This window comes from Hippocampus zosterae, chromosome 2 (genome assembly GCF_025434085.1).
Source record: "Hippocampus zosterae strain Florida chromosome 2, ASM2543408v3, whole genome shotgun sequence".
NCBI classification, from domain to species: Eukaryota; Metazoa; Chordata; class Actinopteri; order Syngnathiformes; family Syngnathidae; genus Hippocampus; species Hippocampus zosterae.
This window is the reverse complement of record NC_067452.1, coordinates 19223197-19283299: the sequence shown is the minus strand read 5'-3', so window position 1 is coordinate 19283299 and position 60103 is coordinate 19223197. Positions and strand designations below refer to the sequence as shown.

General features: G+C 44.1%; 7 protein-coding genes across 16 annotated transcripts in view; 1 reads left to right on the top strand and 6 right to left on the bottom strand.

Moving 5' to 3' along the window:
* Positions 1-2628: 2628 nt before the first annotated feature.
* On the bottom strand, positions 2629-8467 carry dusp27 (dual specificity phosphatase 27). The gene is made up of 6 exons (XM_052057433.1): positions 8339-8467; positions 7723-7873; positions 7533-7651; positions 6692-6923; positions 6259-6476; positions 2629-5969 (listed from the first exon to the last, which is right to left on the bottom strand). The coding sequence occupies exons 1-6, from the start codon at positions 8358-8360 to the stop codon at positions 3352-3354; spliced, it is 3360 nt and encodes a 1119-aa protein (XP_051913393.1). The 5' UTR covers positions 8361-8467; the 3' UTR covers positions 2629-3351.
* A 1527-nt stretch (positions 8468-9994) lies between these two features.
* On the bottom strand, positions 9995-21645 carry LOC127595734 (growth hormone receptor-like). 2 transcript variants are annotated; one of them, XM_052057473.1, is made up of 10 exons: positions 21414-21645; positions 21027-21106; positions 17438-17550; positions 15602-15740; positions 15186-15355; positions 13628-13806; positions 13409-13562; positions 12795-12885; positions 12634-12703; positions 9995-12081 (listed from the first exon to the last, which is right to left on the bottom strand). In XM_052057473.1, the coding sequence occupies exons 3-10, from the start codon at positions 17529-17531 to the stop codon at positions 11518-11520; spliced, it is 1461 nt and encodes a 486-aa protein (XP_051913433.1). In that variant the 5' UTR covers positions 17532-17550; positions 21027-21106; positions 21414-21645; the 3' UTR covers positions 9995-11517. The 2 variants fall into 2 exon arrangements, with proteins under 2 accessions (XP_051913433.1, XP_051913435.1); XM_052057475.1 differs by lacking the exons at positions 21027-21106; positions 21414-21645 and having other exon boundaries at positions 12795-12882; positions 17438-19185.
* A 2978-nt stretch (positions 21646-24623) lies between these two features.
* Positions 24624-30942, top strand: LOC127595726 (cytochrome b-245 heavy chain). The gene is made up of 13 exons (XM_052057448.1): positions 24624-24860; positions 25518-25610; positions 25864-25974; positions 26038-26122; positions 26197-26345; positions 26436-26617; positions 26696-26828; positions 26895-26987; positions 27061-27314; positions 27731-27890; positions 28139-28285; positions 28373-28497; positions 28592-30942. Exons 1-13 carry the CDS (start codon positions 24699-24701, stop codon positions 28707-28709), a joined length of 1812 nt encoding a protein of 603 aa, XP_051913408.1. The 5' UTR covers positions 24624-24698; the 3' UTR covers positions 28710-30942.
* Positions 29842-35830, bottom strand: LOC127595751 (dynein light chain Tctex-type 3-like). Its single transcript, XM_052057499.1, has 5 exons — positions 35681-35830; positions 35340-35381; positions 31268-31391; positions 30483-30560; positions 29842-30407 (listed from the first exon to the last, which is right to left on the bottom strand). The coding sequence occupies exons 1-5, from the start codon at positions 35828-35830 to the stop codon at positions 30334-30336; spliced, it is 468 nt and encodes a 155-aa protein (XP_051913459.1). The 3' UTR covers positions 29842-30333.
* A 2486-nt stretch (positions 35831-38316) lies between these two features.
* On the bottom strand, positions 38317-50164 carry rpgrb (retinitis pigmentosa GTPase regulator b). 3 transcript variants are annotated; one of them, XM_052057436.1, is made up of 15 exons: positions 49993-50154; positions 49209-49334; positions 48991-49083; positions 48844-48906; positions 48619-48777; positions 47712-47861; positions 47235-47393; positions 46999-47154; positions 45535-45659; positions 45285-45461; positions 44007-44178; positions 43691-43785; positions 43557-43616; positions 40004-40318; positions 38317-39180 (listed from the first exon to the last, which is right to left on the bottom strand). In XM_052057436.1, the coding sequence occupies exons 1-15, from the start codon at positions 50021-50023 to the stop codon at positions 39040-39042; spliced, it is 2022 nt and encodes a 673-aa protein (XP_051913396.1). In that variant the 5' UTR covers positions 50024-50154; the 3' UTR covers positions 38317-39039. The 3 variants fall into 3 exon arrangements, with proteins under 3 accessions (XP_051913396.1, XP_051913395.1, XP_051913394.1); XM_052057435.1 differs by lacking the exon at positions 38317-39180 and adding an exon at positions 41688-43269 and having other exon boundaries at positions 40148-40318; positions 49993-50164; XM_052057434.1 differs by lacking the exons at positions 38317-39180; positions 40004-40318 and adding an exon at positions 41565-43269 and having other exon boundaries at positions 49993-50162.
* Positions 50165-50941: 777 nt separating this feature from the next.
* LOC127595735 (tubulin alpha-1A chain-like) lies at positions 50942-53373 on the bottom strand. The gene is made up of 4 exons (XM_052057476.1): positions 53285-53373; positions 52928-53150; positions 52681-52829; positions 50942-52608 (listed from the first exon to the last, which is right to left on the bottom strand). The coding sequence occupies exons 1-4, from the start codon at positions 53342-53344 to the stop codon at positions 51628-51630; spliced, it is 1413 nt and encodes a 470-aa protein (XP_051913436.1). The 5' UTR covers positions 53345-53373; the 3' UTR covers positions 50942-51627.
* A 2020-nt stretch (positions 53374-55393) lies between these two features.
* Positions 55394-60103, bottom strand: part of bin1b (bridging integrator 1b) — a 19701-nt gene continuing 14991 nt past the window's right edge. For 4 of the 7 annotated variants that reach the window (XM_052057460.1, XM_052057463.1, XM_052057461.1 and 1 more), the window contains 11 exons: positions 60003-60088; positions 58866-58941; positions 58721-58776; positions 58602-58643; positions 58223-58265; positions 57908-58003; positions 57629-57649; positions 57264-57428; positions 56328-56381; positions 56162-56263; positions 55394-56078 (listed from right to left, as the gene is read on the bottom strand). In XM_052057460.1, coding sequence (XP_051913420.1) covers positions 55977-56078; positions 56162-56263; positions 56328-56381; positions 57264-57428; positions 57629-57649; positions 57908-58003; positions 58223-58265; positions 58602-58643; positions 58721-58776; positions 58866-58941; positions 60003-60088 — 843 coding nt within the window. In that variant the 3' untranslated portion in view covers positions 55394-55976. The remainder of the gene's footprint in view (positions 56079-56161; positions 56264-56327; positions 56382-57263; positions 57429-57628; positions 57650-57907; positions 58004-58222; positions 58266-58601; positions 58644-58720; positions 58777-58865; positions 58942-60002; positions 60089-60103) is intronic. The other 3 variants (XM_052057462.1, XM_052057466.1, XM_052057467.1) reach the window with 3 other exon arrangements.

Here is a 60103-nt window from a genome sequence, read left to right as displayed (position 1 = left end):
CACACCTAGGGACAATTTAGGGCAGGGGTGTCCAAAGTCGGTCCTCGAGGACCACTCTCCTGACTGTTTTCCAGTTCACCCAAGAGCAACACACCTGATTTAAATAATCAGGAACGTTCTAATGCTGCTTCAGAGTTGGCTGACGAGTTGATCATCTGAATCAGGTGTGTTGCAGCCAGGAGAGCTGGAAAACAGGCAGCACAGTGGCCCTCCAGGCCTGGAGCTGGACATGCCCGATTTAGGGTGTTCCCTTAACCTGCCATGAATGATTTTGAAAAGTGGAAGAAAACCGGAGTACCCGGAGAAACCCCAGACAGGCATGGGGAGAACATGCAAACTCCACGCAGGGAGGCCAGAGCCAGAATCTAACCATGTACCGCTGCACCGTGAGGTCGATGCGCTAAGCACTGGACCACCAGGCCGCCTGTAAGAACGAAAGAAAATATATAAACACCAAAATAAATAAATAGCACTCCATAATATACCTCATACAAAAATATGGCAGTACCATTATGAAATGTGATGTAAAGAATTTTCTGCAGCATGAAGAAGACTTCTACTGCTAATGTGAGTTAAAAAAGATCCTGTAACGCTAGCATTTTTTTCATAGAGGATAATTTTCCCTTTTCCCTCTCCCTACCTTGTGGTTTCCTTTCTGAACTCTGACTGTAAATGTCCCCCATTGCGGAACAAATAAAGGATATCTTATTTTAATGAATAGGAGTCTGTGTGTATTGTTCATTCATTGATTTTCCTAACCGCTTGATCCTCACTAGGGTCGCGGGGGTTGCTGTAGTCTCTCCCTGCTGTCTTTGGGCAGGAGGCGGGGTACACCCTGAACCAGCTGCCAGCCAATCGCAGGGCACACAGAAACGAACAACCATTCGCGCTCACACTCACACCTAGGTCCAATTTTGGAGTGTTCAATCGGCCTGCCATGCAATGTTTTTGGAATGTGGGAGGAAACCTGGAGAAAACCCACACAAGCACGGGGAGAACATGCAAACTCCACACAGGAAGTCCGAAGCTGGAATTGAACCCGGTACCTCTGCACTGTGAAGTCGACGTGCTAACCACTCGACTACCGGGTCGCCTGTGAATATTGTTATCTGCCCTATTGTGTCAATGCATTTTATTTAATTAAAATGTTCAACAAATAAAATACATCCATCCATCCATTTTCTAATCCACTTATCCGCACCAAGGAAGGGCCAAGAGCAAATTGACAGCTCCCATTCCTCAACACCGCACAAGGGTAGCAGGCATGCTGCAGCGTATCCCAGCTGTCTTCGGGCAGTCGGTAGGGTACACCCGGAGCTGGTTGCCAGCCAGTATAGGTGCTGAAATATCAGTTGCTTAAAAAGGGCTCTAGAACCCCATCAATGCTAGCTGTTAGCAAATCAATGGGTGCTTGCATTGTTTGCTCGCATTAAGCTAAGCAGACTCCAAAGAGAAAGCTAAGAAATTTCAAATACACTAGATGCAATTCTTACTTTTGTGTCCGTTTCGATCGGAAACCTAAATTGGGAGTCACATTGAAAAGCTCAAAGCTCTTTTTGATGAATTGTTTGCAATTTGTTAAACTGTTGCTTACTTAAACTGGGATGTTACAACTTGGCATATTGAAACAGAAAAAAAAAAGGCTTGCTCAAGGACACATTTTCGGAAATGGGCTGCCCATAAATGATTAACATGGCCGTTTGATAACACAAAATACGTGTGGCCTGACACTTACAGTATTTGTACACGTATTGTATTGTACCAGCAATTATAAAGTCCAAGAGCAAGACAAAAGGTTATGATGCACTGAGCTGTTTTCGATGCCCACCTTGTCAGTATGTTTCTGCACTGGGGCCATGCCATCTCTCTCCAGCACACCATATTCTTCGTGGGCCTCCTCCCCATATCAACATGTATTGTTCTTTGTTCCCATTGCCATCTTCATCTTCTTCTCCCTAACTTTGTAACACCTCTTATTTAACTCGTCTCTTTCATGATGTTTTTTCTTGTCACTACCATTTCCACTCTCAAATACAAAGTGACCTTTTTTTGCATGTATGTTTTCTTCACTATCATTTTTTATGATGACAGTTAGTAAATGTGTTTGCTCTAGTTTTCTCACGCAGTCCCATCCTTCTCCTTCCTGGCTCCACCTGTACTCTGATTTCGGTCTTACATCGCCAGTGATTCGACCTGACGACTACGTGTACAGTCACGCACTTCAAGCAGCAGCGCACATTTTGTAATACTTTAATCTCACAAATGCGATCGAGCCGCACGGACGGCAGCATTTAAGTCTGTGATCTTTAAGTCTCACATGTATCAGCATTATGTCACCACATACCACAGTGGAAAGAAATTTGATTCTTTACGCTGAAAGACAAATTCGAAAGGGATGTGTTGGAAAATGTTTGACTGAGGGACGAAATCACAAAAGCTCCTCTGATGTTTACTACGGTGGTCCACTAGATGGTGCTACACATAAGCTTGCAGGTGTTTAAAATCTTGAGACGAGTTCATTACTCGAACAGTCATGACACAATTAAATACAATTAAAAAGAATTAAATCCTTTTGGTGACACTTCTCCACTTAAGTGCACACAACCTCTCAAGAATGATCAATAGAAACATGATGCACCTAATCTTAATTTTGGCCTTCAAGGCAAAGGCAGTGTATACATCCATCAGGTGATCTCTGTTTTTTCGTTTTAATAAATCTGCCAAAAGAAAACATTTTTCACATTATTCTTATGGCGTGTTGGGTGTAGAAGTTTGACAAAAAAAATACAATTCCATTTTGGAACAAGGCTGTAAAATAACAAAAATGGAAAAAGTGAAGCGCTGTGAATACTTTCCAGATGCCTTTTACATCACTTTTCTATACTTGTTATCCTGCTTGAGCCCATCTCAAGTGATTTACATATTTGATATATCACCTGTCAGTCATAGGCATGACAATTTCACACAATAATTCACTCTCGCATTCGGACAGAATTTTTCAATTCCCAGGTAATCTTTTTTTTTTTTATCCACATTTTGGACTGTGGGAGGAAGCGTTTTGTGCGAACCAGTCACGGCGGTGCTTTCCTGCGAAGAATTACATATTTGAAAATCCACTGTGGTAATTGTTTCCCCATTTATTAATTGCAAATCAGCAGTTTTCTTTTATTATAAAGAAATACACGCAATATGTTTACTAGAATTTGTGCATTCAAAGAGTAAATTATGTGCACTTGTTTTTACTCATTGATCTCCATTTATTTATTTTCTATACCACTTGCCCCCCCCCCGCCCCCCTCCCCCCTCCCAGGCAGTCAATGGCGCCGCTCATTTGTTTCCTGCTCAATTTATCTATGATTGACTTTGCCACTTAGCTTCCTGCTGCGCCCTCCAGGCAGCGAGCACCTCGTCGTCGGGCTCCTCGGCGGCCGCTCGAGCTCTAACCCTCTGCCTAGTTTGGGCGATGAAGGCTTCAACGTCTTCTTCCTCATCGTCACCATCCGCATCCCGCATCCCCCCAGCTGTGTCGTTGCTTTTGTATAGTGAATGATTCGTGAATTTCCTCCTAGAGCTCAGGTCACTCGGCTCAACGTCCTCGCCATATGATTTCCTGGCTTGACTGTGGCCATTGTTGATGCCAGAATAGTGCGCGCCATTGGCAGATGTGTCCATTTGCAGTTGGGATAAGTATCCGGAGGTGCTGCCATATGTTTGCATGTCATCTTCCTCACCAGCACACGAGGCCCTGCGGCTGGAGAAGTCAAACTGGGAGGCGGAGCCGTCTAGGTCGTCACAGGGATCCTCCGTTGCTGCCGCGGCGGCAGCTTTTCTGGGAGGAGGCCTGACCGTTTTCAGCCAGTCGTCAACGCTGGTGTTCTTGGTGGTCTCCAGAGCGGGGTTGAGGTTCAAACATCCAGAGAGGCCAAATGTCTTGAAAGGTTTCTGCTTCTTTTTCGTTGTCTCTTCAAGGAATTCCTCCTCCTTCCTTTTCTCCTCCTCTTCATCTTCATCCGCCTTTGGTTTCTTTTTCTTGTATAAAGTGCTGCGCTTGTTGTCCTCCAGAATTTTCTTCTTCTCATAGGTCGCCATCTTGTCTCTCATTTCAGACCTGATCTCCTTGTCAATGGCATCCAGTTTGCCGAGGTTGACCTGGTCCTGGAAGAGGCTGAACAGAGGGACACTGGTGGTGGTGATTTTATTTTTCTGAGCCTCCAGCAGCGCAGAACCTCCGGCACTGACCCCACTTAAGCCACCAACAGATGCTGGCCGGCCACAACCGTGCGACATGCTACTGGAGTAAGACTGCCTACTCAACACGGAGGCTTTGTCATCTCCACCACGGCCTGTCATCACGTTGGACGGAGCACCAAAACTCAGCTCCGAACCCCCGAGTGATGGAGGAGTAAGGCTCATCTCGCTCTGCTTCTGTTTAATGGTTTCGGTGACCACATTGGTGATCCAGTTCTGGATGCTGGCCAGGTTTACCATTGGTTCTCCCGAGGGACCCTGGACGGTCGGAACAGGAAGAATGGGAGGAGGTTGTAGGATTGAGTGCGTTGATCTCGTACTACAGGCCTGCGATGCAGACGTTCGGACAGACGATTGTCCGCTGATCATCGACATGTTGTCGTCACTGACGACACTGGGTGGTCCAGTGACCCCAGCTCCGGCCCAGAAGGCGGAGAGAGGTATTGTGCCGCCACTTATACAGCTCTCATTCTCCCAGCCGCAGACAGACTGGCTTTCTTCTAACGTCTTTTTGGAACGCTCCAGGATCTCCTCCCGCCTTTGCCGCCGTTTAATAGTGGCAGAATCGTCACCCCGACTCAGCTCCAGAATCTCTTCCATGTTTTCCTCGCCAAGTCGCCTCTGCTGCCTCCGTTTCCAAGACTGATAGGCGGTCAGGTTGACGTCTTCGAAGGATGGAGTTGTTGCTTCAACACCATCACTTTTCTCATTATCACCAACAGAACTATTCTCTCCGTCTCCACGATCTTTTTTGTTCCATCCGAACTGAATCCGCTTGACCCGCCAGCGCTCCAAAGGCGTCATCTTGTCCTTGTTCTTCAGGCAGAAATTGTACATTGACGTATTGTCTGAAAGGATGCTCTCCATCTCCTCATCAATTTTATTCTTTGCCTCCTGTTGTGCTACATCACTGTCGTTGCCTTCACCATGATCCTTTTTTCGATACCGAGCGGAGGCCTCCTCCTCGATCTCCCGCAATCGCTGCTTCCAGAGGTCAGTGTAACTGGTGCGGCTCGAGGTGGACACAGCATCCGACGCAAGCCGTCTGAGGGGGCGCTTCAAACATTCCTTCAGGTCGCGCACATCCTCGCTGGTGACACTCTCAACATCTGCACACGCGTCGGGCGCCGCATCCTCCACGTCGCTGTTCAGCTGCGCCTCCCACCACTCATCACTTTGGTAGAGCTCATTTCTGCGCTGCCACTCGTGAATCATTCGATCCAAACCGTCGTCATCCTCGCCAACTTCCGTGCTTCCCACCTGTTTAGACAGGACTGACTTTGAAGTTTGACCGTTGTGCGCTCTGTTGGATCTGCTCCGAAGCTCCTCAGCGGCTGCGGAGGAGGCCACGCTGCTCATCACACTGGCGCCGTCTTCCTCCTCCTCCATCATGATGGAGTGCGCTTTAACCTCAATCATGCTTTGGCTTTCGTCGTGATCCAGCTCATGATCTTCACTGCCCGCGCCAAAGATCCGAGCGCGGGTGCGTGCGTCGATAACGGAACATTGGCTGAGTGTGTCGTCATCCTCCCTCTCCTCCAGCAAGTCTTCATTGAGCTCTCGCAGTTGTTTGAGGAAACCCTCATTGGGATTGATGGGGCGCTTTTTCCTCATGGCTGTCAGGGCCTCCATGATGGTCATGTGCTGGAAGATCATCAGGTAGGATGCTACCAGGACAGCTGAACGACTGACACCCATCATGGAAACCACCGCAACTTTGCCTGCAAACAAAAGAGCAATCGTGAGAGCTCACAAGGCGTAGGGTATTTTATGATTTAATCTTATTTCTCTAATAAGATAAGTGGTGTAGTAAATGAATGGATAGATGGTTGGACTGATATTTCAATGAAATCTTATGAGCTGTGAAGCTCTTTGTTTTCAATCAGATTTGCTGATGAACATGTGACTAAAGGTTACATGAGCTGTGGTGAAAATTAACTACGTGACAGAAGCGGATCTCGTTCCAGGAAAACACATCAAGTTCATTTCTTCTCCAAAGTGGGTGCTCACCCTTGTGAGTCAGCAAAGCTTCATCCAAGAATTCAGCAGTAGGCCGGAAGTGTGGTGAGATGTCAGCGTCAGGGAAGTCATCCACCTCAACACCCATGTAGTGCACCCCCATCCCGGAATAGAAAGCCTCCCCCGTGTAGACGCCGGTGCCGTGTGCGGTGTTAAGGATGTGCGTGATGCCCATTCGCTTCAGCCGGGCCTTGTTGACGGCGACGGATCTGGGCGATACGAAACATTGAACATTGCCTTTCAGGAGAGCTGAAACACACTTGTGTAAGCCTGCAGCAAGATTTGAAATATTCGAAGCATACAATTCCAACAGAGCATTGTTTTCTCGTGTATTTTCCTCAACTGTTCCCTAAAGGACATCCTCTCATTGTCATTTTCATGTGACACGTGTTGATTGAGAAGATATACAGTAGGTAACACTGACTTCTCAGCGATGAAAATGTTTGGCCACACTTCATCCATATCCCTGCTGGGGGCCTCCAGGCGTTCCTGAACCATAGCCCTTTGGATGTCCAGCACACAGGGAGTGTTGTAGGGGCTGCGGTCATCAATCATCTCCCGCACTCGGTTGTAGAGGTCCTCCACCATCAGTTGCTCAGCGGTTTCAAGCACGGACTCTGGGATGGACTCGGGGCGGGCACCTCGAGGTGGCAATTCTGAGAATGACAAAAAATAAAAACTCGAGTTCAGCTTTTATTGAGCGGGTTCAGCTGAATTACATTTGAAAACTCAATTGGATGTTTCTTAAATGACAAACTCATTTTCATTATTTTATTTCTCCACCAATGAATTTCCCAAAGTTGAATTCAGGACAGACAAGCTCATCCGCATGCAGTGTTTGACATCCAAATCTTCTCGCTCAAGTCATCACCTCAGCTCATTAGTAAATTTAGGAATCTAGACAGTCACCCACTTAAAGTTAATTGTCTCATTTAACACGAATCACATTCCTCTTCAGATTTGCAGGGCTCGCAGCATCTTAATATGAAATCCATGTCTTATGTGCTGTCCTTTCAATTATCTCCCTGCTACATGTGCACCGGCATCTTGCTGGGAGCATATAGAGTCACAGTAGGGGCTCCAGTCAGTAATAATCAATGTGGTTGAGAACGCAGTGAAGCTTTCAGGATTTTTTTTCAACAGCAGAAGATCAGAGACACAACAGTGCAGGTGTTGACATTTGGTGCATATGTCAGATAACTCTCTACTGATCAAATGATTTTTAAAAAAGTCTTGCTTGATGTGAGTGTCAAACAGTGTCTCACCCTCATTAATGATCTTCTTGGCGGCAATGGCCGACGACAAGTGGATCGGCTCCATAAAAATACTGCCGGCATCCGAGCCAGAAATGGCAGAAAACCTGGACTCTGACGTCATGGAGAGGCTGAAAAGGGTACAAATCAAATCATCGCACTGTCCTGCATTCAGTTGACTGAAAACGTTTTAAAATGTTACCTGGGTGACGAACATCGCAAGTAACGAGATTGTATACCATGGATGTTACTCTCCTCTACGTCGCCATTCGGCACCGCCTGATCCTCGTGCTCTCTGCCAGATGCCATGTCAGCCCCGTTGATTGCCTCCTGGTCAGTCAAACGTGCGTCTTCTTTGTCCATCCGAACCCACATGGAACAAAAAGATGAAAAAAGTTTTTAGTTTGTAAGAAATAGCGAGCAGCCAAATACATACTGACACAGTGATTCCCAACCAGCGTGCAGTTAGAGTTTAAGCAACTGGAAGCTGCTTTGAAAAACAAAATGAAGCTCATAAGCTAACATGAATGCCATGACTAAGTTTTTGTCATATAATACCTTATATTTCACTATATGCTGTACTGGAGATGCGTATGAGTGCATGTTTCAAGCTGATGATATCAACGTTCAAGAGGCTGAGTAGTGTCGGGCCTGGCAGGAGATCTATTTTTAAGCGACAGCTGTGTCAGAGATCTGAGAGCACTGCAGTGTACAAATCATTGCACCAAACAACAACCAACACAAAAGTGAGACGTAAGCAAGCGTTACAATCCCTCTTCTAGGTAGCATGTAAAAAACAAACTGATTGTATGTCTTACCTTGGCAGTCAGCAGTGTCCATGGGAGGAGGTCTGCTTTGCGAAGCTGACGGTGGTCACAGTAAAGTTAGGAGTGTCCTTCCACCTCCTGTGACACCCCTACCTCCCAACCATTCAGGGGCCTGGACACCCGACACCCATTCACCGAGATCGTCGTCATAACTGGCCTCACCTTCCTGTCTTATTTCCTTTGCTCATCTTTTGCTTTCCTGCCGCAATTTCCTTTGCTCTATCCTTACCTGTTGTGAAAGCGCTACATAAAGAAAAATATACTATATAATAATGTTTCTAGAGGTGTCACAGCCTGAAGCGGACATTGATTGGCTGCCATTATTTTGGGGCTTGTTTAGCCGAAGCTGTTAGGCTCCCATTGGAGTTGGGTGGACTTGGGTGAGGAGTGGAGAGGTGAAATGGACCAGGGTGTGAGAGTTCTCAGCACAATGAATGGAAAATTTAGATTCCAAAAACGCCGCGACGACAATTGATAAAGTTAGAGTGTTGTGACTAATTTGTAAGAAGGAGTTTGCGTAAAACCGAAGCAGCTCAAATTTACCCTCCCACATCAATGAAAAGCACCCAGTCGCGAGTGCAGCCACAGCTAATGTTAGCACCGAAAGTGTTAGCAATATAGGGAGCGAGCCATACATAGCAACGCTCTTCGGCAAACTAAACTCAAGAACACCCCACGTATGAGGCGTAGTTGATGTGTCCTCTGTAGACTACTAGAGGTGATTGATGTTTTCATCATTTTTAGTTTGTCATGATGAACAGTGTTATTTCTGAAGTTCTAACTTACAGGACTGTGATTTAACGGTCTGATTTATTTATTGTTTATTGTCTGAAGCAAGTTCAGTATTCAGTACTTGTATTGCTCAGAAAATTGTTCTTACTCTTTTTGATATGTTACTCTAAGCACTCTCTAAGGACCTGATGTTCTATTTTTATTTTGTAATTCTTTGGACATTGACAAAAACAAACAAAACAGTGATATTCCCCCTCGTGGTCGAAGCAAAAGTTTGCAGGTAGGACTTTGACTAGTCTCAAATACAGCAGAAAGTAAATGGCTAGGACTGCATCTGTCCAAGTCTGCTGAAAAACAATAAAATACTTTATGCCACTTTTTCTTTTATCTTTGGATCTGCATCAATATTTAATGAAAATAGGGGGTTTCTCAGTAATTTTAGATGAGATTAACAGATCTAATTAATTAATCGCAATTTTTTAATCGCTTGACAGGGCTAATTGTTTCATTAGCAACCACCTTCTTTCATCTTTTCTCCTTTTGATGTGAAATTTCACCTCCTTGTCCTTCCTGATGGTTTTAGGTCGGAATTGTAATTTCTTTGTCCCTCCATCTGCCCTTTCTGACTAGCAATTCTTTTTTTCTTTAGTCATATCATGAAAGGTGGAGAGTTTCATTTGGGGAACTGGGCCTTTCAAGCTACATGGAACATTACTGGTAAATGCATTTCCACAAGTAGGTTAACACCGAAGCTGAGCGAGAATTCTAATTTGGTCAGTTCTTATCTGCCTTCTGGGAACAGAGTTTCTCGTGTCGCAAAGGAACAACACAGTCTTTGTCAGTCAGCTGACAACATTGTCTGTTATTTATACTCTAAATGTAGCCACAATCTAATGGTTGGCATATATGCATCGATAACTGTGGCACATCTTTATTTGCCCTTTACAATAAGCCCGCCAAAAGATGCTTTGTAAAGAAAAGCAGTCGCAACATATGAGGTGTTACAAAAGTTACAGTATATTTCGAATCCAAACTGCAAGTGTTCTCCTTGGAAGTCATCCACCTGGAGTCGAACACACTTTCCCAGCCTTCTCTCCCACACCTTCATGAATTTCTGTTATCCATGTCTTAAAACGGGTCTCTTTGAGCTTTGGAAAGAGGAAAAACCACCAGGTTGGGCGAGTACAGATAAGGGAGTTTGTTCCAGCAGGGCTGATGTTCTTCTCAGCCAGGAACTGTCAGATGCTCAGGGCATTGTGAGGAGTTGTGTTGTCAAGTTGAAGCAACCACAAGTTGTCCTACCACTGCTCTCACCTCTTCTCATGCTCTGGATGAAGCAAAAGCAGCAGGATGTCTTTGTGGGTGAGCTGGTTCATTGTTTGACCCACACCAAAGGGGAAAAGTCATACTGTAGTTTTCCTCATCCATTGTAATTATAATATCAGATAGACACTATGTACAATCTCTTCTTCCTCTCCATAAACATGTTTTGGAAATAGAATGTATTACATAACACATAACAGAAAACACAATCTGGTTACTCAGCATCGAAAACATTCAAAGTACCGTGGTTGATTTACAATGTTTACAAGTTTACAATGAAACCAAGCACATTTTGAACAGGGACGTGGCACCGAAATCTGGGTATCATGATTCGGTTTGGGACCAACAGGTGGCACTGTAGGGCTCCCCCAGCAGCTGCACACCTGTTGGTCATTAGGTAATTAGTGCATAAAAGGACTCCTGCCCGAACCCTCGGTGTCCGGTCATTGTTTGCTCTTGCTACTGTCATGTTTGTTTGTTCGCTGTTCCTTTGCTGCTGTCATGTTTGTTCTAGTAGTGTTTTGGTTAGTGATAGTTTTTATTTGTTACTGTGGACTTTGTTTTGGATTTAGTTTTCTTGTTTTAAATACAATTCGTCAAGTACACCCTGCTCCTGCCTCTTCCCTGCTTTTTGGGGTCCACCACCAGCACGCATCGATGATGTTTGTTGACTGGGAGATGGAGATATGAGGGGTATTTTCCCAATGACACATCACAAATGAAAATAGATTAACTATCATTACGTTATCTACTAGCTGGGCAGGGTCCCTCTTCTGCACCTTTGTGGACGGGAGAGGGAGGTATTTCACTTCTGCCATCAATTTCCAACTTTTGGAAGCCTTCCGATTCCAATGAAGATCCAGATGGCAATTGAGGTTATGTTGGAACAGGCTTCCTGCTACATGGACTCGCAAAACTCAATTTCCGAATTTGATTCAGATTTTTTTTTTTTCAGAGAATCAAGTGGGTGCATGATTCCCAAAAACAAAGACAAATGTCTTCTTGTCTCCACTGCTGTGGACCTTTTGATGGCAGACTAGATGGAAGAAGTTATCATGTTCCTTTAAACCACCAAATCCAATTGCGTTTGTGGTTCTCCGCATCTTGTGATCTGCTCAGCTCTCATTAGCTAAAGCAGGGTCTTTCTTTTTGGCCTGGTCGTCTGCCAGCTTCTCATTTTCCTCCTTTACGCTGGCATGTAATTTAGACTCTGGCAGTGGCGGGAGCTCGCTACAGACCGGTGGTGGGCACGGCACCAATTGCAGCCCATCGATGTAGTTCATGAGCTGCACAGAGCTGTAGAGGTTCTGCGGGGGGCAGGTTGTAGAGAGGGCAGGTGGGGGTGCATTTGGCTGTCCCGTCGTGCTGTAATTGGTCTCTGGCCACGGGGTTGGCGAGAAGGCTTGAGGAGGACACATGCAGTATGCGCTTGGCATGAGTGCTGTTGGAGGCTGGCTCACGAGTTGTTGAAGAGTTGTGGTGGGCGTCAAGTCGTGTGGGATGGTGAAGGCATCCGACACCTGGCTGGGTGACTTGGTGGGATCGGGGCAGTCTTTAGCCGTGGCGAGATCGATGTTGGCAAGGCTCACCTGCTCCCATACCTCGGTGTCCAGGAAGCTTGGAGCTACGAAGCCATGGAAATTAGTCAGGTGGTGGTTGATTTCATCCAAGTTCCCCTTCTGAGGACGCAGAGTGGGAAGCAAATTGAATGGACATCAAAAAGTCTCTCATGACGTTGGTGATGTTTTTTCAGTTTTTCCTTCATTCTCTCTCTCTGACTCACAGGAGGAGGAATACTTTTTTGATTGACTGTACATTCCAAAAAATAAAACTCCAAACCGATAGTATTTAGGGTCATGGTCACACTGCATTCCGAATGAGCATGCTAGGAACATAGCCGCCGCAATGCCGCAAGCCTAATACAGTATTGCTCGCGCTGCTACTTTGTGGATACAAGATATGTGCTCTCTGTGACCATTTCCAATGTGACAATATCCATCATCACATGCCATTTTGTATGCCCATGTGTAACAATCATGCTCATGCACATTTAGTGAGGGGCGTCAGAGACTTGCTAGCAGTTTTAACACTTTAACCCCCCACCTCACCCTTTTAAATGAGTCGACTCAGTACTTTTACTTTAAAATATACCGTACTTACTGAAATATAGAGCGTGAGTATGTGTGGTGAGCAGAAGACAGAGGACACATAGAAGATGGAAGTTGCGTTACCTTCAAAGGCAACGGGTCAATGCCGATGATACGTGGTTTTGGAATAGGTGGCCAAAAGAAGTTTTTCACTCTGCATGGTAAAACAGTAGGATGCCAGATTTAAGGGAAAGGTACAGGGGAGCTTTTCATTGCATATGAAGAAAAGGAATGTGAATTCTCACCTCACACGTTGTGGAATGACACACACAGAGAAGGCCAAGATCGCCACCATGCTGATGGTTGTCACCAGAATCACCATGATGAGTTTGTCTGCTTCAATGAACGGAAAAAAGCGAACAAGATCAGAATCAAAAGACTTATTTACAACCTAAATTCTAATTTTGGCGAATTAAATTATTAAACGATTAGTTTATTTCCAACAGTTTCCCGTCTTCATTTTGGAGCCTCTTTAGCTTGTGCTCAAATATACATCAAAATGCTTTGCTGATATTGCCCCTCACCTAATAACATCCATACATCCATTTTCTAATCCGCTTATCCTCACGAGGTTCGCGGGCAGGGTGGAGCCTATCCCAGCTTTTTACGGGCAGTAGGCGGGGGACACCCTGAACTGGTTGCCAGCCATCGCAGGTTGACAGTCATAAAACACAATATTCTGTAAAGCCTTGCAAGATCAGCCCAAATACTTTGAATTGGCTGAAACATAATAGGCTCTCTTTTATGAAAACGGCTAACGTTTAAAGGCCTAGGTAACAAGTGCAATAATGCCCATTCTCTGTTGCCACGGCTGCTTGTAGATGCACGCTCTCATCGGTGGGGACATCGTACTCTGTACCTGCTGGCGCCCGAGAAGGAATGTTCATCAGCAACGGCTGGCTCCACTTGCTCCACAAGCCGTAGTTTTGCGAGCGGCACCGTACGCGAAACACATAGTCGTTAATGGGAAGGCCGAGCAGCTTGACTTCAGGATCTCGCAGTGACTGCTTAACCTGCAGGACGTGGGACAAAACTCAGCTAGAAACCCCAAGGGCACTTTGCTATTTCTCCATTATACCTTCCATTTGTCAGGCTCGCTAACTTGTCTGTACTGCAACTCGTACACCAGCGTGATCCAGCCGTATTTGAGGTCTGAGGGTCTCGGGTACGTCCAAGACAGCAGCACGTCATGACCCATCTCGTCCCCGCCTGCATCCATCAACTGGTAAGTTAGGTTGACCGGAGCTTCGGTCTGTACTGTAAGAGAGGTAATAAAGCAAAAGACCTGATGTCCACAGGCTGGCTCAGTCCTGATCACCCTCAAACAGAAAAAACACATGTACAATTTATTCTTTTAAACCTTTAAAAAATCTTGAATAAGTGGAAATAAACAACCAATGAATGTTTTCCAAAAAGAAAAAAAAAAAAAAACAAAAACAAGGGTTGCTACCACCGACTCCAGCTCCGGCCTCCCCGTGTGGAGTTTGCATGTTCTCCCCAGGCCTGCGTGGGTTTTCTCCTGGTACTCCGGTTTCCTTCCACATTCCAAAAATATGCATGGCAGGCTAATTGAACACTCAAAATTGTCCCTAGGTGTGAATGTGAGTGCGGGTGGTTGTTCGTCTCTGTGTGCCCTGCGATTAGCTGGCAAAATGACGAGAAAATCCAAAACACAAAGAACATTAACCAAGAATACATAACCGTAATACTTGCAGAACAAAATTACTATGAATTACCAGGCAAAGGCTATGAGGAAGGAAACTGTCTCGAGAATTGAAGCATAAGCGGCCAGAGCCGTGAGCAAGGCTTAATAATCAGACAGCCAGTTGTCGGCTTTTAAAGGGGAGAAGCAACGAGGCCGGATTCGGGACAGGTGTGACTCATGAATGAATGCCTACTCTCCCGTTGGACACTGAAACGCCCCCAAAACAAACAAGATAGGATCATGAAAGTGAATACGTTAATCTGCACGTGACGAACCGCGAGTACGTGGGATCCACTGTATAATGCTGCACCTTACTGGGTCACGGTATATGTACTTGTGGAACTCTTTGATTGTTTCTGCATGACTGTATTATACTGCCCCCAGTGGCCATGTCACACACTAGATGAGGCAATGAATACATCCATTTTCAACATCGCTTATCCTGAAGAGTGTCACGGGAGTTGCTGGAGCCAATCCTTGCTGACTTTGGGCAAATTGCGGACCAACCCCAGAACTGGTTGCCAGTCAGTCACAGGGCAAATATAGAGACAATCATACACACTCACGCCACTACTGAGTGTGAACCGATCCCACCCTGCCCGCACACAAGTCGCGCCAGTGTACCACGACACCATCAACAATGGAATGAATACACAAACTGTTTAACACTTTACATTCTATTTAATTATGTTGGTACTTTGTTTATTAAGTACATTACTATCAGCGGTAGTGCTATTTTCCTGATGAAAGAAATCGTTTTTTAGAGTATGATCTTGGAACAAATTAGCACAGCACTGTACAGGTAAATGTTTGGGACTTTTTAATCGGGATTATTTCTTCATCATTTCAATTCACGTGTACTATGATCTTTGTACATGTGGTCTTTTGCAACAAAGCTGACTTTGACGCGGGCTTCCGCATTAGTCCTTACCAATGTCGGCCACATCGAGGCAGTGCTGTGGTGAAGTGACGTTTTGGCGAGCCATGACAGCCGTGACATTCATGCAGTAGATGTTCCATATGAATGTATGGCTGCTGTCAAAATGGCAGCTGTTGGCACCGGCGCTTGTGTAGTCAGGACACTCACGCTTGGGCCCTTTGCTGAAAGGAACAAAGAATAAATCATCAGAGCAATCACTTCCACATGTCATTTCAATTTCAGCACGCAGCCCTGCGGGGAGTCTTAAAATGTGTGTGTGTGTGTGTGTGTGTGTGTGTGTGTGTGTGTGTGTGTGTGTGTGTGTGTGCGTGCGTGTGTGTGCGGGTGTGTGAGTGTGTGTGCGTGCGTGTGTGTGCGTGTGTGTGTGTAATTTTTCCTTTTTACGAAGATAATAAGTGTGTTCATACTCTCTGGAATAAGTGAGCACGTAGTTCACCTCCTCTCCTTCTGTCAGGTTACCGAGCGGATGCCACCAGCAAGTGAACACCTCCAGGTTGGGCGAGCGGCATTTGTAGATGTGAGGCCTGGTTGTCACGGCAACCTCACCTGCATGGGGTTGGAGGTGGGGGACGTCCTATGGTTAGATAAATATAATCGAGCGTCTCCAGGACATACGAAGGCACGTGTTAACATCCTTATTCATTCAGCCGGACTTGAAGGGAGTAAACCATTTCAAAGTTAGCTTTGACAGTGCACGTGTTGAATTACCCCACAGCTGTCATGCGTCATCAAACATACAAGCACCGACAGTCAGCCCACCAAGTAAAATTGATTGCCATCTGCAGGCGGTGGGAACATGGCGGCCGATACCAATTAATAAACATCAGAGAGTCAAACAGGCAGAAGTGAAACCTTATTTTTGATCACCTGGCCTCTGTTCCGTCTCGCATAAACAACATCAGTGTGGCCTTGATGTTCGCTTTCGGGAGAAGATTGAAGGATATGAAAGTCTGTCATTATTGTACACGGAAAGTTTTATAAGTCTTACAATATTCATCGTTAACAAGATGGAAGGTGGGCTATCGAGAATTTATGTACGTAATCAAGAGTCCTGTAAAATTTATTGCGTTCATCTCAGTGTTTTTTCCCCTCCATTCATGTTGGTCAATTAAAATGCATTTATTAATTGATTTTGTATTTATTTATCCACTTAAAAAATGTTGTTTGCAATGTTGGAGTCAACACAAAGACAACATATATAGACAATCAGTCCGCTTTCACAATTTGTTCAACAAGGTCTCTCAACGGTTACTTATCAAAGCAATTGGAGATTAATTTGATCATCAGTTATTAGCTGGACCTCTAGAAAATACCCCCAAAAAACTTTTGAAAACCTTTCAAGTGAATTCATGTTTGTTTCTAAATAGTAACATTATGCATGTTTGAAGATGATTGCTGAAATCATACAATACAATACAATACATGCGGATTTATATAACGCTTTCACAACAGCGGCAGCTGTAACAAAGCGCTTAACAAAACAGTTCATGCACAAAACAACTGTGTTGAAATGAATTGTGGAGATATGATGTTAAACTGTTTTTCACCCCCCACGCTGTATTTACCTAAATCTTCCTGGCTCAACCATGTAGGCTGTAGAAAGTTGCTTGACAAAGTTGCTTCCATTTTTCGGCTGAGGGCCATTTTGGCCATTCAGAGACAAAAAGGCTTGATTTTTGCAGCATTTAATATTGGCATTATTTTTAACCATCCAAATCAGAGGAATGCTAGGTTTTGATTTTTGTATTATAATTTTTATTTCGTCTTGACTTCTGTTTTTTAAAATTCAGTTAATTTTCATTCGGTTTTTAGAGCAGGTTAGTTCATTTTTATTTTTTTAATACCTCTTTTTTTTTATTTCAATTAGTTTTAATTATAGTTTTAGGTTTTTGTTTGTTTGTTTGTTTGTTTCAAATATATGGAGAATTAGTGGAGTGCAAAATAATTTTAAAAAACAGGTCACTTAGTATGATGTAATAAAGTAAAATTCTCAAACGACTGTTTGACATTCAATTTGAATCTCAAAATAAATACATTTAAAATGAACCCCAACAACTCATGTATACAACAAATCGACAAAAAAACTTTCACTTAGCAGTGACTCTCACTTGCAGGGCATTTCGACGGAGGAAAGAACCTAAGCAGCCACTCTCAGAACCGCCTTTGTACTCGTCTCCTCCATGAGCAAGGAAGCAGCCCGCCAACTTCCAAGCAGACAGAGGCAACGCCGTGCTGGGACTCACCTGCCGCTTGTCTGTCTTCAGCTTGGCTGTCCAGTTGTTGGATTGTGTTGCCGCCCACTGAGGCGACAAGCAAGCAGAGCAGCAGTCTCAGCATCCCGCAATCGTGGCACAATCTGTCAACACAAACAACACGGACTGCTGGGAACTCTGTGGGGAAGTTGGCCGACAGCAACGGGAGCGTCTCCCAGTCATGAGACTTATCACAAGGATGAACATCCCCCTGCTGGCCCCTTCCTCCCTTCTTTTTGCATTGCCAATGTTATATCAGACCCAAGTAAAGAAACCCTTTCGAATCAACAAGCATACAGTAAAAACAGCAGTGGTTTTTCGAGGATTACTTCTCTGAGCTTCTTTGAAAGTCACGCCCTATTATGTTACGTACATGTGGACTGAGCACTCACTTTTTTTTTAATCTTATCGCAGGAACACAGTCTTGTCCAACTTGTGCATCCTCTGATTCATCAAACAACTACACCCCCACATACACTTACTCACATCAAACACATTTCCTGATTTATTTTTCCAAATTTGGCAGACAACACAAGGAACAACAGTCCTGTTAACTTTTTTTGCCTTATTGTTATTAAATGAGGTTTATCTAATCAAGCATGCAGCATCCTTTATGGCCGTCTGCAATAGGGGTTGCATGACTTCAGAAGTGGACACGAATGTGATCAAACGCCCAAGCCATGTCAACTGGTCACTTATATTGTCGCTATTTTTTTCAGCGCGGTCTTATAATATGAAACAAACACACAAACAACACCCCAAAAATTGCAGGAGGATCTAATGCTTTGCAATAATATTCACTGACAACGGACAGTTCACGCATCCAAATTTATCTACGCTGAATATACACCTTTGAACACAAGATGAAGGCACACCTAATGTTGGGTGCTGGTATTTCCAGGCTGAGGCAAAAAAAATGATCTGGCTGTGTCCGAATGTGCATTCTATTCCCTATTTAATGCACTATTACAGAGTTACGCCATATTGTAGGGCTGTCCGAATGTCCAGGGAGGATAACCAGAGAGGGTACTCCAAATTACCCACAACACATTTGCAACAGCAATGAGCATTGATGTTCATCCACCAGGTTCATATAGACCACAAAGCATTGCGAGCAGGGAAACAAGAGCGATTCTGGGAATCTCAAAGGGTATTATAACTACACACCATGGAAATCAGTACGGTAATTCTTTTTATTTCATTAAAAGATACGGCGGTCACGTGATACGCAACGAGGAGAAAGTAGGGACTGTAAGCTCCGACTCGCCAAACAGAATGAAGGAACCACTATTAGTGTGCTACATATAGTGTGCAACTATAAAGGGAATGAGGGTGGACATTCGGATGCAGCCAATGTGTCACTGCACAAGGCCGGGAAAGGCTTGCAGAACTTTCTCATTCTGGGGCTGGCTTTGTCCGGCATGCCTAGCTCTCCCTCATTGCACATTTAGAGTTATTAGAGGGACAAGTGAAATTAATTAAGGTGCCGTCCTCATTTCATCAGTTGCTGCCCTAACGACATTAGCGACACGTCAACTGGTCTAAACGTCATCGTGGGGTAGCCAAATGCGACAGTCAGATCGACTGCAGTGCTCTTTAGGCTCGTCATGATGACGCATGGGTCACATCTTCATGATGGTCCTGATTATTTACGGTGCTACACGTAGCGACAGTTGAATCGATTCTGTAGATACGCTCTCTAAAGCGTCGCATGCTATGCAAGCCACGGGTCCGTGTCAGCCGACAGAAAGTGGCAAAATATGAGTCAGAATGCCGTGTTTAGACTAGTGGAGGCGCATGGAACATATCGTCAAGAAAATGTTCGGGTTGACTTCTTTTTATATGGATGATCCTTGTCATTTGGTTAAAAGGTCCCCCTCACTTCATCTTTCTGACTACATTTTGTGTGAAAATTGCAAATGATGTTCACGTTTATCAACATCGAGCGATTGCCAGCGGGACCAAGGACCTTTTTTAAAATAAATGGCAACATTTTCCTTGACTGTCGATTTTAAACGCCGTCAATCTGATACCTAATAATATGATAAGGCAATTCGAAATGCCTGTGGTTTAATATTCACATTCAGACGAAACAGGACTCCAAAATGAGTTGGACAGCTTTACTGTCGTCTCCAGTGTACTCTAGGTGTCAAAAAGTTCATGCAGCTAATTGACAACTCCTACAAGTGTGCTCGCGGCACTGTATGACATCACGGCCCATAAACTGTACTGCAGAGTTCAAAGCATACCCATCCTTATGTTTTGCTCAATTTCCCCCTTTTCTAACAATTGTTCAGTTTGCTGCTTAAAGTTCAACATCCAAATGCGCTCGTCAAAGAGCCTTTGTGCCCGTAATCCTCAAATTGAGAATTTCCATGTTCAACTGACTGGAACGGTAATGCTCCAGCAGCGCATTTGACTATTGTTGACCTCTCGCTGTTTCCACGCAGCAACTCATGTCACACGCTGTGTCACACTGAGGTAACGCTTGAAAAGCGATTTATTTCAATTAGCACTGGCGCCTGTTGAAAAAGCCCAGCAGCAGCAGCAGCAGCTGTCCCAAATAAAAAGGCAGCTGTCCCAAATATCATCAGCTGACGATTTGGGAGAAGATGGGAATCCTTCTAATGAGGTGGTCGGGAGACAGTCTGTATTGAGTCCACAGACCAAGCATTTCAGAGCAGAAATACTTGCGCACGGTCTTTCATCGATAGCAAATTGACTTATGTGTAAAAGGACACAAATGTCATCTGCAGACAAAAGTCTTTTGCATCAACAGCCCTGAGGCTCAAGAACGCAATTTTACTTGGATGTCACAAGATGAAATCAGGATCACGTTGTACATACAAATAGAGAAAGTGCAATCCAACTGTGTGTGTGTGTGTGTGTCCGCCTGGATGTGAAATCCAAATCATGCGGATGTTTTTCCTGTGAAGGAACTGCACCCCCGCTGGGTGGAATCTACTTTAGACTGATTTTCTGGTATTGTAGGAGTTGCTAGCTGAAATACAGATGAAAAGACATTTCAGGAAGTTCATCCCATTTTGACAAACCCACTACTAAACGACAATACGTTTTGTTTTCAGAACTAGGACTGTCCTGCTTGCTTGGACCAAACATCTCATCTTTGAAAGTAGGACCACCATGCTGATCACATGACAAAGGCTCATCATTCTTCCTTCCAGGCTGAAACATTGAAGCAAAGCATTTGAGTGCGGTGGATGCGCTGAAATGACAATGACACTTTGGTCTTCAATAAATAACTTGAATCATGAATTAAGTGTCCCAAATAGAACTTGAAATGACACTTAGGGACACAATGGCTCACTTTGTGGGTGTTTTAGATGGAAGCTCCACAGAGCCAGTGCTGCTAAAAGTAGGTTCCGAACAGTTTACGCATGAACAGAGACCTGTGCCATATCCAGTCAGCTTGCAATGGGTGGAGAAGCTTCATGTAGCACATTACACAGTAAATTTCAGAAAATGTCATCCGACTGCGGTCTTCATTCCGCAAGTCGCCTTTGTGATATGGGCAGCGAAGACGCTGGGAATCGCAGAGAAGACATCGAGAAGCGCTTACCGGAGAAAGAAGAAGTCACTCGATCTGGGCCATTCAGAGGAGAAACCTCAGAGAAGACACCAAGAATCTCGGAGATGAAACTAGAAACCAGTGAGAAGACTTACTCAAAAGCAGACTATGGACTTTTAAAGAAGCCACTTTGAGTCGATAACCTACAAACAAAATGCACTTACTAGGCAATGACTCGATAATTGACAGGGTTGGCTTTGAATTATTATTCATGACAACAAGGAGGGGGGGGGGCTCCAAAGTCACATCACCTTTCCAACAATTACAGCCAAACAATTGTTATTAATTAAATGTGGCTGGCAATGGTTCGTCTGTTAAATAACTGTTTTGGTGACGTTTATCAAGTCAACTGGTAGGACGCCAATCAAGTGGACCCACCTTGCCTGTAGAAGAATTGCAGAAGCGCCTGTTGCCTCTTTGCCGGTACAAATTCCTCAAGTCCGTTCCCCCGTTGATGCAGCGGCAGAGCGGCTGGCTGTTTGGCTCAACTCAACTCTCAGAGGAGCGCAGCCCGCGCGCGCGCCTCATTAATTACGCTTGGGGTGCGCGTGCTCGCGCGGGCGTGTCCAGTGCACCGGCGTTTGATGCATCGGACGCTCCCATCGAAACGGAACCGTGATGTCGACGTGATTCTCCCGCCTTTCACAATCACCCTATGAACATTCCAAGGAGTCATTTATCCCCCCTCTTATTTTTCATAGCACCAAATTCTGCCAATTTAACCGAGTTGTGTTGACTTTTCAAAGCGCTGTGAATGACTCATAAGTCAAAGAGGACATGCTTACGGATAGAATGAATGATGAAATGAATATTACAAAGGTAAAACTTGAAATTCATTTTCTGTCCTCCCTTTCGAGGGTCTCGCTGGGAGTTGTGCACAGTGAATCCATAAATCATTGTTCCCGCCAGTTTTTGTGGGGGGGTTTTCTTGTTGCTACAAAAAAAAGTATCGGCGAACATTTGCGACCTTGAACAAACCCTGACAAACTCTTATGTGAACACAAAATTCCTGCCTTCGAAAACACTGCCAATTATTGCCCCCCCCCCCCACCCCCCAATAGGGGCTTTAAGATCATATCAAATGTGCAGAGAGAGATAAGAAAGTGGCATCCATTTTCAGCGATCCGTGGTTTCACACATTAGTCATCGGACATGCCCGCGGTATTTGAAAGTGGAGACAAAGGCTTGATGTCGCACAATTTTGAAGACGTATTGTTTCTTTACTTTGTGATTTTGTGAACCATCTTCATTTTGCAAGATTGTAAACAATACTCTTGTTTACAAAATTCTTTTTGTTTGTCGTGCTTAGAATGTCAGCGATACATGCTCTTTTTTGGCTTTAACACCGAGTAAATTTAAATTAAATGCACAGGTTTGAGCTGGACCTCAAATAGAGTTAATGTTGTTCCAATAATGACATAAGAGGGCAAATTGTCACGTAACGCGGCCTCACGGCTTTCGGGGTCGCACGCCTTCACATGTATTAAATCGCAACTACAACAAAGGAGATTAAAGAGTTGTGAAATGGTCTGGGCTCATATCACAGTAGCTGTGTAACAGATTTAACATAATCCCCTTTGCTCAGAATATAGGAGGCAAAAATCATAGGAAGCCTCGGGTCTGAATTCGTTTAGTTTCTTTTAAAATGTTCACGGACTTTGTGACCCATTCACTTTGGATGATTTGAGAACTAGAAGAGCAACACTGACACTGCGGAAAATCCAGCGATCGTGTTGGTCCGATTGAAATCATAGATCCATTTATTTACTAGTGCGGTTGTCCTTGCAGGTGAGTCAGACCCTATCCCAGCAAACGTCAGAGATTTTCTCGGACAAAGTTAAAGAAATGACTGGGCACACAGGAAAATTGTCTTCAATATCGGCGCGAGCGGATCTCTGAGAGCGAACGACGGTTAGTTGCTCCGATGATACACACTCTGCTCCCTCTCCGCCGGTTCGAACTTTTCTTACAAAATACAAGAAAGACACTGCCCCAGAGATTTGCATACCGCGCCCCGGGTCCGGCCCCTCGGTAGTGCTCTGATCTACCCGAATACACAAGTCACTGACTTTGCTGATGACAAACGTCCGCCTGGGCGCGACAGCTGTTCCCAAACTGTCTTTTGGTGTTCATCAACTCTTTGTTCCCAATTTGTTTATTCCCACTCTGTGATTGAATCTAGCCTTCGCCCCCCTTGCTTTGACGTGATTACTCAAGAAAAGGCCCTCCGCCCAAACGGCCGACACCTCTGCGCCGAGTATGTCCAGACATGCCCAAATTAACCGAAACATGATACAATTTTGTTCATAGATTTCTCTATCAGCTGACTACGGGTGTGACCAGTCCAGGGTGTCAGCAGTCCATCAGAGGACACGTAGAGACAAACAACCATTCACAATCACAGACAATTTAAAAAGTCTTCAATGAACCGTTGCATATCACAGAAAGCGTCTGGCCGCGACTGACTGTATTTGTTTGTTGCTGTGAACAAATAACTCGGTGATATATGGATATACATGTACATACTATATATATATATATATATATATATATATATATATATATATATATATATATATATATATATATATATATATATATATATATATAATTAGCTCTGCCAAGGGATTCCAAAATGTAAACTACAGTAATTAATCATACAATGTGATTAATAGCAATTAATGAAATTTTTTACTTGTACTATTTTCTACAAAGCTTATAACTGATATTTGAAAAACAACTCTTAAAACTTCTCGCTAACGGATTCAGTTCTGCCACCAGCTAGAGGGCACTACAACACCACATTCATGCTGCAATTTGAGTGTGGCGTGTGTGTTCAAAGCATGCTGATGGCTTGTAGATTACATCAGTGATTACGAACCGCTACATATTTATTCCCAATTGCCCTTCTTCAATGCAAACGTTTACATTAATTGTCGTAAATAAAGAATTTCTGATCAAATATCCCATGGCACACCCGATGATCCCTCGTGGTAGGGAATAAGTGATATCCAAAACGTGACCGAAAACAAGAGAACATTAGTGAAGGGATTTTCTTTATTTTTACCGTAACAATCATCCTGACGTATTACGATTACCTTTATTCTCCACTCCACATTAAACAGAATGGCAATCATGCCGAAGTGAAAGCTCACGTTAATAAGATCCCGCACTTTGAAACACGAAAGCAATTTATAGTAGCCGCCAGCCACTGTGACTCACTGCCTGCATAAATAGAAAAGGAAAAAAAAAAACAATTACAAAGAAAGATAACACAGTCTACGTCGTGTGATTCTGCATTTATTGGCATCATTGATATTTCGGTGCAACTTGAAACAGGAAGCCTAAAGCAACTCTGTATTTGCTTTAGGTTTTGAAATGTTCCACTTCCTCCTCGTCTTTACCATCCGATGTCACGTTCCTCCTCAACCGTCAGCTAACAGATGAGCGCCCCGGTGGACGGTCTCACGCGAAGAAGTGCTGCCTAATTGGCGACCTCACACATCTGTCAATCTTGACGCCAGTTGAAGTGACAGTCATGGGAATCGTGTTCATATGGGTACCGACCATCGTCAGTTGTGTCATAGCTGGTGGTGTGTTACGCTGTGCGGTTTCATCGCCTTACTCTAAATGACTCGTTGGTGAAGAAATCCATCGACTAACATGACATCACTTCAGATCCACTTCCCTATTTGCTCCAAACAAAAAAAGTTCCAGCTTCAAGGGTGTGCATTCACTCTTCTGCTTTGCACCAGCACCAAGCTCGCGCCCAGACTCAGCATGGGGAATTTGGCGGCCAACGAGGGACTCTCCGTCTTTGTCATTGTGAGAATACTTCACTCGCTAAAATGTTTTATGCGCTGACGATTCATTTTTGCTTTGTCGCAAAAGCCTAAACGTTCTGTCCGTCTCATTATGTCTACCTCGTCTAAGGCCCCATTTCTAGGTGAAGAAAAGCAAAAGAACACCTTAAAACAGTAACAGTGTGGGGGCGAGCGTCACTCTTTGGGGTTGTTCTCGTTCAGCTGGAACTTGGAAGGCCCAACTGTTTAAAACAGCAACGTTAGTACAACACCGTCAAAGAGGGGGAAAAAAAACAACTGAACATTTTTGGGCGTTAATCAGAGGCATTTGAAACGATGTGTGCCGACTCGTGTGTGTGTGTGTGTGTGTGTGTATATAACATGAGTTTGAATTGAGTTCACTCTCAACACAACCGCAACCCAGTTATAAGATGGGCGGGGGGGGGGGGGCGTATTTCGTTAACTTTTGACAGGCTTCTACCCGCTCTAAGTAACATGTACTGTACGTCGCGTGTAACATGGTGTTTGTTCTCGGTCGAACCAATCACATATTTCGTCTCGGGGCAACACTTCTAGGTAGCCAGATAAATGCATGAACGCAGCCAAATTCATGAAAACTGTTGGAATGAAAGCGGTGTTATCAGATGAAGTCAGTGTGTTTTGTCGTTGTCTGCTTCAGCTGGTTTGGCTTGCCATCAACGCCTTCCTCTTCGTCCATTTCTACATGGCCTTTCTCGTCGACAAATGGTTCTACACTCGTGTGCTGCTCGGGGTGAGTTTGCAGTTCGTTCCGACGTCTTCATCCTAGCTCCACATTAGATCTCAAGATTGACTTCGGCTTCGCCACCAACGTACTTTTATCGGAACCTCAGTTCCTTTCCAAAAATTAAAACTGAATGGTCTAACATGTTGGGGAAAGGAAAGGAAGCTTCTCTTTTAACCAACCCAAGTAAATGGAGATCGTTTGCCATTAGCTGGGTAGTTTGATTACACTGGAGGTAATTCAAGGCAACTTGACTTTCCAGCAAGCTTTGTCCTGGGCCCGAGCTCCAGCCGCCTGTCTCAACTTCAACTGCATGCTGATCCTGCTGCCCGTCTGCAGGAACCTACTCTCCTTCATTCGGGGAACCATCCAGGTAGCAAACATTCCATCTCTGTTCAGCCTCTGGCAATTTCTCTGTAACCGAGTAAGCCTTTAGTTCTGCAGCCGCACAGCCGCTCGGCAGCTGGACCGAAACATCACCTTCCACAAGCTGGTGGCGTACATGATCGCCTTTCACACAGGTATCGTCGTTGGCAGCTTGTGAACACGATGTGCCGCGCCACCTCTTTGACCTTATGGCGTCCTCACTTTTTAGCCGTGCATATTGTTGCTCACTTGTTCAACTTTGAGTATTTCATGGACGCTCAGCTGAACCGCAACAGCAGCCTTCTGCCCTTCATACTGTCTGAAATTGGTAACGGCGACAACGCGTCCTTCCTCAACCCAATCAGGTCCAATGAAACGGTGAGTGAAATGCTTCTCGCAAAAGGTAGCGGCCAAAAGTATGCAGTCCTGAAACTGGACCCCCCCCCCCACCCCCCACCCCCTTCCCAGAACCCAACAATCGTCATGTTCACCACCATCGCCGGTGTGACTGGTGTGGTCATCACGCTGGCCCTGATCCTCATCATCACTTCTTCCATGGAGGTCATCCGCCGATCGTACTTTGAGGTGTTCTGGTACACCCATCACCTTTTTGTCCTGTTCTTCATCGGACTGGTATTGCACGGCTTTGGGTAGGAAAGCACCGAAATCAAACGTTGACTTTCTTCGGTTTTCGTGATGTTCATCGATATTTGTGCTTTGCCGCTTAGGAGGATCGTGCGAGGACAGACATCGGCCAGCCTGACCGCAAACGACCCACGCCTCTGCGCGGACCGGTTTGAGGAATGGGGAAGAAATGATTCGGACTGCGCGGTTCCAGTGTTTGCCGGAAACCCACCGATGGTACACGGCCGAGCTCGCTGACTTTAGGTAGAACCGTGTGCCTCGTTTCATCTCGCCTTTTTCCAGACCTGGAAGTGGATCGTGGGACCCATGATTTTATACGTATGCGAGAGGCTTGTCCGAATCTATCGATCCCACCAAAAAGTGGTCATCACGAAGGTAACTGGGTAGCAAGTAGAAATGTGAAATTACGATGTCACCAAAGTCCAATCTGACAAAGCGGGGCCTTCAGGTGGTGATGCATCCCTCCAAAACTCTGGAGCTTCAGATGAAGAGGAAAGGATTCCACATGGAGGTGGGCCAGTACGTCTTCATCCAGTGCCCATCTGTCTCCAGGCATGAGTGGCACCCCTTCACCCTGACCTCAGCCCCAGAGGAGGACTACTTCAGTGCCCACATTCGAATAGTTGGCGACTGGACTCAGGCGTTGTACGAAGCCTGCGGGGGGGACAAAACGGAGCCTCAAGAGGCTTGGAAATTGCCCAAGTATGAAAACGCACTCTCTCTTTTCCGTAAAGTGTCTCTGATTAGGTTTGATTGCAGCTAGCAGCAGTTGTTGGGGAAGGCATCTATAGGGCTCACCCTCGGCGGCCCCATTGTGCCGCTGTAATTCTTGCCATTTAAAGAGAGCGTGCAGACGCAAGGGATGCTAGTCGCCATCGATTGCAACAACCTGATCTGAGCAGCATCAAATTGGGGTTGTGCCGCAATCCTGCTTGACCAAAATTTAAAAAAGCTTTTCCGTTTGGATGCGGAAAACATGAACCATTTAGGCATGCGCAATATAATGATTTGTTTTTGAAAACGTTTACGGAAAAAAAAAAAAACCTGAGAAAGATTGAAGCATGTTGCTATTTCGGCTTCTTGCCTGAGTTTTAAAGAAGCGCCGTGGGTTATTCCAGGGTAGCCATCGACGGGCCTTTTGGCACTGCCAGTGAGGACGTGTTTCGGTACCAGGTGGTCGTGCTGGTGGGGGCGGGAATCGGTGTCACGCCTTTTGCGTCCATCCTCAAGTCTGTGTGGTACAAGCGCATCCAGAACAAAGACGTCTTCACCAAAAAGGTAAGACCGACATTGCCAAAGTCCACCATGATAAAACGCTTTAGACATTACGACAAGCATCCTTGTGAATGATCATTTTGAATGAAATTCAGGTACAAGCAAACGGGAAGTTCATTCAATATTGGGAGATGAGGAAATTTTGTTTTTTTTCCTACCGGCAGGTTCGCATGACTGGAGGTGCTCGTGAACAAAAAATAGTCTTCTGTGAGAGTAAGAAGCATAAACATCTCTGTCATGTTCTTGTCCAGATCTACTTCTACTGGCTTTGCCCCGAGACGCAGGCCTTCGAGTGGTTTGCGGACTTGCTGCAGTCGCTGGAGAGCCAGATGGCGGCAAAGAGTGTGACGGACTTCCTGAGCTACAACATCTACCTCACCCGCTGGAAGGAGCAAGAGGTGTCCGGCACGCAGCAAAGTTTTCCTGTCGTCTGGAAGCAGATTCATTCTTTAACCCGGTTTCTTTCTTTTCTTTTTTTTTAATAGGCGGCACATTTCTGGGTACACCACGAGGAGGAGAACGACCCAATCACAGGGCTTAAGCAGAAAACTCTTTATGGAAAGCCTAATTGGGACAGCGAGTTTACTGGCATTGCATCCAAGCATCCTGGGTGAGATCACATCTATCGCTTTGAAGTCCAATCCGTGATCCAGATTCCAAAATGCAACTTTGCAACAAGCATCTTGAATTTGCATTTTCCGCAGAACCAAAGTTGGAGTGTTCCTCTGTGGGCCGCCGCAGCTGGGCAAGTCGCTGGAGAAACAGTGTTTGTCCCATTCTGAAGCCGACGTCAAGTTCATCTTTAACAAGGAAAACTTTTAACAGGGCCATCAACACCTGGGTCCATAGTCATCAAGATGTGTTCCAACATGCCTGTCAATACTTTCATGAATCCAGGTTGTCTTCTCGAGGCATTAAATCGATGGCAACCGGATTCTTCTAGTTGTCTTCGAAGACGTGTTGTTTTGCCTCTCATCTGGGCAGCGACAGCGTGGGGGTGTCCTCTATCGAGCCTTGGTGCCCGAAATCATGAAGCCATCTCCGACGCAAAGCTAAACGTCACGTCTTCAAAAACAACCAGATCCAGTCCGGTTGGAATCGAGCCGACGCCCTGAGAATTTCCTCAGGTAGCCTAAAAACAATTAGCTCGCATCATCTTTAACCAGGAGCGTCTCCTCGTTCAAGGATTCTCCATAAGCAAGGCTGCCGTCAAGCAAACCGAACTTTTCTTGATATTTTGCGGAAGCTCTGGCATCTCGCTCCCACCAGATGTTTTGCAAGTGTGCCATTGTTGCACAAATGCAGAGCAATACACTTGGCGGTACTTTCCCCGTTGACGCTGTTCTGCTTTAGCAGTGCATCAATCGTTGGTTTCACAACTACTTCTGTTTTTCTCATTCAGTTGCCTCTCATGCACTGTTGCGGCCCATTTCTCTCTCACTAGCCATCACACCACAATGTTCAGCTGCAAACAGGAAACCTTTCACTTCTTCCTTCAGACCCAGGTGGGACAGAGCTCACCAATTTGACTGAAAAAAAATATCCGGATATCTACAGTAATAATGGCAAATTGCCTCCAGCAGCATCTTACAGCGAGACACACAGATTTATGACGCCCAAGGTAAAATTTGGCGATCCGGATTGCCTCGGTTTTTGTAGTGAACGCTTTCCAAAATAATTATGAAAATAAAACTAAGGATTTGTTGGGGTTAGAGCTGTAAACTTGTCAAATTTGCTTGCCAATAGGCCTTTAAAATGTAGAATTTTTGTTGTTGCTTTTCCAGTAATCAACATGAGCATGAAAAAACATCATTTTTAAAAAAATGCTAATATTGGCACTTTGCGGAGAAACTAAATTTGAGTCACTGTTAAAATCCTTGGGCACGACTTTAAATTGTTCGAAATTATCATGAATGGAGGATTCAAATTGAACGATCATTTGATTTTTTGGGGGGTGGATTTTTGTTCTCCCGTCTGTTTAGATTACTGACATCAACCTCCAAAAAGGTTTTAAAACTGACTTTTAAATTTGTTGAACAGCATCATTACAAAAACAAATGAAACACACACACACAAAACTCCATCAAAGGGATGGAAACAGTAATTAAATAAATCTAAACAAATACACCAGGGATGCTCGTTCATTTAATTGGAAACTACGCTCATCAAGATGAATATTCCTTCTGACACGTTACATGCCCACAACAAGAGACTAAAGAAGAGAGTAGAATTGTTTGTCACTGTAACGTGAACAATAAAATTTAATGTGCCCACCCATCTGCGCAAAGTAGGCGTTTAGAGCTGCGGTATGCGGTCCAATTTTTTTTTCAATATGTACAGTACAGTCCAGAAGTTATACCCGTACTGTGCATTCACAGCCTCTGCATGGAAGTGGCACTTGGGAGATCCTCTTCTCGTTTCCAGAAACATGCTGCACTCTTGCGTTCTACACGACGGCAACGGCAAAGACGCTGACCACGCAGTACATGGTGCGGCTTTCCCACCGCACTGTGGAACTAACTGCAAACACACAAGGGGCATTACACAAAACGCAAGTGGCATTTCAAATCAGCCTCGCTGATGGTTTTCATGTACCATCCATAGCCGTGTCCCAGTAGCAGGAATTTGCCGTGTGGAGCCCAGCACCAGTTTTCTGCATCAGGGCGCACGTAACTATGGAGAAACAATGTGATACAATTCATTGGCAAGGTATCATGCATACGACATGCAAAGAGACAAAAGAAGAACAGGGAGAAAAATCTGTGGTCAATTCAGTATGCTGTACAGCATCAATGTCTTCAGCAGGATTCCAATACAACCGAGTGTTACCGTGACTTGCGTGTTGAATGTGTAACTCAACCATGCGTTGGGTTACTTTCGTTCAAACATCTGTTGCATCAAGTTATTTTGACACCACGTACATGGGTGCTCTTCATTCACCGATGCCATTTTGTATCATGTGTTAGCGGTAAGCTAGCGGACGTTAGAAATGATGTGGTTGTTTGAAAAACATATCATTTTAGGTTTAGTTTGACAATAAACAGCTTGAAGCCTCTTTCCCGTGTCATGTGTCAGACTGCTGCTTGTGGTGAAATGAATGGAATTTGCTGCCACCATATTGTTCTCAAATCACTTTTTTTTTCTTCTTTGCTCGCAAGTCAGAGCGTAGAGTTGATCGAGTGACGTCCAGCATCTTGAAAATGTGCATGTCAGGTCATTCAATGCTCCCTGTACCATGGTACAGACTTTAGCGAAGTTTTTTTCTGCTTCGGAATAATACATATTTTACAAGCACCACATCCAAAGCTTTGTCATTAGCCACACACAATGTCCCGTCCATCTTAAGTAAAGGTAACACAACATTTCCGCATGAAACACACCAATGAACTTATACTGTTTGCCCAGTTTGACCAGTTGTGTGAGGCAGCGCTCCACTATGGCGGAGGTCCATTTGTTCACCAGATTCTGGTTGTAGTCATCGCCACCCACTACGTTCTCAATACACTGAGAGACACAAGCACATGCACACACAAACACACAGGTCAGATTGAAGCGGCAAACAGAGCTTCTTTTCACATATGCCTCGGGCCTTCTCATTTAGAAAAAAAGAAATTAATAAATTGGCATGTAGTAACGGAATACGAATATTAATTAATATGGAAGCCCAAGGAGTCAAAATTAAATAAAAACAATGAAAAATAGACGAATAAATCATACAGCATTATAGTGTAAAATTAAATATCACATAGAGTATTTTAACCATGACACACTTTTGAAAAATACCTTCTTACAAAGTCAAGTTTTAATTTCATGATGTGCTTTTCCACAAAGGCCTTTTTATTTCCACACAATGACTTGGTCTCTTCAAACACATCACATGAGGGGAGCCAGGGAAATCATTGGCTAACCCAGGGGAGGGCAAACTTTTTGGCTCGGAGGCCACATTGATTTCTAAATTTGACAGGTGGGCCGGGTCAGCATAAGATACGGTTCATATAAAAAAACTGTATACGTTGACAGTCCATACCAAACATCAACAGAACAAAAGCATTAAAGTATTACCTTTTTTTTTTTAAATGAGAACAGTGAAACAACCGTGGTATATGTCCTATATGAACGTCCAAGTATGTTAACAACATACGTGTGTGACAACACAAGCAACAAAGTGCAACAATACATTGCCCCAAAACTGCAGCATACAGTACAGATAGGTGACAAAATATAACAGTTAGGACTATTTGCTACAAAATGACACAGGTAAAAGACCTGGTGGTTTCTTTCCACTCATTCACTGTCTCAAACTTGACCTCTCCTCAATCACCACACAAGACAGCGTTGCTTAGCTGATGTCGTGCAATGAATTTTTGATGCCAGCCACGCTTCTAAGTCTTCGATGCCCATAGTTAGTGTTATGGAATTCGCTTTCCCTCTTATTAGCGGTCCAGTTTGTGGAAAGCCATACCAGGAAACGTGTATTTACTCGACTGTCCATCGAGCCACAAGCAATTCACTCTGAGCATGGAAATAGCCAGAATCGGAGTGAGCAAGAATCGCTTCCTCGTTTTTCAAAGTCTCGTACATTTGAGACTTTCCGACTCCAAACGTCTCCTGAATGTTTCGTACTTTGTAAGCTGCTTCGTTTAATCAGATACACTTCACTTTCTCTTCCGCGGCCATTACTGTTCCTCTTCGTTTGGATGCCATGATCTACAGGACGTAAAAATATTGGCAATTCCAGTAAAACTCACTGCAATAAGGAGTCTCTTGCATGTCGCCGTTTTGGATTCAATGAAAGAAATAGCAGTGTGGACAGCCGGACACACTTATTCCGTCGTATCGAGCGGGAGTTGCTTGAGTTGGCGCTACTGCGGGCTTCCTTGTCGTCTCCACCTCCCTCCCTGTGCTCTGCAACTTCAAGCAACTGCACCACCTGGCGTTGAAATGCCTGTCATTACAAGTCCAAATTAAATGAATGCAATCATTTACATCGAACCTTAATTGTGCACCAACCTTCGGCGGACCGGATTAAAAATACCAATGGGCCCGCAGGCCGTAGTTTGCCCACCCCTGGGCTAACCCTTTACACAGACATGAGAAGCAGCACTCGAGCCTCATCACTCACTAATACCGAGAAATCTGAGGGCCACGAGACGGAACGACTGCAGGGGAGAAGCCAGTTTGAGAGTTACTCCGAGGAGTTGAAAATCATGTGGATAGTCATGCAAGGCCATTTACATTAGCCTGAGAGAGAGATTGCAGCAGCAGGTTGTGTGGAAATTCCGATCATAGTCCAGAATTGACGCGACCAAATACGAATGCATAGTGGTGACCACACTCAGAGGTTCAACCCATTAACTTTGATTGACAGACCAAGTCAATGTGCTGAAAAACATCATGAAATAAAAAGGGCATTGTGGAACACTACATCACGAAACAAAAATTGACAAAACCTTTTATTAATTAAATCCTGGAAAATAAATACATTATTTTCAAACATAACATTGTCCAAATAATCATGATGAAATATAAACAAAAATAGAAGAGTCGGAACATATTTCATCATAGTGCCTTAGTTTACACTTGCTCTCATTTATTAAACAGGCATATACAGTACGGTATTTCAAAGTGTTTATAATTTAATTTTGACCCTTTTGGGCTTCCATACATACTGCTCCTCTCCCAAAAAACAGCCATGTTAAGTCTCACACAGTAGTAGTAACACACACACACCTGTATATATATATACTTCAGTTGCGGGCCGTGCATTTCAACCTTAGGCCTTCAGTGACGTCACATGCATACACGATATAGGCTCGTCAAGCAGCACTTAATTTCAGGAGCATTTAAAACCATCAAGTTTGCATTCACAATTAAGAGCAGGAAACTAAGTTTACAGATCCATCCATCCATTTTCCGAACCGCTTAATCCTCACTAGGGTCGCGGGGGGTGCTGCAGCCTATCCCAGCCGTCTTCGGGCAGTAGGCGGGGGACACCCTGAATCAGTTGCCAGCCAATCGCAGGGCACACAGAGACTAACAACCACCCACGCTCACATTCACAAGTTTACAGATATTGTCAAAAATAAAAAGATGATTCAAAAATACTAAATAAAATGCCACCCAAATTACGCTGCGTGATCTTAAACAAGTTTGTCCAATAAATTGCGCAATGTCGCAGTTTCATATAAGACACCAACCATACAATAACAAAACAAACTATTCTTTGAAAATAAAGTTAACAGATCATTCACATTTTGAGAATCAGCTATACAACAGCAAATAACTGAAAATGTTGAGCAGCTGAGCTTGAACAAACTTCCGTGAACAAAGGTGACTACAACGCGCCATTATAAATTGCAGGTGAGCAGATTTATTTGATACATTTGTCATTTTATTTTGTTACCAATAATTTAATACTAACAAAATAAAATGACAAGAAGAAATGTAAAATAAAATTAATTTACTCACCAATGTAGTGCCTGTTCACCGAGTTTCAGATCTACGCGAGTGTCCCCAAACGTTTTTAAACGCACCGTAGCTTGTAAGTGCCCAGCCGTGCTCTGATGTTTCCTTGCTGCCTTGGTAAAACAATCCAGTGTGGCTCCAAACACCAAATCGATCAGTTGCAAGCAATAGGCATTCCTAGCAGTCCAATTTGCAGCGTTTCTCAGAGGCTGTGAGCTACGGGTACCGTTCATAATTGCTCGTCTGAAAATGACGGACAAACCCTTTTCCTTGCTGGGACAGGCTAGCTAGTTGCAGGAGTTGGGCGACCTCTTCGCACAATATCAGCTTTTTGTGGAAGGCCCGTCTTGAAAATTGTATGGAAAGTAGTTCTGCAACCAGATCAACGTCTTCTCCTTCGGCCATTTTGGGTTAAAATGCAGTGATAGCTCTAGCAGGCGCTAATCCAATCACAGAACGTGCACGGCCAGTCTCGACGTTAGCCCTTCTAGTTGGCCCTAGTACGCAGACGAGTGATCTGATTGGCTATTGCAACCTGACTGTGCCCATTCTCACTGACAGCGCACAGGGGCCTGCTCCGTTTAATCTGAAGGCCCGAGCAAGTTTAATTTCCCTGGCAACACTAGCTAGGTTGAAATATGATTGGTTAAAAACTCTACCATAATAAATAAATTTATAGAGTGGCTTTCAATGTTATTTAAAATAACATTCAAAGTCACTCGACTAAATGACGTAAAGAATACAGAGAATAATTTTGTTTACATATTTATGAAAATAAAATAACAAATTAAATTTATGTTATTCTCAGAAAAGTAAATTTATTAAATTTACTTTTCTGAGAATGTTTAGGCTAGCAAAGAAGGCCTTGCTGGCCCTGACGAAACGCCACTGATATACATTTTATATATATATATATATATATATATATATATATATATATAGTAATTATGTCTGTAAATGTCAATATGGTGTCGAAAAGTAACTTACCTCCTTAACAATGCTATCGGCTTCTTCGGTGTTGAATGAGCCCTGAAAACAGTAAGATATGATGAATAATTTGAGTGCAATACTGTCGATATTTTTTCTATCGCTCTTAAAGGCATACGTAAGTCTACTCTACATACATACATAGTCCAGTAGTAGTAGTAATGTACCGTTTTGCAATCCATGTTTTAGGAATAATGGTAAAAGTGCAACAGCATGTCATGATTGAAATTACATCGAATACACTACACAGTACTCCTACGAACTTGGAGGCTGGCGCACTGATATTAGCAAACTAGAATTTAACTATTCCACCGCGATAAAGGAATGACACAAATACAAACCTCGTTATGATATTCGTCCATTTTGTCGTCTTTGACTCTTGGAACGCTCACACAAGTGTTGTTTGTGAAACTAGAGCAAAGCTGCCGGGACCAGTCAACGACTAGCTGAGAAGAGCAATTTAAAGAAGGCGTTTTGCTCCCTCGTGACATCTGCTGGTCGGAAGACTGTCGCGTCAACTTTTGATCCACTGACTTCGTACGACTTTTAAAACGTTTGCATACCTCAGCAGGTCAACAAAAACACTGACTCGCCGTTCATTTGTGCCGTCTTCGTCCGTCGCCACATCTGAGAAGAATACATAGGTGCAATCCCAAAATTTGTTTGTGCTTTTATATGCTGGCACCTACCTCCAATATCATCACATTAATTGAATTCTAGCCTGGCTGAATCTCGAATCATTAGTTCTTGCAGAAGTCATTATCCTTGAGGTTCACATACTTTTCCCACCTTGCACTTGACATTTACATCCGTTCAATTTAAACATAAACATAAAAAAGTTATCTGAACCGATATTAGCTTAATTGTTTGTCTGTTGTGACTTAAGAGAAGATAAGATCAAATCTTATGACCAATTGATGCACAAATCCATGAAACTGTCATCACGATCAGCCGAATTAGATATCCTGTAAATTAGATGTCCTGTAAAAGTCCTGTGGAGTCCTGTATCCATTTATATAAGCGATTGTCTTCTAAAATAGTCATATCTTTCTGTGCAGTTGGATGTACTGTACTAATAGACAAGGGTGTAAACCAAACTGGGCTTTTGGTCACACACCTGCTGATTAAAATAAAACACGGCGATGAACAGCAGCAATCAACCGAAATGACTGGCAGCCCTCGATGTATTCGAGGATTTGCAGCGATTTTTTTTTTTACAATACAATACAATACATGCTGATTTATATAGCGCTTTCACAACAGCGGCAGCTGTAACAAAGCGCTTAACAAAACACAGGGTTAGTAGATTACAGTTCATATATTATACTCATAACCCAGGGGTGTCCAAACTTTTTGCCAAGGGGGCCAGATTTTATGTGGTAAAATGTCGGGGGGCCGACCTTGGCTGACATTCTTTACATTGAACAACAATATTGTTCAACAAATTTTAGTAAGCCAGTCTGTTTCACATTTCCATTTTTATTTTAATTTCAACAATCTTAAGAATTTTTTATGGTTCATTTGAAACAGGTATATCACATGCAACTGCTTATTCACTTGACTTTTTCTTAAACAGAAGTCTCCTGAGTGCAAATTGATTGATTTGAAACATAAAATGTATCACCATGACTTTTCAATAGTCACAAAACCTTTGACTCGAACAACAGGGAAATGAACAAGCAATACACATATCCACAACTGCAAGGATCATTTGAAATATGACATATCAGTCAATATAAACACGGAGTGATGTCTTGTTAACTCGTGAGTGATTCCCTCTAGTGTCAAAATGCTATTACTCATTTAGTGAATGCTATTACTCATTTAGCCACTAGAGGGAAGCAGTACTCTATGAAACATCACTCCCCAGTCTACGAGACCTCAGTCAATGCAACACGTGTTCCATTGCGCCCAACCTGCGGGCCAGACGGCACTGATATTATGACAGGGGCCGAGGGCCGGATGAAATTCGACCGCGGGCCGGATTTGGCCCGCGGGCCGGACTTTGGACATGCCTGCCATAACCATTAAATGACTGCATGTTGCTTTGTGCAAACAACAGGACGCGATGTGTAAAAAAAATATATATATCTATCACGTGACGTAGCTGCGACGGGTCAATATAGGTACATTCATGAACAACAATTGAATGAGACGTGTCATGAAAGATATATTTCAAATCCAAACTACAAGCTTGTCCCCTCTTAAGTAATCTTCCTGGAGTCTAAGAAGTTGCTCCATTATCTCAACTCAACTCAACTGTATTTATAGAGCACATTCAAACAGCCATCGCTGCATACAAAGTGCTGTACATGGAACAATTTAACATATACAATAAACAGTAAAACAAATCGGTAATAAAGACGATAGAAAGCACCAAACAGTAAAAGAAAGAACAAATCTAAGTCATGCTGAGTCGAATGCCAAAGAATACAAGTGAGTTTTGAGGAGGGTTTTGAAGATGGGCAGCGAGGAGGCGAGCAGAATTGCTTGGGAAATCTCATGAAATCTGACACCGTTGGTGTTTATTCGGATTTCTATCATTATGCTTTACTGATATCCCCATCTCCAAATAAAAATTCCAGCCATCCATTTTCTAATCAGGTCATCCTCACGAGGGTTGCAGGTGTGCTGGAGCCTATACCAGCCGTCTATACAGGGCAGTCAGCGTGGTACACCCTGAACTGGTTGCCAGCCAGTCGCAGGGCACACAAAGATGAACAACGATCCACGCTCTCACTCACACCTCAGGACAATTTAGAATGTTATTTTAACCTGCAATGCATGCTTTTGGAATGTGGGAGGAAACCAGAGTACACAGAGAAAACTCACACGGGCATAGGTTGAACATGCACAATCCACAGGGAGGCCAGAGCCAGAATCGAATCCAACACCTCTGCACTGTGAAGTGGATGTGCCAACCAGTTAATCACCGTATCGCCCCAAATAAAAATTTTGAAACCAAAATGAAACGTCATGAAATCAGTCAGGTTATCCGACATGTTGGCATTTATTCGGATTTATATCAAAATGCTTTGCTGATATTGCCTCTCAACTAATAACATCCGTCTGTCCACCCGTCCATCCATTCATCCATTCTCTAACCCTCTTATCCTCACGAGAGTTGCAGGCGCGCTGGAGTCTATCCCAGCTCTCTTCGGGCATTAAGCAGGGGACACCCTGAACTGGTTGCCAGCCAATCACAGGGCACACATAGACAAACAACTATTTGTACTCATAATCACACTTAGGGACAATTTAGAGTGTTCCATTAGCCTGCTATGCATGTTTTTTATAATGTGGGAGGAAACAGGAGTACCCAGACAAATGCACATTTCTCCATTGTGGGACAAATAAAGGTTTTATCTTATCAAAACCCACACAGGCACGGGGAGAACATGCAAACTCCACACAGCAAGGCCATAGCCAGAATTGAACTCTGCACTGAGGCAAACGTGCTAACCAGTGGATCGCCCACCTAACATCGCAAAAAAAAGGACAAATTTGACACATTTCATTAATACACATGCAGCTCATATTAAAAGTGCAAATGTGCTCCAATATTTAAAAATGGCATGATGATTAATATTCAGGCACAGAGAGACAGAAACACACCCGTGCACGCGCGCACAGCCGCACACACACACACACACACACACACACACACACACACACACACACACACACACACAGATCGAGCTCAGAGGAGGTTGCAGGCTCCAGAGGACTGCCTTCTTCCCAGGTTTCTTTGTGACTCAGCACTGCTGAGATAAACTGGCAATGGAGCTTGCGTCTGGCCCTGCTGGGAACTTGAGCTTGACAGCCGCCTGAAGAGTGACAGCTGAAACAGACCACACCACAGCAGCGCTTCAAAAGGGCCACCTGGCAAGAAGTTTTCCCATCCATGACTGCAGCTCAGCACCAGTTTAAAAAGATTCATGATCGTCATACTGCTGCCAGAGCACAATTTATGCTACCAAATGTCTCAAAACATGGTGTTCTTGACAAACCAAGCAACAGAGAGGCCTTCTACACAAAAGCTTGATTCAACAGATGCTCAAGACAATAACATGTTTGATGTGCCCATTTTGTGGCGTATGAGTTAAGCAGCAAAATCCACTTGCTTATATCCATCGCAGGGGGCTGCCATTTTGCCACTTACTGTCAATTGAAAATGACATCAGAGTTGCTCAGGGTTCAGGTAATAATCAATCACAGCTCAGCTTGCAAATGTCCTATGACCAAACTCAGAAAACAGGTGAGCCGTGATTGGTTGACTTTCCTCGACTTTGTGCGAATACCTTCGATCGGAGCAGTGTTTTTACCATTGGTGGCAATCGCAGGCCTTATGCTGCGTGGCTTGTTTCGAGAAGCTTGCCATGGTAGGCGTCGATTGTACACACATTGAAGCAGTGTGATGGCCAATCATAAATCTCAAACTGGGGCTGAATTACAGTTGGGGACAGAAAAAAAGACGTCTTGCCAGGTAGCAGTTTTACAATTCTGCTCCAATATTAACTGGCGTGTGAAGGACAAGGGCAATCTGAAGCTTACAAAAACTACAAATTCTGTCAAATGCCAATAGCCTCACACACATATGTCCAAATGATACTTAAACACCAAATCGAAAGAAGGATTTGTACAGTAATTTTACTTGTGTTCACCTTTTTTTTGGTAGACCCCGATTGTCTCTTTGAGACAACGTCTGCCGTCCCATTGGCAGGTTGCATGTCACCAAGTATTTTTTCATTGGCACCGTTGTCATCCTCATTGCCTTCGGGTGTTGTGCTGAAAAGCTCCCGTGCTTCGTTGTGCGGCTTCCCAACAGGGGGAAATTCTTCCGACAGCTTGACAACATTCTGCAGCGATTCCCCCAATTCCTGCGCAGGCATTCCTCCTGCATCGTCATCTTGATGCGACTCATCCTCTTCATCTTCCTCACCTTCGCTGTCACTCTGACCGGATTCTTTGGTGAAGTCCTGACAAAAGGTTTGTAAATCAAACAAAGGAGAGCAGTTGAGGAGCATCTGCATTTTCAATTGTGCTCTCAGTCAGACAAGGGTGAAGCCAAGACACACAGGAGTAGGGAGATATTTAAGACCCAAAAGTCTTTCTCTACCTTATCAGAACACAATAACCGATAAGAGTAGCAGCAGTTAACGCTACTGCAGGAATGGATGGGAAACGACTAGAGGAAGGGGTTGGGATCATCAACAGGAAGATGTGGTTGAAGGAAGAAAACAAGCCCCACCTGCTAAGGTTCATCCTGCGGCAACAGCATGTGAGTCCGGATTGAATTTTTACCCTACCATGAGGCATTTACACATCGGAGAAAAAAAAACCCCAAACTCAAGAAACTTCCCAAATGAGCGCGGGAAAGCATTTCATCAACGGCATGCAGTTGGGGTCTTCAAGGCCTTGTCTGCTGGCCTAAACAAGATCAGAAGCACTGACCTACCCTAGATACTGTGCATTTGCATTCCATCATTTCAGTCTATTAAATACATTTCGCAGTGCGCGTCTTGGCTGCCCAGCTTCTTGTCATGTGTTCGCTAGGATTTTGTGGGCCAATCAGTTTGGCAACAGAAACAATCTGCTCGTTGCCTTCAATGCCATTCGTGCTGGCTCAAGACGCATACAAAATATAAGGCCATGGCTGTTTTTCTTTGTTTTTTCAACCAGATTTCGGATTCACCACTCTCAGCTTGATGTCGGCATTTTTCTGTCCTGCGTTGCGATATGCGGCCAATCATATTGAAACGGGACGTGTGCTGCCTCGATCAAGTGGGAATCATAACAACATGCAGATGAAGAGTTTTTATGCTTTTGTCATGCTGTTAGATGAATATTGATTGTCAATTGCCATTTTGGAACATACCAAAGAGGTTTGGAGTTTGTTCAATGATTTTTCTTGCTTTAGTAATGATCCATACTCAAATACGCAGTGACCATTTGTGCTTATATATATATATATATATATATATATATATATATATATATATATATATATATATATATATATACACACACACACACAATATTATTTTGCAATGCAATAGTGGTGGTATTTAAAGGTGGAGGCGGATCCCTACGTCCCCATTCAAGGCCCAGGTCCAAAATGCTCGACCACCACTGATTTTATATTACTTTTTATTTTTGTATTTATTAAAAGCGACCATTTATTAGAAAATGCAGGTTGAAATCAAATAAAGAACAACAATTGCATTGGTTTAGGCGTGAAGAGTTCCAATCAAAATAGAACAAGAATATTCGATAAGGGTTATCTGAGGTTGAGGTACTGCGGTAGAACGTCATCCCAGAACTCTTCTGACTCGCCAGCTGCATTACCTTTGAATCCTGACCTCGGTTGTCTCTGAGCTTTAGCACGTTTCTTTTTTACCTCTTCCTCCTTCTCCTTCTCCTCCTCTTCCTCTTCAGCCTCACTTTCTTGCTCCTCCTCTTCAATCTTGCCCTCGTCTGCAGTCTCCTCATCTTCAGTCTCCTCCTCCTCCTCCTCTTCATCTTCACTCTCCTCCTCCTCATCTTCACTCACCTCCTCATCTTCACTCACCTCCTCCTCATCCTCCTCCTCCTCTCCACTCTCCTCCTCTTCATTTCCCTTCTCCTCCTCCTCTTCACTCTCTTCCTCTTCATTCCTATTCTCCTCTTCTTCATTTTCCTCCTCCTCCTCTTCCTCCTCTTCTTCTTCAGTCTTCTCTTCCTCACCTTCCCCTGATTCGTTTCCACTTTCTCCTTCCTCGCTGCTTTCCCCCTCTTCCTCTTCTTCACACATGTCATTACCACTTTCCTTTGAAGAAGCAGATTCTTCTTCCTCCCCTTCCTCTTCCTCCTCACTTCTATGCTCCTCCTTGTCTTCACATTCTGATTCATTATCCGACTCTTCCTCCCCTTCTTCTGTCTCTTCTTCAACGCTCAAATCTTTGCTATTTTTCTCTTTGTCCTCTCTTTGTTTTCCAAAAGGTTGGGTTTTTTCTTCTTCCTCCCCCTCCTGAACACTTTCACCTTCTTCCTCCTCATCAGTTCCTGACTTGTCTTCTGGCTCAAGAGTGTCACTATCGTCTTGTTCGGTGACTTTCTCATCGTTTTGACTTGCCGTCACCTCTTGCTCGCTTGGACTTGTCACCTTGCTCACCCGCTCTTCCTCTTCAACCTCCGTCTGTCCGTCCTGGTCAACGTCCTCCTCGTCCTGTTTGACTGAGTCCTGAAGGCTTTGTCTTCCTCTTTCGGACGAAGGACCGCTGCTGACACTCAAGGCAGAGCGATTGCCGTCAGACAGGGTCGCTCTGTCCAAGGTGACATGGTGGCTGCTCTCAGACGGCGAAGGCAAAGTGAAGGCCGCCAGCTCCTGGAGCAACGAAGCAGCTCCAGCGACCAGGTGCAAAGACGGCATATCTTCAGCATTTTTGGACTTTGCCACTTTTCTGTTTCTCTCATTTTTTGACGTTTTAGGATCTTTGGGGCAGATTTGCTTGGGTTTAGCTTCCCCCTCAGGCCGCTGTTCTGGGCTCAATTCACGCGCATCGCTTAAACTGAAGTCTGAATATTGCTTTGTGACTCGGGTTGTTTTTCCTTTGTATTGTTTTGAAATGGCTTTTGGTTCCCGTTCAAGTTTCTCTTGCTGAATCGTGGATGCCGATGGTTGAAGCTGCCGTCTGCCCACTGCTTTCCTGAAGTCTTCTGAACCCCGCTTGGAAGCTGCGACACGGTTCTCCTTGTTCTGCTTGGTCATCTTCTGAGAGCGGGCACTTGAGCTCCTCGAGAGCTTGGCGGGCGCCGCTTTGCGAGCAGCCACAACCTCACGCTTATGGGATAGCAACGTTGAAGAGAAGCCGGGCCGCTCCGAGAGTTTGCTCTCTTTTAATGGTTTCTCTTTCTGACTCGTTAAGGTTTTACCATGTTTACCCTTCTTCTATACCAGGAACCAGAGAGAAAGAGGATAGAAAAGAGGCATGCATTAGCGAGTGCGGAAAGGCAGGACAGAACAATCACACAATCTCAAGTCATAAAACCTGAGGATAAATGGCTACAAGGTGGGAAGGAGTCAGTTGTTCTCTTGGAGCTGACACTTGCTAGTGACAGCACTACGAATTGCTATAAAAGAGAAATCCTCAGCAGAATGTAGAATGGAAAATATCTGTTGTATTGGAAGCTCCCATATAAAGATTGAAGAGGGTCATCGAAGCACGCGTGAGTCACCTTGTGAAGTGGAGAAAGTGTGAGTATTTTATCACCAGGATCCATCTTCATCATATGGGTCTGTTAACCGGAAAAGACGACAGGAGCCGTAAGCACAAACACCACTTTGGCTGGTAGGGCTTTCGTTCTCTCACCATGTTGAAGAAATCTGTAGTTTCTCCCAAGCCTTTCACACTGTCTGTGTCACTCAGGCTCTCCACAATGTCGTCACCCTGGCCCGCAGGCGGTTCTAATCATGTACAACGCATTTTGAGGAACAAGCATTCGTCAATTAAATCTTCTGAAAAAATGGCGAAATTCATTCGTAAGGATGTCACAGCAAGTTCATGCTGCTGCATATGGACCAGTATAGAGATGAAAATGTATAATGTCTAATACTTCCACATTTTTTTTCATATGACTGCGTGTTTGCCGGTCAGTGAACCAGAGAAGATGGAGTGAGGTAGATACCCTTGTTGCCATGTCGATGAGCGCTATGGAGCACCTTTCTGTGGGCCAGTTCTGATGAAGGCAGGTTGGGCACGGTGGTGTGGCTGGAGACGGGAGGTGGTGGCTGGAGGTAGCTTGATGTCACCGTGGGCGATGTTCCGGACATGGTGCCAAACTGCTCCGGTGAATGTTCCTTTGGTGGTGCGATTGGCAAAGCACAACAGGTTCTAAAACATACTTAGCTTCACTGAACTATGGTCCTGTGCAACTGTTTAAAACAAACTAAAAAGTGGCTGAACCACCATTTCCTCGAACAGAATCAAAACAAAATTTCAGAAATTAATTTCAGCAATACAGTAAAGCGGACTGCTGTTCATAAAAACTAAAGACTCGCTGTCCTTAAAGACTAAAGACTAAAGACCAGGTCCATAACCTTGGTGTGCTGATTGATTCGGACCTGGTTTTCAGCAATCACATCAAATCAATCTTTAAAAACAGTCTTTGACTTTCCACACTGAAAAGGGTGGCATGCTACAAGCAGATCAGGCGGAGTTTATCCATGATTTTATCTCCAGTGGACTTGATTATTATAATGGTCTTCTGATGGGGTTCCCTCAGAAGAACATCGGACAACTGCAGCTCATTTAGAAGGCTGCAGCTCGGGTCCTGACCAGAACAAAGAGATTAGAACATATTACTCTTGTTCTAGAGACTTTAGACTGGCTCCCAGCCAGCTGTAGAATAGATTTTACAATTATGCTTCTGGCCTATAGATCACTGAATGGCTAAGACCTGAATACACGAAAGAAATTCTCATGGAATTCAAACCAAGTTCTGAGGTCAGTAGACTCAGGACAATGAGTGGAGCCCAGTGTTCAAAGCAGACATGGTGCAGCAGCAATCAACTGTTATGCTCCACGCAAGTGGAATAAGATGCCAACGGAGATGAAGTTAGCTCCAAGTGGAAATGCTTTTAAATCCAGGTGAAAAACGATGCCCCCAACCCCACCCCCATACCTATGATTAAGGTCTTTTCGAGTATTAGTGGTCATTTTTTTCCAAAACCATGCTCTTGCTCTGTACATTTTGTTAGCAATTTTAGCAAAGTATTTTGCTTTTAAATGAGTCTGTTTTTTTTTAACTGTTGTCAAAATCATTTGCCTTTAAATGTTGTTTTGTAACTCTGTGAAGCACATTGAGCTACCTTGTGTGTGAAATGCACAATACACTGGAAATAAAACTGCCTTGCTTTTTCTCGCCATGCCTTGGCAGAAGTACATGTGCATGTGTTCTACCCACCCTTTCCCTGCGGCGAACACGGGCCGGGTTGGAGGCGTCGCCCAGGTCGCCCAGTAGCTCCACATACGGCTTCTCCAGGTAATCCTCAGTCACGTCATTGTCTTCCAGCAAGACCGTGCCACAGCTCGCATCTCTAGGTCGCGCCAGCACGACCATGTGGCAACCGCCGCAAACTGCCTGAGAGCGGTCCCATCATTCAAGCTTTGTGATGGTCACCCATGTGTGATTCCGTGTGAAGGAAACGACATACTTCCTGGACCTGGCACTTGATGAAACGCGGACACAGAGTTGGCTTGAACTGGTTGGTGAAGTTTTCTTCTCCCAGACCCAGTTTGCCATGTCTGCCGTCACCAAATGTGTAAAGCAGACCCCTCTCTGAAAACAGAAATAACCTTCATTTACATAGCACCTTAAAAAAATGAAATGGGGTGGTAAGATGGATAAAACGGCAACAAAAATAAATTCATTAAAAAAACAATAAGATTGTGTTTGTGTGACTTTTAAAAAGTGCTTATAAAGATGTCACCAATTGTACTAAACTAAATAAGGATATTTTGTATGTAGCCCTGCTAGTCCAAACACGGTACAGTATTCTAATTAATATTGTGGAATAAGAATCAACCATGGGCGGCCCGGTAGTCCAGTGGTTAGCACGTGGGCTTCACAGTGCAGAGGTACCGGGTTCGATTCCAGCTCCGGCCTCCCGGTGTGGAGTTTGCATGTTCTCCCCGGGCCTGCGTGGGTTTTCTCTGGGTGCTCCGGTTTCCTCCCACATTCCAAAATATGCATGGCAGGCTGATTGAACACTCTAAATTGTCCCTAGGTGTGAGTGCGAATGGTTGTTCGTCTCTGTGTGCCCTGCGATTGGTTGGCAACCGATTCAGGGTGTCCCCCGCCTACTGCCCGGAGACAGCTGGGATAGGCTCCAGCACCCCCCGCGACCCTAGTGAGGATCAAGCGTTTAGGAAGATGAATGAATGAATGAATGAATGAAGAATCAAACATATTCACCAGTCCACTTTCATCTATCTGAGAGGGCCACCATTCTGTCCAATTCCGCATTCTGCTGTCGACTGACATTGATGGACGGGCTCAAATTGAAGATTTTACTTGACCAAACGCCAAAAACAGGTGAAACGTGAACCTTGCAATTCGAGGTCGAGAGCAATTTGACAGCAATTAAAAAAATTTGTATTTAGTTTCAAATAGAGGTGCAACACTTGATTAATTGATAAGTCATCAATTATCAAATGTATTTATTTTTTATAATCAAGGAATCTTTTATTTTCCCTTTTTAATTTGAAATTGCCAACATTTCAGTAAATATTCTCCAATTTGTGTAGTCCTCTTTGAAAGCAGACTGATTATCTTATCTTATATCCAAGTTTTTTTTAAAAATTGTTTTTATTATGGAAAACAATGATGTACATGTTTGCCTTTTTTCTGATGTGTTATGAATCAAACCAGTAACTGAAGCATAATTACCGGTAACGTATGTTTGTGCATTTTTTGCACTGCCAATTTGAAATAATGTCATGGAAATGGAAACGTGTTTTTTCTTTTAAATCATATTCACTGATTAATCAACAGATTATTAAAAGAGTATTAGTTGCAGCCTTACTTTCAAATAATTCGAAGTGGTTTAAAATGTTTGCTTTTGGTTCCCATTTCACCGACGATACGGGACAGAACAAGAGCACAGCTGTTAAGACACCTGTGATGACCGCTGAGTGGTTCTCGCCGCATGCCACCTGGCACACTCGACCTTTCTTGAAGTGCTCTATCTGGCGCGGCAGCCGTGATTCAAATATGAATGTGCCATGGCCCAGCTGACCAAACTGACCCAGCCCGAAGGCATAAACTCCATTCTCTGGAAGACAGACAACACAATTGTATGTTGCCAATAAGTCTACTCAACACAATTCTTTTGTTTTTGTTTTTTGTTCTTACCTGTAACGGCCACAGTGTGTCCGCCACCACAGGCCACCTGAGTGACCGGCTCAGGCATGCTCTTCACAATTTGAGGGAATCGATGACGAGCCAGCTGGTCTGTTCCCAGACCCAGTTTACCGCTGTCCCGCTCTCCGAATGTGTACAGAGCTCCGTCCGCTAACAGTCACAAATATACATTTCTCAAGAACAGAAAAAAAAACATGGAGCCTGATTTACTAAAATTCAAAATAGTGGGCAGTAAACTACGTGCTAAGCTGTCATGACTCCTGTCGGAGACTGACAAAGACGTGAGCCATTAGATCATTCATAAGCTACAAAACTGCATTGCTGAATATGTGTAATATTTCTTTGTTTCTGGCATTTCCAAAATGTTCAGACAAGCAGAAAGCATCCATTTCCCCAATCGGCTTCCACGTATATATTATTGTTATTACATATATATTCCAGATACAGTTTACAAATATTTTAGCACACCTGTCACATATGCAGAGTGGTAGTATCCACAGGACACCCATGCGATGGGCTGTCCCGCGCTGACCTCCTGAGGTGAACATGAATGGCTCTCCTTCCCCAAGCCGACTTGACCCTCTGAGTTATCCCCCCACATGAACAGCTCACCGCTCTCTTTAGATGAGGAGATGGGGAAAAAAGAAAAGCAATCACCATTCACCATTATCTATTTCCCATTTATGGTGGTGAGCCAAGGGATGGTGATGTTGGAGGTGGCCCAGTATCATCATAGGACTATTTCTATTGCTGTTGTGCCCCTTGTTCTGCTATCACCTCAGAGATCCAGGGCTTCTACCTAAGAGGGAGTTTTCCTTGTCCTCGCAGCCAAGACTGTAATTTCTCTGTGCTTTATTCCACCAGGCGGTCAGAAGACTCAACTCCCTCCATCTTCTGCCCCCCCCCCCCCCCCCCACCACCACCATCTGACATCCAATTATTACACTGAAACAATTCACTACCTAACATTGGTCGTCTGTTGTTGCTATTTAATGTTTATTTGTACATATTTATTTATTTATGTCTTTATGTATTTTTATGCAGTTCAGGTTGCTGCCATTATTTTGAGCTGTGTGTGTTTCAGTGCACTACATGTTTGCACTGTGGTTGAAAGAGGAAAGTAATTTCATCTGTGCTGTATGTTGCACACAGAGCATATTTGACAATAAAACTGACTTGATTTGAAATGCTTGCTCATTTTGCGTTCAGTTGGTTTTCTTTCACATAAGAGTGTGCTTCTTGATCTGTTTAGTGTGTACAATGATCATCTCTGTCGTAAAATGACGCTCAAGAAATATAATTGACTTGACTCCCATGAGTCATTGCAGCTACAACTGCCATCGACAGGTGATATGCGAGTCCTCAAGTGTCTCACCAGTGAGGGCAGCTGATGTGTTTGAACCAGCAGCAAGCATTTTGATTGGCCCGTAGGAATCAAAGAACTTCAGTCTCTGAAAGGACGTTCGCTCATCGCAGTCGCCGAGACCCAGTTGACCCTCACTGTTGCCGCCTGTGGCGTACACATGCCCCTGAGCTAGAGAGGAAAGGAAGACGTGAGAAGAGTGGTAAAAAGTCTCCAATGCGATTATGTGATTCTGACCTGTACAGATGAGCGTATGGTTTCTTCCACAGGCCACGAGTTGGATTTTCTCTGACTTGAGAGCTGAACACAAACAATACACACGAAGCATAATTCAGTGCACATTGGATCGGTATGCTGGTCACAGTTGGTTGACAAAAGGCAGACCTCTGACACAAGTGGGCTTCTTGACTGTCATCTTGGATCCCAGACCGAGCTGTCCCCAATTGTTGCTGCCAAACATGAATAGTTTCCCATTTTCTGTGAAGATAAACACAAGGGCTGCTGTAAAAATGTTTCACTAGTAAACAAAACTCATGATATACAGTAGTTTAACAGATGCCAAAGCTACAATTGTTACAAAGGAGAGATGAGCAGTTACCTACCTGTTAATAAGGCCGTATGTTCATCACCACAGGCTATTTTTCGAGGAACATCATTTTTAAACCAAAATTTACTGGGAACGTTGTCTGCAAATTTACTCTTCCCGAATGTGAAAACTGCTCCGGATTCTGCAAGACGATGACAGAGGAAAATGTTTTGTTTTGGTTCGTTTCCTAGGTTTTTTTTTCTTTTTTTCACGAATTCCTCACCACCAAATGTTGAACAGAAAAGCCAATGTATATAAGTTAGTTAAAAATAAGATAAAATGTAAATAAATTTTAGTTAGGAAACAGTGCGTCGTATTGTATAATAATAATAATAATAATACATCACATTTGTAAGCGCCTCTCACAACACTCAAGGACACTGTACAGCCAAGACCAATAGTAAAACACAGATAAAATAATAAATAAATAAAGAAAGATTTAAGGCGGGTAGGCAAGTCTGAATAGGTGGGTTTTGAGCTGGGTTTTGACTAAGGAAAGAGAGTCAATATTGCGAATGTTGGGAGGAAGTGAGTTCCAGAGTTTGGGGGCAGAGCGACTGAAGGCTCTGCACCCCATTGTACTGAGACGGGCAGAGGGTAGAAAATGAACCTTAAATGTGCGAGTCATTGACAGAGAAGCGGTCATTTAAATACATGACGTTTTGACTTTAACGTTGCTTTCAAACGAGAACTTTTTCATCCTGTACCGAATACCATTTGGCCGCTGTAATGAACGACGGCAGCTTGGAGGAGTTTAAATCAAACACGCGTTAAAAAGGTAAAATAAGCTTTTTACTTACCAGGAATGTGATCCATCTCCTCCCCCGCCATCTCTGCGGGACACTAATCCGCTTTGCTCCGCGCCCTGGGCGTGTTTGCGTCCCTCTTGCTTGAGCCACGATAACCCGGAAGTATACACAACATTGCCTTGACTACATATACGTGACCCTTAAAAGGCCAGTACACGATTTAACTTCGCTGTCGCTCCTGCAAACTTCAAATGAGTCTGGGACACGTTTTCAAAACGTAAGGGGGTTAATTTGATTTCATAACTAATAATTTTACGAAGGGATCGTCATGTGAGAAAATATAACACTTGTCCAGAGCCGCACCAACATGCTGACGTTAATTTGTATTTTCATTGTTATACAGTAATTCATATAGAGCAATGAATTGTATCGTTTTAACCGAATGACGGTGTAGTGTAGTAGCTCCAAAGCTCCCTGATCAGAATATCTTTTAAATCAGGTGTGTTGGAGGAGGTTAAGCATTTAAAACTGTCAGGACAGGGGCTTTGCAGCACTGGACTTGGGCACACCTGATGTAGTGGTTCATTCTCCAGGTTTCATGTTATGCCGTGTATTGCTGATGTATCTATAAATAATATATTCCATTATGATATTAAGATCACAAGACAGATTTTTTTTTCCGTGACGCTATTTAAGTTAAAATTCAAGAGTGGAGCATCAAACGTATCAAACTCAAGGACCACGGGCCAGACCTGGATGTCACATCATTTTATGTGGCTCGCAAAAGCAATTTATGTGTGCCAATTTAATGTTTCTTGCTAAAATACCAAAATTGAAAATTGTCTTCACTTTGAAAAATGTTGAGACATAGCAAATATTTTGTTTTACCAATCCTGCTTTTAAAATAAAAGTAATATCTCAACAGGTTTTACTGGCCTCTGTGGGAACTTAAGCCATAACTATGATGTGTTCCACGACAAAAATGAGTTTGAGAAGGCTGTATAGTTTGAGAGAATTTATTGGCAAATATAAAATGGTGTTGTTGAATAAAGACAGTCACAACAATGAACCAATTCATTCGACAAAGTTCTTGTTAGGTCTGAATTGCCGGTCACCTAGCAACAGACTTGTTGGTTCACCTGAGATGTGCTTTGAGCTTCTCGTTATGCAATCTTATAAGCGGAGGAGAGCAGGACAAACATGATACAGTATTGCATTTTACATCAGTTGAACAGTTACTTCACAGTGCAGAGGTACCGGGTTCGATTCCAGCTCCAGCCTCCCTGTGTGGTGTTTGCATGTTCCCCCCGGGCCTGCGTGGGTTTTCTCCGGGTGCACCGGTTTCCTCTCACATTCCAAAAACATGCATGGCAGGCTGAATGGACGCTCTAAATTGTCCCTAGGTGTGAGTGTGGGCGCGAATGGTTGTTCGTTTCTGTGTGCCCTGCGATTGGCTGGCAACCGGTTCAGGGTGTCCCCGCCTACTGCCCGAAGACGGCTGGGATAGACTCCTGCACCCCCCGCGATCCAAGTGAGGATCAAGCGGTTCGGAAAATGGATGGATGGATGAGCAATTACTATGCCATACAGTGAAAAATATTTAAATACAAAGAATCACTTCACATGCGACAGAGCAAAAGCCTGAGAATGTTAAATAGTGAATTGTAAATAGTGTTGCATTTACAGTTAGTACTCTTCCCCCTCTTCCCCCTCTTCATCCCCGATGGTGTCTGTGCCCACCTCCTCGTAGTCCTTCTCCAAAGCAGCCATGTCCTCTCTGGCTTCGGAGAACTCTCCCTCCTCCATCCCCTCGCCAACGTACCAGTGCACAAAGGCCCTCTTGGCGTACATCAGGTCAAACTTGTGGTCCAGTCGGGCCCATGCCTCGGCGATAGCAGTGGTGTTGCTCAACATGCACACGGCTCTCTGGACCTTGGCCAGGTCTCCCCCAGGAACTACAGTTGGAGGCTGGTAGTTGATACCCACCTTGAAGCCGGTGGGACACCAGTCCACAAACTGGATGGTGCGCTTGGTTTTGATGGTGGCGATGGCGGAGTTGACATCTTTAGGCACCACATCCCCACGATAAAGCAGACAGCATGCCATGTACTTACCATGGCGAGGGTCGCATTTCACCATCTGATTGGCTGGCTCGAAACAGGCGTTGGTGATCTCTGCGACGGAGAGCTGCTCATGGTATGCCTTCTCTGCCGAGATGACGGGCGCATAGGTCGCCAGCGGGAAGTGGATGCGCGGGTAAGGCACCAGGTTGGTCTGAAACTCTGTCAAGTCCACATTCAGAGCGCCGTCAAAGCGCAGCGAGGCGGTGATGGAGGAGACAATCTGACCAATCAGCCTGTTGAGATTGGTGTAGGTGGGACGCTCAATGTCCAGGTTCCTACGGCAAATATCGTAGATGGCCTCGTTGTCCACCATGAAAGCACAATCGGAGTGCTCCAGGGTGGTGTGTGTGGTCAGAATGGAGTTGTATGGCTCCACAACAGCCGTTGACACCTGAGGTGCCGGATAGATGGCAAACTCCAGTTTGGACTTCTTGCCATAATCCACTGAGAGACGTTCCATTAGCAGAGAAGTGAAGCCAGAGCCAGTTCCTCCTCCAAATGAGTGGAAGATAAGAAAACCTTGGAGTCCAGTGCATTGGTCCGCCTGCCAAAGTGAAGACAGTCATACGTCGAAAAACGTACAGTACCTCTGATTAGGTTATCCAGTAAAGCTCACCAGTTTTCGAACCCTGTCCAGAACCAGGTCAATGATCTCCTTGCCAATAGTGTAGTGACCTCGGGCGTAGTTGTTGGCTGCATCTTCCTTTCCAGTGATCAGCTGCTCAGGATGGAAGAGCTGCCGGTAGGTTCCTGTGCGTACTTCATCTACAGCAGTAGGCAAAGATTGATAGATGCACATTTTGCATACTGTAATTGACTGGAGGGTTTGTTCTCTCATAAAACTACGTCTTGTCCCGTCTCACCGATGACTGTGGGCTCCAAGTCCACAAAGACTGCTCTGGGAACATGTTTGCCAGCTCCGGTCTCACTGAAGAAGGTGTTGAAGGAGTCATCTCCTCCTCCGATGGTCTTGTCGCTGGGCATCTGCCCGTCCGGCTGGATGCCATGCTCCAGACAATACAGCTCCCAGCATGCATTGCCAATCTGGGCCCCAGCCTGGCCAACGTGGACGGAGATACATTCACGCTGCAGGGAGATGTTGTTCAGATGTCAAGAAGAACAAGAACTAAACCGTACACTGGCATAAATCTTTTCCAAGTAACGCAACTTAAGTTTCATTTGCGCGTGAATCGATCGGAATGTTTGTGTTCACTTCTCACCATGACTGCTGAAGTGGTCTCTTGTTCACCTGAGACGAGCGCTTGGGGATGTTGTTGCATCCAAAAGCGGGACGCCGTTTTATAAGAGCACCGTTGCCTGGCAACAACCTGGCATGTTGTGGCAACCGAAGGAGCTACGGAAGCAAACACTATTGGAGGAGGTGCACCGAAAGGCTCACACAAGCCTGACCTCTGACAATGGTTGTTGTTAGTAACCAACAATGAGTGACTGTGCTGTGAAATGCGACACGCAACTTCTGCATCTCCTTGTGTTTCACATCTTACATACACCTGCCTATTTAATTCTTCACACTCTGTGTTTCAGTGTGTACAAGTACGGATACTTGTGGAAGAAAAGATTGAAAGACACGAGACCTAACGAGAGCAGTGATTCAACTGAAGCTGAAGTAATAAAGTACAGACTTGTAAGAATAACTATTTACTCTCAAAAATATACAATGTCCATTTTCATAACATTGCACAAAAACAGAAGTTCTGTGCACACAAACTAGTTTCCCTCTATGATTCGCTTACATAGTGATCATACCGAGAAGAAGAAATACAAATGTTTCAGGTTACATGTTGTTTAGAGCTAGCTAGTATCGGCTCAACAATGTGTCAATGAGTTTTGGTCATGTTGTGTGAACTGACGACTGTTATTGTAAAGACACGTGGTGGTTAGGTGTTTCGTCTTCTACGCTATATTTTGGGCAAATTGTGGACGAAGCCCAGCCAACAGCGGTTTTGTGCTTCTAGAGATTGCAATGTCCCGTAAGACTTGTACGACCATATTCAGTTCACTTCAAGCTCGGGATGAGGTTGAACAGTCGAAATAAAGGCCATCCAACGTTTTCCTTTGTATGTTTTCCCCACGCTGCCAGCGTTTTTTTTCTTCCCGAAACAACAAAATCTCAATCAATCAAGAACGCGACTGTAGTTGACTTTCCCTCTGTCGATTAACATCGAAGAAAAGTAGGGTTGAACGTCACAGGGTTCCGATGGACCTGACATGTCACTGTTCTCGGGACCTTAAAGGCTCAAAGAGATAATGTGTACCTAAAGCTGAAGATGTTTGGTTTTGTGATTTCATGTTTGACTTGTTTTGTGCCTTCCAAGGTAGCCTGGTAACAGCCGCCATTCAGCTTCCCTGGTTACTTTTTGTTGACTTGCACTGCACACCTCCTTTTGGAGGACAATTAGATGCACTCATCTGTCAACATGGCCGTCTAATTTCACCAACACCGAAATCCTCTCCATTTAGTGCACATTGTCCATCCTTCACTGTAGTGTTGCCATTTCTCCGGGGGTGGTGTGAACTCAGTTTGTACTTAAATCCGAACACTAACCCACTCGACTCTAAAACAATTGGAAGTAAATGTTTGGATAGAAAAAAAATATTCTCGGCCATGAATATAAAACAATTATATTGTAAATTATATTGTACATTTCCCCAGTGTGGGACAAATAAAGGATATCTTATATGAAACTGTAGTACTGTGTAAGCAAGTGTAACAACATTGTGAATCGTTTGTAGCCTGGAAACATGAATTTAATTTTGGGGTTTCACCGTAATTGTTTCTTGAAGTTACTCCAAAATCAACATATTGAAAAGGACTTCAGTAGAGCAACTATGACCAGTGACTGACTCTTACCCCAAAAGAAGGATCAAGAGGACATGAGAATACACACGGTTTGTTTGTACAGTCAATGAAGTTTGAGTGTTTAACATTTGTTTTGGTATTTCTCTTAGTTTTAAATAGGACAACAAGCATCCCAAAGTGGATTGTGTTTGAAAAAGTTCCATGGGAGCCACCACCGGTGCTTTCATCTTTAATTTTCATCTATTCTCACTTTTTTTTTTACCAGAAGATTGTATGTTCTCTAGAATTTTAATTAGCATGTTGGATGCCCAAAAAGATCAAGCATAAGCAGCGCTTTCTGACAAACGAGGAAGAACGTCCGCCCTGTCCAAAACAGTTCCTGTTCATATATTATCTTAGCCTCACCCACACAGGGGGGTGACTTTGCCTAGCCCATGTGGGACTCCTTCACATTTGTCAATTGTCCATCCAGAAGGCTAAACCCATTTGTAATAAACACATGACACGATGGGCTTCATCAATCTTTAATGATAGTTATCCTATATAATATGAGGGTTTCCACCTGGCTGAACATTGCCAAAACATGTAAATGTGTCCTTCAAAAAGATAATGCATGAAAGCAGAGATACTGACATGACAAACAGAATCTTCAAACGAAAGATGAAATATCAAAAGTTGAGGTGAGATTTTCTTTTTTGCACCGTCGAACCATCTCGGTTATTAGCACACAGTGTCCTCAAGGGCTCTGGTTGTACACAAGTTTCCTCATTGTCACCTCAGCATGAGCCGTTTTTTTTTTTTTTAAGCAAAGTTCAAAGTTTGTCACTGGCACACTCCATGACTTCCTGTTCCATTTATTTCTTCACAATATTTGTGGGCAAATTCAACACAAGTAATGATATAACATTGAGAGGAATAACTTCAAAAAGATAGATCCATGTTTCTAGATCTACATATAAGTTGACGTTAATCTTGATTAAGTTCTTCGGTTTCTAAAGGACATCATTTTGGGACTGGCAAATAAGTAATTTCATATTTCATTTTTTATTCCAAATAAATCTGGAAGTACCTCGAGGAAGGGGATGTGAACTTCAAAGTTTCTGCGTGAAATTCTCAGGGAAGACCCCTTTGGATGAAATATCTTTGTTACGTATCCAGAGAGATTCCTGCACGCCCATGAGCCAGCCGTCATCCTACAAACACACATTTGAACAAACATTAGGGCAGCCACACGTGCAGCAGTGTGTCAAAGTGATTGTGGAGAGACATCACTGACTTGCTCATCTGGGGTGTCGAATGCCAAAACGAGCACAATGTCTCCAATATTCAGCTCTAGTTCGTCCCCATCAGTGGCAGCATATTCGTGGATGGCTTTGACCTGGAGCAGGACGTTTGAGTCAGTGCAAAAAGTCACACTTTCCGCCGTTGCTGTGACGGCTCACCTTGTAGAGGAACCCAGGAGGGAGCTTGTAATCCGAGCTGTTGGATTCAGAAACCTGACAGAAAAGAAAACGACTGTGTGCATTATTTAAGAAGAATCACCAAGGCAAGTTGCTCTCACACACTCAAAAAGAAAAAAAAAAAACGATAAAATGCAGAGTTGAGCAAAAATCTGCAAGAGTTTGTCTCCCATATCAAAATGCATATTTGCGGTTTGGTAGTTGCCAGTTAACATTTGAACATTTTGGAGGTATCAGGGGGAACATATCCCCTGTAATTTCTGTAAATGGTCACCAACTTGTCATTTTTGTGCGAAGGAAAGCCTCGTTTCATTCAAAAATATTGCTTGCGCCACATTGTAGCTTATTGGTGCTAAGAGAATATGTTAAAGTCGGAGGAGAAGCTTCAGGACATGGCCTCGTCTAAAACATGTCAGAATGCCACAAGATTTTGTCCGAAAAATTACTGTCCTTTTTTGTCTAAATTAAGCTCCTCGGCTCACTTCAACGCAGTTGCTTGGTACCGAGATGCCACAAGAAGGAGTCAAAATAATGCTTTTGTACATGAAGCTCCTCAACTCATTTCAACATACTGTATATCCTTGGCAACAAAATGATGGCAGAGAACAACTTTTGCCTAAATTAAGCTTCTGAACTCACTTCAGTGTAATTTATTGGCACCAACATGCCACAATATGGTGTCAAAGCACTACTATTAACGAAACGAAGCTCCTCAACTCACTTTAGCATTGGTACTGGACACCAAGATGCCACTAAGGGTACACAAGCAATACTTTTATCACTTTGGCCTCGATACAAAAACAATGAAAAGATGAATTTGTCAATGTGGGTGAACACTGTATGCGACTGTGGATCCTTGAATTCCAGGCTGAGTTCAGGAGCCCAGTGAGAGGTGATGCCTGTTTCAAGAGTCCCTACCTGCACTTGTTCATCTTGGGCCCAGCCCCCCTGACCCACATCATAAGACCAAGTGGGGTCAGTGTACAACTCAGCGTGGTTCGCCCCACAATTGAGTTGCGGGTCACTCTGGGAGTTTCCTTCATTAAAGTACCATCCACCCTCAACTTGCTCCAGGGGCTGCTCCTGGTCATGCAACAGGGTCAAAAGTCGTGGAGTACCGCAGAGGATTTGGAAGCAATTGACGGAAGGATGTTGGCAGGATGCGTTTAGTAGGTGAGTGGGCGGAATTGCCATGGGTGTCAACATGCAGAAGAGGAGACAGCAACTTTGAGTGAAAAACTTACATCACTTTAAAATTCAAAAGGAAGAAAGACCCTTCTTACTGGTAAGTCCCAAGATGGCACCTTCATGCAGCAGTAAAAACAAGTACAGTATCTTATTGAGGTGAAATGATCTTCAAATAATGAACCTAGAAAGCTGCAACTGGAATCCAACATAATCTGTGTGTTTGCCGCAGGGGATTACGATTTACGTTTGTGTAAAATATCTCAATTTAGCAGGGTGACCCATGCGGAGGGCTGACGCACAAACACAAAACACAGAGACACATGGGGGGGGGGGTTAGGGTAGGATACTAAACATCCATCCAACTATCATCTGACCTGTGTTGTTGTTATGGACTCCTTGTTAATATCAGACGCGCTGTCATCAAGCGATTCATCATGCTGGAGAGGCCGGCTGGGCAGCGAGCTGGGCCTCTTCCAAACATGTGCACATGCAAAAGCGCACACACATTGTCATGTTCCTGTCCTGTTTGCTTCCCCCCCCCCCTCTCTTAGTCTGGAAAGTGGGTGTTCCCTCATGATTCCCACCTGTCACTAATCATCCTCATTAATAAATGCAACACGCACATCTGATTGAGGTGATGGTATGGAGCAATATGAGGTCAAGTACAAATGCAGTATTTATTTATTTACCGTGGGTGGCGAGCTGGCTGCATGGCTGTGGTTGGCTCCGTCACTGCAAGACAAAGACAGGAGGAGAAAAGTGACACAAAAAGTACAACATGTACCTAAAAAATGACATCACATATGTTGTGGCTGGCAATACTGTATAAACAAAGACAGTCACAATTACTCAGGTGGCTCCAGTAATATTAGCTGTTCTTTGGAAAGGATAAAGAATATATGCTTGTGGGTATTGGTCAATTGTTTATGTACATTTTGTACACCGTTTTGTGTTCAAACATCCATTGCTCAGAGGATTGTAGCACAGCGACATCAGTGGCATTGGACATCAGTGAAAATGGACCCAGGTGTTGCAATAAAAGCATGCAGCAGCCATGCAGCAGATTACCTCTTTGCCTCGTCGCCTGCCTTGGCTGCTGCACTGTCTTTTCTACAGTAGGGGGTGAGGGACATTACTCTCTGGGTTGTCCCGTTACCGTGATCGGCTCTAAAACCGGATGGACTTACTTGAGCTGCCTCTGCTCTTCAAGTTTGGTCATGATGTCATTCAGGTTTTGACTCAGCTGAGGAAGAGGTAGGAGGATAACAAAGGATGAAGAAGCTCTTATCAACTCAATAGACAGGGAAGTCAGAAAAGCTCAGAGTGACTTACCTTGCTCATCTCTTTGTGGAACTTCTCTTGATGACCCGCCAGACTCTGGAATGTGGTAACATAGATGCCAACACGGCTAAAAAAAAAATATGTACACACACACACACACACACACACACACACACACACACACACACACACACACACAAATTGAATGGTTATAAATATAGTAGTAGCTTGACCTACGATTTCATGAATTTACTCAGTAGATTTTTAATTGTGTTTTCGCAAGCTTCAAAGCCCAGGGGTGCCCATTAGGTCGATCCTGATCTACCGGTAGATCTAAGACAAGTCCCAAATAGATCCGAGGAGAAAAAAAACAAACAAACAACCATTTATGTGTCCTTTGTACACGTTAGTAATTTATTTTTTTGTGTTAATGTACACCTCACCGTTATCAGTCTCATTTTCACCAACAAAATATTTTAAAAATAAAATAAAGCAGGTAAATCTTGAATTTACGGTGCCGCGTGATTAAGTCACCGGAAGTTGTTAGCTCTCAGCAGTCTGCAATTGCAGCTTGTGATCAGAACTGTTGTGCTCTATTTTTTATCGTCATTATTCTCATTCAGAGTTTGCTTCGTGTACAATTCACCGAGGGCACGAGCAAAGAATAGGAATCTTGGAGGGCCCAGGGAAGCACTTTAAAACGGTACGTGTGAGCTGCGATAGTTAACAGGCTGCAAAAGTGTGTTGCATGCCTCAGTTTCAGGCTGTCTCTCATCATGGCGTGCGTGTGCGCGTGTGTGTGTGCGCGCGCCGGTAAGGGTAGATACCGAGAGGTTAGTTGATCGAAAAGTAGATCTTCGATGCAAAGATTTTGGGCACCCCTGTGCTAGCCTTTCCAAGCTAGCAGCTTGGAAGCTAGTGGTGATACTATAAAACACGGAGTCGCTGCAGAGAAAGGTGTTAATTCTTGACTCATATTCCAACTGTAGTCAGTTGGAAACTGTGTTACAGTGGGGAAACAAAAACTAGACTACGAGAAGTGTTTGTGTGTGTGTGTGTGCATGTGTCTTTTCCCACAGGTTCTTATCCCTCGTCAATCGTTGGGGTTCACTTTAAAGTGGGTTACAAATTAAATCCTTCAGTCAAGGTACGATTCTGTAATGCTTCGATATAATGGTAGTGTTTCACCTGTCCCACAGCACTGGAAGCTGGTCTTGTAATTCCACGTTCAGCTCTTCAAAAATCTTTTGAGAGCGACCAAGCTCTTCCTCGGCCTACATGTACACACA

Bases quoted from the DNA above. Each gene is read 5' to 3' on its own strand.
- rpgrb (XM_052057434.1), bottom strand. From the start codon at position 50,023: ATGGCGGGGGAGGAGATGGATCACATTCCTG. The intron at 47,862-48,618 runs GTGAGACACTTG...CCTCATCTAAAG, and splicing joins CACATCAGCTGCCCTCACTG to AGAGCGGTGAGCTGTTCATG. The intron at 44,179-45,284 runs GTGGGTAGAACA...GCACCACCAAAG, and splicing joins GTGTTCGCCGCAGGGAAAGG to GAACATTCACCGGAGCAGTT.
- dusp27 (XM_052057433.1), bottom strand. From the start codon at position 8,360: ATGGACACTGCTGACTGCCAAG. The intron at 7,874-8,338 runs GTAAGACATACA...GGATGGACAAAG, and splicing joins GGACACTGCTGACTGCCAAG to AAGACGCACGTTTGACTGAC. The intron at 7,652-7,722 runs GTAACATTTTAA...TACCCTTTTCAG, and splicing joins TTGCGATGTTCGTCACCCAG to CCTCTCCATGACGTCAGAGT.
- LOC127595726 (XM_052057448.1), top strand. From the start codon at position 24,699: ATGACATCACTTCAGATCCACTTCCCTATTTGCTCCAAACAAAAAAAG. The intron at 25,611-25,863 runs GTGAGTTTGCAG...TTGACTTTCCAG, and splicing joins ACACTCGTGTGCTGCTCGGG to CAAGCTTTGTCCTGGGCCCG. The intron at 25,975-26,037 runs GTAGCAAACATT...GTAAGCCTTTAG, and splicing joins TCATTCGGGGAACCATCCAG to TTCTGCAGCCGCACAGCCGC.
- LOC127595751 (XM_052057499.1), bottom strand. From the start codon at position 35,830: ATGTCACGAGGGAGCAAAACGCCTTCTTTAAATTGCTCTTCTCAGCTA. The intron at 35,382-35,680 runs GTTTGTATTTGT...TACTGTTTTCAG, and splicing joins TGGACGAATATCATAACGAG to GGCTCATTCAACACCGAAGA. The intron at 30,561-31,267 runs GTGTGTTTCATG...GTTTCTCCATAG, and splicing joins CAAACAGTATAAGTTCATTG to TTACGTGCGCCCTGATGCAG.
- LOC127595734 (XM_052057473.1), bottom strand. From the start codon at position 17,531: ATGCTGAGACTGCTGCTCTGCTTGCTTGTCGCCTCAGTGGGCGGCAAC. The intron at 13,807-15,185 runs GTAAGGACTAAT...CCTCTCTTACAG, and splicing joins CCTCGATGTGGCCGACATTG to TACAGACCGAAGCTCCGGTC. The intron at 12,704-12,794 runs GTGAGAATTCAC...TTTACCATGCAG, and splicing joins GTCATTCCACAACGTGTGAG to AGTGAAAAACTTCTTTTGGC.
- LOC127595735 (XM_052057476.1), bottom strand. From the start codon at position 53,344: ATGCAACAACATCCCCAAGCGCTCGTCTCAGGTGAACAAGAGACCACT. The intron at 52,830-52,927 runs GTGAGACGGGAC...CTACTGCTGTAG, and splicing joins CTTGGAGCCCACAGTCATCG to ATGAAGTACGCACAGGAACC. The intron at 52,609-52,680 runs GTGAGCTTTACT...TCACTTTGGCAG, and splicing joins TGGACAGGGTTCGAAAACTG to GCGGACCAATGCACTGGACT.